Below are 72,089 nucleotides of genomic sequence, written 5' to 3'. Positions count from 1 at the left end.
ATATCTTTGATAACTCAAATACCACAATACAGCTGCTATATGTGTACAACATCCAATCATCTGTGCACCAATCTTGAATTCCTAATACCCGTCACGAATTGTCGGTGAAACACAACTGTGGTGTAAGACGTGGCTTCATAATTTGATATATCCCGAGCATCATATCGAGCAAATCCTGAATGGTCTATCTTGGAAAGTCCATTTAAGTGTCAGCGGACATCTTGTGCCAAGTACTTTTTTTTTCGGATTCTATTGGTATTAGTAAATGATTATTTGGTTCACTAAGGATAGCATTCGTTCGGTAATGATCTCGTCTTCCGTATCACTTTAGATACGAGAAGGTCGAAAAGCATTGCATATAGCACAAATAATTCGAATAAACTCGCCAATCATGGGTATCTCTGTGTTCGGCATTACCTGTCCTTGACCTCTCGATCGGTTGGTTATACCGTTGACAGATTCGATCACTCACCCAATATATGTAATCAGTCGTGACTCAGTTTGATTCATTTGCGGTATGCTATTTCTTGCTTTGTAAGAACTGTGGTATTTTTGGAATAAATCTCACTTGACTCTTCAATATTTTGCACCACGCACACATCTCTACAGCTTCGCACAACGTTACTACAGTGCTTTCTGTTCTATAATTTGTGCGTGAACCTATTTCTCTCACAAATGCACACTCCGTGCACGCAACTTTCTGCTACATGATATAAGTGCAACAACTACCTACAGCTCACAGATGACGAGAAGAACCCTAGCAGAAGTAGTATGACGTAAGTGTGGGCTCGCCCATTTTACGAACGGGGGTTTCAAATGACACCACGGAATAGCACACACATAACTTTACCCGGAGCAGCAGACGACATCTAACTATAGACCACATCTCAAAAACCGAAAATGGATTTGACCGTGTCGTTGACCTTTCCCCGCTGCCCCTCTTTTAGGGTTCTTCTCGTCATCTGTGAGCTGTACTGATACGTTTTTTTTCTTTTTTTCTTTTTTTTACTATGAGCGCAATCTTGATACACTTTGTCGGTTCTATATCTTGAGTGTTGTTACATGCTCAGTATATATATATATATATATATATAAAGTGTACCAACGTTGCGCTCATAGTTTAATAAGCACGAGACTAACGAGAAATCAGCAATTGTTCACAAAAATCCTCCAACTACTTGCGGATTGCGGAGAGGAGAAAATAAACGTAAATATAGATAGCGTCAAACAAATACTTATATCATCTTTACGTAGGTATGTTCTATATTTAACATGGGCAGTTAGAATTGTCGTAGTACTCATTTCATTTTCTAGAGATTTCCAGAGCCAAGAAAAAACCCTTATGGACCACCATCCTTTCTCGTCTCTCTCGGAAAGGAGACGAGAAGTAAATTTTAAATTCGAGTCGAGAGAAGAACATGGCAATTTTCGTCTTGATTTAGAGGCTAGAATCTAAACGAAGTGAGAAATTTTTGAGACACTTGAGCAACAGTACGTGTAAGTATAAGATGTCAGAAGTTTAGTCAGCATATCTTTACGTTTTATATAGGGTGTTTCAAAACAACACCGACAACTTTCGGAGCTGATTCCTGACACCAAGATAAGACAAAAAGTATAGAACAACCTGGGTGCACAAATGCTTCCTTTCGGAGTTATAGGCTGCCAAAAATATGAACTTTAAAGGTCCATAGCTCCAAAACTATGGGACCTACCGTAGTCGGGTCAAGACTTCACTTAGGAATTAATATGTGGGCTTTCCAAAAATACAGGTTTCAGAATCTTAAGATACTCACGAAGCAATTTTTATAGCGAGAGTTTGGCTACGGGCATATAATTTGAAGTGCTCTCCAACTACCTTCGTAAAAATTGTTGCGACGCAGGATTCTGAAACGTGAATTTTTGGATAGAGCACATACCAGCTCCTAAGTGAAGTCTTGACCCGACTATGGTAGGTTCCATAGTTTTGGGGCTATGGACCTTTAAATTTCATTTTTGCATGTTTTCGGTAGCCTATTACTCCGAAAGGAAGCATTTGTGCACCCATGTTGGTTTATACTTTTTGTCTTATCTTGGTGTCAGGAATCATTTCCCAAACGTTGTCGGTATTGTTTTGAAACACCCTGTATGTACTTCGTATATTTGCCTTGTCAAAATCAGTTACTTGTAGTTCTATGCTGTGAACGACTAAGATTAGGATCAGGATTTAGATTTCTGGGCTTTCGGCATCTATGGCCATTTTAGCTCGTCATACACGTATTAGGGATGACGTCCCTCGGCGATCACACTGCCCGGAAAATCGGAGAGGAAAAAGACATGGAGAAGGAAGGAAACCAGGCAAGCGAAACTTACAACAAAACGAAACTTCCATCTTTCCTTCTATGGCGGAATGAAGAAAAATTTTTCTTTGCAAGATGTGTCCAACCCAATTAGCCTCCTACAAAGGATGCTAGCTAAAAGCGTCCTCTTCTCTCTTATCCTTTTAAAAACATCTTCGTTTGTTATTCTCTCCTTCCATTTTATCATCTACATCTTCCAACACCACATTTCAAGACTCTCTAAATATTACTTCTCTAACTTCAGTAATGTCCAAGTCTCCAAACAGTATGGTCTAATACTCCGTATATACTACTTGACTATCTTCTTCCTTAAGTCTAATATTAAGGCTGCTAGTTAAGAGTAATCTTTTCTTGTTGAATGCTTCTTTTTGTATGGCAATTCTTGATCTGATCTCTTTCCCTGAAGTTAGAGAAATGAATATATGCATATAAACTTTTCGTCAAAAATATGGGAATACGTGTTTCAACGGTTTTTCAAAATTTTGTTTCTAAAAGGAGGAGGAAACGAAGACACTTACAAAATACTCAAACTTCTCCTTGTTTAATGAGAAAATGCCGAATGTGAAGATTCGCTTAAGTTGTATATCTGAAATTCAGTACACTCACGTTCAGCACATTTTGTTAGACAGATTACTTTCGCAAAATTGTTTCGATTATCTTAAAAATTGTTGTATGCTTTCTTTGAGATTTACTCGTAAGAAATAACTGTGTTGCTGGAGTTGAAATCTATGTCAAAGTATAAAATTGGTTAAATCCTCCCCAAATTGAAAGTTTTCATATTTACATAACACTAAGTGATTATAAACGAATTTCTAACGGTAACTTTTGATATTTAAAAATATATATATATTGATTTTGATGCAGCAAAGCGTATATTTTTATTGAGACATTCTGCGTTCCTTAGTATCGAAATTAATCAATGATAAGGATGCAAGAGGTAGTTAATTGGAGCCAAATTTAGAAGTTCTAAAGTATTCATATATACGATGGGCAGAAAGTAACTCACGATTTTGAATTGTGAATTTCTATTTATGTTATGTGTAGATAGCAATGAAACTCATCTTGTTTCGTAGTGTACCATTTTTTTCTATTTTTCCAGATCCTTCGAAGCTTTTGTCGTTCCTTTGAAGCCACAGAGATGCCAGGACAAAAAAAGTATTGAGGAAAAAGACAAATTTTCAGCAAGATTTGAGGTGTGGCAGTCTGTTATTCAGGTCCACGGGTGGTGAAGGGGTCAACATGGGACGCAAGCTGTTCTGGATACAAAAATAATTAAAAATTGTCACAGAAAATTAATGACTGCCGGAAGTGTCGTGGACATTAAGAGAACAGGTTTGCCCTCGACCTCGGTGTCAGAGAAAAAGGAGGCCACAGTGGATGAGATATTTGAGCGAAGTCCTTCAAAATCAACAAGACAGGCTGCAAGCGAGAGTGGCATTACACACTATTTTGTGTGTGCAATTCTATACAAAGAGTTACATTAGGCCTACATACCATGGAAGCCTCATTATGTTAAAAAGTTGTATCTAGATGACTGCGACAGACGTGTTGAATTTTGTGAAATTACGCTCGCATGGCAGGAAGATTATCCACACCTGTTTAAAAAACATTTATGGAGTGATGAAGATATGTTTCATATACAGGAGTTCGTTAATCGTCATAGTAACCATAAATAGGCAGAAAGTGATCCCAAAGACAGGGTCGGCCTTAAGTCGATTGGGCCGATTGCTCCCAATCGGGCCCCACGCCTAAGGGGGCCCCGCGCTAGTGATGTCTACTCTACTCTCTAGTTTAATCTACTTTCCAGCGCCGTTTTAACAGCATGTTAGGTCTCAAAGCAAACAAGTGTGTTGTGGTCCTTATGACTAAATTTTCCTCCTAATACATGTAATTAACACATGACATTCTGCTCGCGGAGCCCCAATCGAGTGGTAATGGCACCGTTAAGATGGCTCTGCAACTCTCGGTTGTCAAGTATACACAATAACATATTGTAATACAGGTACATCCATGGACTTCACAAGGGAAGGTATGGCCTCTCCCTAACAAGTAAATGAATAGTTTGTGTTAAGTCTCCTGGCATAAGCAAATATTTTCTGATTTTAGTGCTGCAGTAGTTTATTTATTTATTTATTATTATTATTATTATTATTATTATTATTATTATTATTATTATTTACATTTACAACCTCTGTTGTAAAAATAGATATTATGTCAAGGGAGTATTCTGCACACACCAACACCCTTAACACTGCCCCAAATGTCCTTACTCACGCCTTTGGGTGTATATATATACTCTCTGGCCCGAAACCAACCATAGAGGTTTGGGGGGCATGAATATGTGTAAGGACAAAGTGAAAGTGGGACCTCTCCCGAGTGTCATAAGAACGTGTATACTGTACAAGTTCAAACTGGGGTCAAACGCCGTTGCAGCGGGTCGGAAGATATGACAGGTCTTTGGTAAAGCTGTCGTGACTACGTGGACAATGCAGCGGTGGTTTAACAGATTTAACAGGAACGAAACAGTCGAAGATGCACCACGTGTCGGAAGACCAACACATGTTCACGTAGACACACAGAGGTACAGCTGTTAAGAAATCTTTGAACCGTCGAATTCATATCAATAAGCATTTCATTGTCTTATAAACATAAACTTTTGATAAGAAATTATACGCAAGCATTATGTTTTATTCAGTCATGTTAATTCATAGTGCAATTAGGGCCTATTATTTTAACTTTAGATTGCAAGATAACATTCAAATTGATGTCCGTCAAGTTGGCCCGCACAAATTTCAAATTCGAATAAAAACCTTACCAAAAAATTGTACCCAATATGTACCAATTTGTACCACCAAAATTGGAATTTGTACCCCCACTAATTAAAAAAAAAAACAAGTTTTGATAGAGGGCCAGCTTGACATTAAGCTGGCCCGCACGATTTATTTTTCTTTCCAATTCGAACCAAAAATTTGTACCCAATATGTACCAATTTGTACTACCTAAACTTGAATTTGTATCCACATCAATTTCGAGAAATTTGAACTTTAGATAGCACCGCACAATTTATTTTTCCTTCCAATTCGAAACAAAATAATATCAAAAATTTGTACCCGATATGTACAAATTTGTACCACTTAAACTAGAATTTGTGCCCCCACATATTTCGAGAAATTTCAAGTTTTGATGGAGGGCCAGCTTGACGTCAAGCTGGCCCGCACAATTTATTTTTCTTTCCAATTCGAACCAAAACAGTATCAAAAATGTGTACCCAATATGTACAAATATGTACCACCTAAACCAGAATTTGTACCTCCACTAATTCGAGAAATTTGCGTCTTTGGTGGCGGTCCAACTTGACGTCAATCTGGTTGCCACAACTTATTATATTTTTTTCCGATTCGAACAAAAACAGTACCAAAACTTTGTGCATAATATGTACCAATTTGCGCCACCACAATTAGAATTTTTACCCCCACTCATTCGAAAAATTGAATTTTCGCTGGTGGGTCAAGCTGGCCGGCACTACTTATTATTCTTTCCGATTTGAATGAAAACAGTACCAGAAACTTGTACCAATTTGTACCACCAAAATTAGAATTTGTACCCCAACCAATTTCAAAAAAATCGAATTTTTGTTGGCGGGTCAAGCTGGGCTGTACATCTGATTTTTCTTTTGAATTCGAATCGAAACGGTACCAAAAATATGTACTCAATATGTACCAACATGTACAGCCAGAATTAGAATTTGTATCGCCACCAATTTTGAGAAATTTGAAGTTTTGTTGGCATGCGAGGTTGATGTTAAGCTGGCTTTCAAAAGCTTATTTTTCTCCAATTCGAATAAAAACCGTGCCGAAATTTGTACTCTATATGTACTACTTTATACCATGAAAATTAAAATGTGTACCACCACCAATTTCGAGAAATTTGATTTATTTCGGACGGTGAAAGTGGCCTCCACAACTTACTATTCCTTCCAGTTCGAATAAAGCTTTACCAGAAATTTGTACTCAATATGTTACAATATGTACAACCAAAATTAGAAGTTATACGCCCACCAATTTTGAAAAATTTGAATTTTTCGATGGCAGGTTAAGTTGGCCCGCACAACTTATTTTTTATTCCAATTCGAATCAAAATGATAGCAAAAATTTATATCCAATATGTACCAATTTGTGCAAGCGAAATTAGAATTTGTACCCCCACCAATTTAAAGAAATGTAAATCTTGTATGCCGAATCAAGCTGGCAGCCGGGATTCTTTCACAGTGCTAAAAAAATAAAAGAAAGCCATCATAAAACAATACGTTGGGGACGCGGTAGATTAAAGAGATATCATTGTTTTTTTTTTTTACAACTTGGTTGGGAGAGAGAAGGTCAAACATCTACATATATCGTTGACCCTAAAATATTTTATGGATGGGTGATTCTTTTCTCCAGCCCTGTGTGATCATGGAGAACATTATTTTTTTATTATTATTATTATAGAACTCGTTCAAAGGATTAGTATGCTGTGAAGTCGTCATCATCTACTCATATCTCCATCTAAATTCTAATTTTGCCGATAGAAATTGATACAAATTCAATCATCCTCAATAATAAGCACGAGAGGAAAAATGTTCAATGGAACCAGCCAAAATTCGTTTGCAAAGTGCTAACGTCAAAGTTACAACAAAAAATGCGATGGTGCTGACCAGCTTGACAATCAAATAGAATCACATATTTGAGTTAACTCTTCAAATTTACTGACTTGGTGCAGGTTCAATTTCCAATTTTTTTGTTACAAATTGACCAAAAATTTCTTAGACAATTTTCATTTGAATTCTAAACGAGCCCTTGCGTTGGAAGATTTGACTTGGTGACAAATTGGCAGTTCGTTATATGACGATCTCTAATCTGTATTCATACATGATTTTGCTGATGCAGGTTATATGCAAATTTTTCGTTCCATTTTTACGAATCCAAGGGAAATTTGGTTAGACATGCTCGTTGGATTTGAGTAAAAAAAAAAAAAAAAAAAAAAAGATTGGCGTGTCCGCCTAGACCACAGTGAAAATTGAAATTTCTAGAAACTAATGGTGGTACAAATTCTAGTTATGATAATACAAATTGGTACATATTTGGCACAAGTTCTTGGTAACATTAAATTAAAATTTGCAAAAGGAATGTGTCGCGCGAGTCAAGTTTTGACACCAAGTTGACCCGAGCAATGAAAACTCAAATTTCGCTAATTTGTTGGAGGGTACAAACTGGTACATTGGCTACAAATTTTTGGTAATGTTTTGATTCGTATTGAAAAGAACAATTACTTGTGCGGGCCAATTAACGCCAAGCTGGCATGCCAATCAAAATTCAAATTTTTCAAAATTTGTGGGGGTACGAATTCTAATTTTGGTGGTACAAATTGGTACATATTGGGTACAAATTTTTGGTAAGGTTTTCATTAGAATTTGAAATTTGTGCGGGCCAACTTGACGGACGTCCAAATTGAAAAAGAAAGTATGGTATCTATAGTTATTTTACACATTTAAGAAGTCATTTTCTTATATTTTCCACGATATAAGGATTGTTGGTAGCTTTTAATAAATTTTTAAAACACGTCTTAAAGTATAATTATTGTTGTTCGTATGGCCGCCCGCAGAGTGAGGCAAGGAGGTCAGTAACATCACCTATATTTTCGAGAACTGTTCAATTTTTCGAAATACATGCCAAAACCTGTTATTTTGGCTTGCTGATACACAGTTGTATTTAAGAGATTAGCATGCAATTCTATAGTACTAGAGATATTTACTATATTTAATATATTGACAGTGACGCTGGTCAGCTGGTGGCAGTTTCCAATACACCATGCCCGAGCAGTCCACCAAACACACAGGAGGACCTTCTTCTGGTGCAGTGCTGGTTTCGGCTGTTTTGGAACCAGTTCATGGGAGGCTAACCAATGATAACGGCGCTATGGAGCTTCGTACAGGACTAACTTCTTACAACATGTCAACACCCTGTCAAAAAATTGCTCCTTCCTCAGAAGGCAGCAAAGAAACACAGGTGTCTGCTCACATTGCATTCTGACCCGGAGTCAAGACATGTGGGACCCATCGATCTAACTTGTAGTGCTTCCCAAGTTGATGGAGATGCTGCCGAATGGTTTCTCCACTCACACTGAATTGTAGTAACAGTTCCTTACGCGTCTGGCCACCATTCGCCTCAATTGCTGTCTGAAGATTTTCATTTTGAACATGTGTTGGTATTCCGGCACATGGTGCATCTTCGACTGTTTCGTTCTTAAACTTGCATTGTCCACGTAGTCACGAGATCTTGTAATTGTAAACCTGGGGCCCCGTAAAATATTACCAATCGGGCCACGCACCACCTAAGGCCGGCCCTGCCCAAAGAGAACGTTGAGAAAATGTAGGGCAAGCCGAAAATGACAGTGTGGTATGCATTAACTTCTTCCTGCATTATTGAACTCCATCTGTTGAGAGACACTGTGAACGCTGAAAGATAACTGGAAATGTTAAAATATTTTGTATGGCCTACTATTTCTGAATGGAACGAGTCACATGAACTGTTATTTATGCAAGTTGAAACTTCCCCTCATTGCGCCTTGCCTGTAAGGAATGGCTTGACGAATTGTGCAGAGGACGCTTGATAGATCACTGGGTTCCCACAGAATGACCAGTGTGAAGTCTAGATCTCACCCCATAAGATCTTGTTGTGGGGGTGGGCTAAGGAGGAAGTGTATTGGAAGTTGAGAATAAGATCCGTGTTCCTGCTGAGATCTTGAGGAAAATTGCAGCAAACATACCTGTTCCTTTGAGGTAGTGTTTAGAAAATATTGTAGCACATATTGAGTTATAGATTTTGGAAAAGTAATAGTATATTATAAGCTACATATGTCGAAAAAACTTGAGTTTATGCCCACAATGTTTTAGGAGGAGAAAATATTTAAAATAAAGAGTTCTTTCTATCCACACTGTAGATTATTTTGTTGTTTTTTTTTACGATAACTTTACTTTTTGTTACGATAACTTACGTAAAGACTCATTCAATTTTGATGTAATTATCCCAACTTTATGAAAATACTTTAGGATAAATTTCACAAGGAAAATCCATTTTTCGTAAATAATAGCATGAGTTTCTTTGGACTTTAGAAATTACTGCCATTGGCATACGTAAAGGTGGTGCTGGGTTTCAAAGCCCCTTCAACAAGATACGAAAATTACAGATTTATCACGTTGGGAATGAAATGAAAGTATTCAACTTTGAAGAGCATAAACCAGCGTAAAACTAAGTTAAAACAAAGTTACAGTATACAGAATGAGAAAAATCAGTTATCCGGATAGCGGTATATTGTATAAATACAAATATACAGAATCCGTATATTTACTACGGAAATCTGTACGGAGCATACGTTATCCATATGCTACTTAAGTACTGCTTTTTTTCTCCTTAGATGTTACAACATGCCGCTGCACGATGTCTGGCATCTAACAGTCCTTTGTATCTTACATACGTATACGTCTGTTACATACGTCATCAATAGGTTACATACGTAAATCTGTATGTGAGATTCTGATCGCCTATGTACAGTTCTTTCTTGTAAGAAAAATACGTTTATTCGAAACATTTAAACGGGAAGTACGTATAAAACATACGTTTTTAGTTATACGTTTGCTGCAGAATGTGACATATGGTCGTACGTTAAGTCCAAAAACTACAGGATTTACGCATGTAACGCACGTTTTACGTATGTCACATACGTTTTCTCTCTGTGTGTGTGTGTGTGTGTGTGTTTCTCCGGATTGTATCCTCTGAGATGAAGGATCGTATGGCTGAGTTCAATATTTCTGGTTTAACCACTGTGTATTCAGTATTTTGGAGGGCGGAAAAAAATCATAATGCATTCCACATAATTTATTGTTTCGAAACCTCATAGAAGCTTATCGAGAAAACATATGGGCTCTAAGTACTTCAGATTTGTTTACAAAGAATGCGGACGAATTACGGTTATTATCAGAACATTGCAGAAAGCAAAGAAAATTGTTCAGCATTCGGATCGTAAATTGGGTTGGAGGAACTGGGAAATCAGCCTCCAACGAACGTGTGATATTAATAACAAGAAACTTTAAGTTCACGAAACTTGTATCAGTTGATACGAAAGAAAGGAAATGAATTATTTGCCTGTTTCATTTCGTTTCCAAGGAGAGCGGTGAGAGGGAGAGTCTTTATCGGTAGCCACTGTCTACTAAGAATGAAAAAAGGCCGTTTCCACAGGGCCTTGCACGCAAGGATCAACTTATATGTTCATAGCAAGCGTACAAACATCACGTTAATAGCTCATGAATTCTTCTACCTGAAGAATTTTCTCTACTTTCTCAGTACTCAAAAGACAAAAGATGTATACCTTTCATCTTATCTGAAAATAACATTGAAACTGTAGATTGTTCTTCTGATTATCTTTCCAAACATTCTTTCATTGCAACGTAGATACATATTTATTTTCTTCCCTTCTCAATTTTTTTCCGTTTTGAGTTATAGTCTTTCTTCTCACTGTTATCCCTTTTCGATCAAAGTAAGTTGTTTTTTTTTTAATTTTTTTTTCAATCTGATTTATTTGCTTTTTGGGTTAACCAGTTCTGCACGAGAAAAGTGTTTATTTTCTGTACTTAACTGTAAATCTCTGCTCCTGTTAATTTTTCATTCTTTTCCTTACATGATTGTTTTTGTACTCATTTTCTTTTTGTTTCGGTAATTCGTTTTCAATCTGACTTTCCACCAACTTTAAAGCTAGGGTACAATGCTGTTATAATCTTGTAGCTGATATTACAAAAAAAATGTAGCCTCATCATTCTATTTACTATTTAGACAGTACAACTTTCTGAAAGTAAGAAAGATATATTCACTCATGCAGCACTGCACTCTAGTGGACAAATAGTGAACCTCCTCATTGAAAGCGTGTATTTTGGCTTGTTTCCCCTCCCCGTCCAAAAGAATCAGTTATTTCGGTAGCGGCGAAACTGTTTTATATATATATATATATATCAGTGGGAGGGCGATAGCAGGTAGCAAACAAGACGACCCAGAAAGTTGAACATGGTTTGACTACTTGTAAGATGAAAAAATTATGCATGTCCATTTGAGGACTATGTTTACATGGAGAAATATTGTAGAGTTGCAAGATTTTTTTAATGATAGCTACAAGATTCTTGAAGAATGGAAACTTAGTGTTATGCACCTGAAACTGGCTTTATGCGAGGAAAATGTTCACTTTTTGTGATTAGCTGTCAATATGCTACTGTTTATGTTTTTTTTTTTCTTTTTTAATTTCTTTTCAACGAACTTTAAAAGTTCGTTACTGAATTCTCTATGTTATTTTCATTATTTTTTCATTTCCAGCCCTGCATTCGATAGAGCATTAAAAACTATCTCAAAAAACTGATGAAATTTTTCACGTCACTCTTACCGTTCCCGACATATTGGCCAAAAGAGTTCAGATTTCGGGAGATTTAAGGAGCCATATCTCAGGAACCGTAAGTCATAGAGAGATGATAATTTGCATTTTTTTTTTGTTTGTTTTTTTTTTTTTTTTCAATTTTGAGTCCTCCATTTTGAGCATGTGTCTTCGTAAAACATCATATCGTAGAACGTTTTAACAAAATTCTTTAAGTAAGCATGTGTAAAAAAGTTAGTACTCAAGGAAATTATAAATGGATACATATATTACAAGAATTGTTTAATAAGTATAATAATAAAGTACGTAGACCAATTGGTATAAAGCCTGTAGAAGTTAAGAAAAAAATAATTCTTTCTAAGTTAGTTCTGGCAACGCTCTTGGAGCATTCTAAACTGGTTTCTTTCTACATAATTTTACTTCACATTTCTGCGTAAAATTTTGCAGAATGTGTTTTTTTATCAGCTTTTACGCACTCGAAATCGGTTCTGCACTAGAGAAGTGTTGACTTTATCTAATTAACTGTAAAGATCTACTTTTCTTTTTCGTTACTTTTGCATAATTTTATTCAACTTGCCTTCTTTGTTTGCGTTAAATATTGCTGTCTGTTTTTACAAAGTTTTACGTAATCGAAACCGGTTTTAAGTAAATTGAAACCGTTACTACACGAAGAAAATTTTGATGTAACTAAATTAAATGTAAATGTCTCATACTGTTTTCCCATTCTTATTTCATTATGATTTTCTTTTATTATTGTTGTTTAAGTCAGGGAGAAGTCTAAGTCTTGCAATATTTCCACAACTCAAACAACAGTGCGAGTATACCTAATGATCGACCGTAGGAGACAAGCTGACTATTTAACACTTAGGACGCCACGCTGTTAGTACCGTCAGTCATTTTTTTGATGGCAGTGACCATGAATGCCTAACAACTGGTTAGGAATGCACACGAGACGAGTCGAGACAAGATTTTCCTGACAAAATTCAAGTCAAGACACAGCTCTTCCAATAGAGAAATATACATTTTTCGAGTCGAGACATCATTTTTACAGCACATTTTTGAGACGAGACAGCCACAAATCTTGTCTCGTGCTCATCCCTACATCTGATACGCGAACTGTTACCTTATAAGTTCGAACTCGGGCAGAATGCTCCGACAGAAAATCAAAACATTTGTCACGCAAAAGGGGAAGGTGCAGTGAACCGCAGCATAGCAATTCTTTCGTTCCAGAAATCTCATGAAGTTTGTAAAAATGTCGAAGGCCAGCAAAGGTCCTGCCGCCACAGAGTTATATATTCTGAAGTCATACGACACGCCGTTCATAAAAATTGACCCACCAGCACACGACGATTGTCAAACGAAGTTGGCATGTCCCAGTTTACTGTGTCACCTTTACGAACTCGGAAAAACAATCAGAGGCTGCCGCATCGTACCACATGAGTTGAAACCAGATCAAACGTAGAGGAAGGTCGATGTGTGCCTACAATTGCTGCAAAATTCTAGTATATGCGTTCCCTGCAACAGATTGTCATATGTGACGAAAAGTGGATGTTTTTCTGAAATCCGAATTTGCAAAAACAGTGGTTGAGCAAGGGCAAAGTTCCAGAACCGGTCGTCAAACACGGTCGTTTCGAAAATAAAGTTGTGCTCTTGCCTTGTGTGTGGTGGAACTGCGAGAGGAATATTTCACTTTGAGTTCATTCATAACGGTCGAGCGACCAGTGTTGACTTTTTCCCGAACAATTGAAGTGAATGTATGCTGTATTACACCAAAAAAATATCCTATATTGGTGAACTGAAAGCGCATCCTGTTGAAAAAGGCTAGAACGAAACTATACTCGGATCGAGAAATGAAACAAAAATACAGGAAATTGGTAACATCGAACTGACGTTACACGCGACGTATAGTCCTGACTTTGTTCCTTTAGATTTCTACCCGTTTCGGTTCATATGGTGCACTTCCTGAGATCACGATGTTTCACCAACCAGCAGGAGACGGTACATCTTTGTCTCTAAGGGCAAGACGTGGTATCGCTGTGGAATTCTGAGACTGGCAGCAAGGTGTTTGCAACCAGTCCAACATTACGGACTATACTTGAATGTTAACCATTTTTTCACTGTACTATACGAAATACTGGTGACTTGCGTACCAGAATATTGCATGATATATAACCTAACTCTTGAAGAACTTCGGATATTATTTTTCACCATCTGTATATCTTTTTTTTTTCATACTTTGCTTGTATGGAAACAAAATATTGTGTTCCCTTATAGTAACACAATATATGATCAATTCTTACTCATACTTTGTATATTCAATACGTCAACTCTATATTTTTGAACACTAAATCCAACTTACACGCAAAACGAGTTTACGAATAATTGTTCTTAAGATCACTCAAATTTCACTTATAAGATTGCAGTGATAGTAAATACTTATGTCCGTTATTCTACACGATAACTCTTGAATGAAAGCTACATTACAAATTCTGTTTTCGCAGTATATAATTAGAACAATTACCTCGGTACAGTTCGTTAATGGGTCATTCCATTAACATTTTTACGGGTAATCTGACTTTAACGGTAGGTATGCATTACCTTTGTTCTACTATTTATATCGCTCCGTTAGACGGCACTAAAAATCTTCCAGTGGTCAGTATGTTCCTGACGTCAATTTTCTGTATACCAGAGTTTATTGAAAATATTATTACCTTCAACCCAAAGGTTACTATTGAATAGCTTTCATGGGACAGGCAAACGAGGATATATCATTTGATTCTGAAGGATAATTTTGTTGAACGTAATCGACAACGACCTCTGTTTAAGTAACTGTTATAGTGACCGCAAGGACTCGTGAAGGCTGGGCTCTAGGCTAATCCATAGAACTGCTTTGCCTCACGTGTGATGCATCGGAAGAATTCGGTACGATTCGTAGAGCCGCCTTCCGAACGCATACTTGAAAAAACGTGAAACAGCAGTAGTTCAACAACAGAGTTACCAATCATAGAAAAGATAGCGAGCGAGCGACAGAAAAACAGGACTTAATGAACTAAAACACGAACACTAACAATTATTCGAATTAAGAGATAACAACAATAATAGCAAAATAATAATAATAATAATAATAATAATAATAATAATAATAATAATAATAATAATAATAATAATAATAATAATAATAATAATAATAATAATAATATGAAAAGTTAGAGGCTATCCGACAACACTGTACCCTTAGGAGATGTTCTCCGTATAACGCGAGAAATGACACTACCAAAATTTCATGGATGGGGGTTGAAGACTAGGACTCGTTCTATTGGGTGTTGGAATTGGTAGACCTAGGTCAAGCTTCACGACTCCGTGCGATCATTATAATAGTTCACCTAGTGTGTTTTAAAAAGGAACCGGAAGCATGGATTTTTTTCAATGTGATTCAATTAGTTCTACTTTGTCGCTGTCATATTTCTCCAACTATTGAACCTCATTATAGTTTTATTAGTTACTGAAAGTTTAAACTGTGTTTCTGGACAATCATATTGTTAGCACTTAGGCTTTCTGTACACATGGTTCAGGTTTGCTCCCCTTGACAAAAGATATGCTTCATTCAAATTCCGTCTTAATATGTGCGAAGGTCTCATTTCATATAACCACATGCCGAAAGCGACATTAAACTTCAAATAAACAGATTAAAATAGTCTCTCTTTTGGCGCGAATTCACTACCGTATTAACTCAAAGTCAGCTGGATATCTTTAGAACATCGTAACTGGTAAATCAACTCAAAATATTTCCTTTGATGCATCACATTGATGTAAGATGTAACTGAGAAAGAGCCGATTTGAATTCAATGAACCATGGATCTTAACTACAAATATATATATATTGATCGAAGGTTTTGTACACTGTTCAGTCTGTCTTAGCTTCAATAATCATTTCTTCTTTAAGATCTTCACCCCTCACGAGTCTTTAAAATTGCTTTAGCGAAATAATCCTTCCATGCATTCCTCTGTCGACTGGAAAGGAGACCAAATCAATATCGTTCCATTGCACAAAGGGTCCAACTGTCTCTGACATTTACGCCGCTCTTTTTCTGATTACATATCGGATTTCGAGACTTTGCGGAGAAACTTCTAACATTGAATTTCGGTAGCTCATAGGAATTGTGCAAATTTAATTGGTTTTCAATAGTTTTCTTTTTTATGTCAGAGTCATCTTGTGGTGAACTGTCATCAAACAAAAATCGTCGATGAGAACTTCTGGTGTTGTATTTTTTTTCCTTCTATTTCAGATATTAGTACACACAAATGTTGTCTGTGGTGATGAATTAATAAGATCAATATTAATTTTAAAATTCTCCAGTTATTCAGCTTAAATAATTTCCATTACATCCTTGCAGAACTTGCTGCCAGATAGATGACCTGCGTGCAGTTAGCCCCCCCTCACGCTAAATTTAAAATTATTTTTATGTCAATCGTTTGATCATCGTTTGATCAGGTATGATCAACAATTTTTAACGTTTGATCAGCTTTACTAACATAAATATAAGCGATATTTAGTAGGGGGGGTAACTACACGCTAGCCCCCCCTTCACGTCAGATTCGAAATTTTTTGATGCCAATCGTTTGATCATCGTTTGATCAGGTTTGATCAACAATTTTCAACGTTTGATCAACTTTAGTAACAGAGATATAAGGGTTCCAAAATGGGGGCCAGCCCCCCTTCACCTCCGATTCGACTTTTTCTTATGTCAATCGTTTGATCATCGTTTGATCAGGTATGATCAACAATTTTTAACGTTTGATCAGCTTTACTAACATAAATATAAGCGATATTTAGTAGGGGGGGCTAACTACACGCTAGCCCCCCCTTCACGTCAGATTCGAAATTTTTTGATGCCAATCGTTTGATCATCGTTTGATCAGGTTTGATCAACAATTTTCAACGTTTGATCAACTTTAGTAACAGAGATATAAGGGTTCCAAAATGGGGGGCCAGCCCCCCTTCACCTCCGATTCGACTTTTTCTTATGTCAATCGTTTGATCATCGTTTGATCAGGTATGATCAACAATTTTTAACGTTTGATCAGCTTTACTAACATAAATATAAACGATATTTAGTAGGGGGCTAACTACACGCTAGCCTCCCCTTCACGTTAGATTCGAAATTTTTTGATGCCAATCGTTTGATCATCGTTTGATCAGGTTTGATCAACAATTTTCAACGTTTGATCAACTTTAGTAACAGAGATATAAGGGTTCCAAAATGGGGGGCCAGCCCCCCCTTCACCTCCGATTCGACTTTTTCTTATGTCAATCGTTTGATCATCGTTTGATCAGGTATGATCAACAATTTTTAACGTTTGATCAGCTTTACTAACATAAATATAAGCGATATTTAGTAGGGGGGCTAACTACACGCTAGCCCCCCCTTCACGTCAGATTCGAAATTTTTGCATGTGAATTTTATTTAGTAGCCATGTATCGATTTACAGATAAGTAATGTGTTGATTTACTGATACAGATGCATAGAAAATAATAATCTTAGTCGGTAGTATCTTATATCGCTATCATCTTAATCGGTAGTATAGTGGTTTTCTTTTTAGATTATTAATTTAGGTTTCAAATGTTCAGTTTGATGTAATTTATTAAAACAAATCAGATTATTAACAAAACATCTTACAAATATTGCAGACATGTTCAAAGTAAGTAATTCTAATAATTGATAATTTAGTGCACTAAAGATATCTGCTATCTTCAAGACAAGTTAAGATTTACTGTACCAAGATCTGAAGAATCTGGTAATTTAATAAGCCTATCAGGAGACCTCCATGAAAACAATTTAAATACATTCACAATGTAAGACAAAATTTAACAAATTAAAAAAGGTTAACTTACATGAAAGTATTCGTATGAAATACATTCTCATATCTCGATGAATATAGACGTCAGCCAGTAATCCTTCCCGTCTTCTTTCTTATTGACAGTAAAATTTTGGGAAGTATTTATATAAATTGTGAAGTATTTTTACTGGCTTATAATACAAAAACAACTAGGACGTCATACATCCTTGTAGACTATTTTAAAGTTGTTTTTGTATTTGAAAGTTTCTCTATATTCCAACAATAACTATATGTGTAGTTCTTGTACATGTTTAATCAAAAGTTTTTTGATACTTTAATTTTAATACACTAAAAATTTTAATATTTCACAGATTGTTAAAAGATGTTAACAATAGTTAACACACTATTGTGGGACATATTCAAGATTTTCGGTGGGTGGTCCGACTTCAGAAATATCAAATTTCATACTAACTGAAAGATAGGTTATATGGGTTAACGGCAATCGTAAGTGCATCGTTAGTTCTCTTAAACGCACTGAGCACTAATGTTATCGTTACCATATTTTGGGATTTATTCAAGATTTTTGGTGTGTGGGGGACAATTTCAGAAATATCAAATTCCACACAATCTGTTATTTTTTTTCTAGAAGTACTAATGATGCACTAACGAATGGGACAATTTTTTCATTAGTGCTTGAAGTGTGGGCAAGTTCATCATGGCCCAATGATATTTTACTTGTAGCACCTACACTAATGAACCACTAACGTTAGGGGTTGTTGCACTAAGAACCAGTAACGATGCACCAATGATTTTGTTATAGTGTTCCAGATTCAATTACAATGTTAAAGCATTCATCGACTCAAGCGGAATTATTGCATTCTACAAGTGGAAATTTGTATTTATTATTATTATTTTAATGAAGACAAAAGAAAACCGGTTCTAGATTCTTATATTTCTGACACACTGCTGATCTTTGTTTCATCCACCTGGGTCAAATTGGCTAGCATCAAAAAGGGTGTGAGGAAGCCCCTGCTTGAGCGCCATGACAGTGAGAACGGCTTGCATTTTTTTATCTCTTCCAGGGGTGTAGCCACCGGGGGCTCTCAATGGGGCCATCCCCCCAAACGACAGCTTTAATGTTTATATATAAATAATAATTTTCCGTTTCTCTTCGTCAGATTTCCTTCAAACTTGGCACTTATATACAAGACCGAAAATAAATCGACACGTATTTTTTGTTTCTTTCGGGAAATAGGTTGAATGGGGCAAAGGGCCGCTTTTCAAAAAAGGGTCCCCTTGATTAAAAGGGCCACTTTAAAGAAACTAAACTCAGCCCATGCAAAGATGACTTCAAAGTAGGGAATACCGGTTTTGTGGTTTTTGCGAGAAAAGGGTTATAGGGCCAATTCGAAATGACAAAGGACCCCGCACAATCCTTACAGAAATCGGATTTTCCTGGAACTGCTTGAAACTGTGATATGTTGTAGATATGATGTTTCTGAGAAAAAGTCTCAATGGACAACCACAAATCACTGACCGTTTGGCCACTACAGGGCCACTTTTTTTAAAACTGCCTATGATAACGACATTCTGGATTTCGGTAAAAATGACTAAAACCGTGATATGCTGTAGATATTGTGATCCTGAGAATAAGTCTTAACGGATATAACCACAAATCTCTGAATCACTGATCGTTTGACCACTGCAGGGCCACGTTTTTAAAAGCAGCCGAATATCCTGATATTGTGGATTTCGATCAAAATGACTGAAACTCTGATATGTTGTAAATGTTGTGATCCAGAGAAAATGTCTCAATAACCACAGCCAGCAATCACTGACCGTTTGGCCACTACAGGACCACTTTTTTGAAAACAACAGAAGCCCCATCAAGATTCTGCCGCCTATAGTCGGACAATTTGTCCATGCCGACCATATGCCGCGGTTGGATTGCCGGCGCCGGACACCGGCATCTTCCCGCGCGAGTTTCGACCGCGACGAATAGTTGCCTTGCCGAGCAGTCGGCAAACAGCCGTAAAGGCGCAGTAAATGCGCCGGCGCCGCCGTCGAAAAGAGGCAGGCATAAGTAGTCGGGAGAGTGTCGGAAAGAGGCCTTTCCGACTGCTTTGCCGACTCTCACGGTCGCCAACAATCGGCAAAAGGCATTTTATTTTACGATTTTCGACCGCTTGCCGTCTCGTCAAAAGGTCGGCAACTTTGAACAAGTAGATCGTCGTGCCGCCGCGGACGGGTGCCGGCTGTCTCCGGCGGCCCGCCACCATCGACGGCGGCAATCCCTCTTTCCGACCGCGACTTCCTGATGGGGAGGTAACGTTATTCTGGATTTCGGTGGAATTGCTTGAAACTTTGATATGTTGTAGATATTGTGATCCAGAGAAAAGTCTCAACGTGCGCACCAACCAAACAATGACGGTTTGGCCACTTCAGGGCCACTTAAAAAAAAGAACAGAACAGTATTCTGGATGTCGGTGGAATTGCTTGAAATCGTGATATGTTGTAGATATTGTGATCCTGAGAAAAAATCTTAATGGACACAAACACCAATCAGTGACCATTTAGCAACTACGGGGCCACATTTTTTAAAACAGAAGAAGGTAAGGATACCTGGAATTCTGGTAGAATTGTGTAAAATCATGAAAAGTCCTAAATTATCTCACAACCCGAAAAAGGGATGGAAGAGCAGCGGCCAATATTATTTAAGCATACCGGTAGATAACATTCAGATGCTCATTTTGCGAGACAAAGGAAAACTCTAGAATGTCCTAGACATTTTTTCTCAGGATCACGACTTACAACGTATCACAGTTTCATTCATTTGCACTGAAATAAAAAAATGTCATTATACTTGGCTGTTTTTAAAAAAATCTGAGCCTGTAGTGGCCAAACGGTCATAATTCGATAGTTGTGTCCATTAAGACTTTTTCTCATGATATCTTCAACATATCTTAGTCTTACTCAATCTTACTGAAATCCAGAATATCGTTGTACTCAGCTGTTTAAGAAAGTAGGCCTGTAGTGACCAAACGATTAGTAATATGTGGTTGTGTCCATTGAGACTTTTTCTCAGGATGACAATATCTACAACATATCACAGGTTCTATCATTTTGACCGAAATCCAGAATATCACTATCTTCGGCTCGGCTGCTTTCAAAAAAGTGTCCTCGTAGTGGTCAAACTGTCAGTGATTAATGGTTGTGTCCATTAAAACCTTTTCTCAGGATCACAATATCTATAACATAACACAGTTTCAGACATTTTCACCGAAATTCACAAGATCACTATTTTCGGTTGCTTTCAAAACAGTGGTCTTGTAGCAGCCAAATGGTCAGTGAGTGGTAGTTGTGCCCGTGAAGACTTTTCCTCAGGGTCATAATATCTACAACATATCATGGTTACAAGCAATTCCACCTAAATTCAGAATACCGTTACCTTCTTTTTCTAGAAAGGCGACCCTGTAGTAACCAGTCAGTTATTGATGGTTGTGCTTCTTGGCTTGTTCAGACTTTTTCTCAGGATCACAACATCTAGAACATATCACAGTTTCAGTCATTTTATTCGAAATCCACAATATCACTATCTTCGGCTGCTTTCAAAAAAGTGACCCTGAGTGGCCAAACGATCAATGATTGGTGGTTATGCCCATTAAGATTTTTCTCAGGATCACAATATCTACAACACATCACGGCTTTAGTCAGTTTACCAAAATTCAGAATGTGGTTATATTCGGCTGTTTTCAAAAAAGTGGCCAAACGGTCAGTGATTTGTGGTTGTGCCTATTGAGACGTTTTCTTAGGAACATAACACCTAGAACATATCACGGTTTCAAGCAATTCCACGTAAATCCAATTTCCTAAGGGTTGTGTCCTTTATCATTCCGAAGGGGGCCATTGCCCTCTACAACCCTATTCTCGCAAAAACGACAAAACACGTATTTCCTATTTTTAAGTCATGTTTCCATCGGCAGAGTTTCATTTCTTTAATGTGGCCCTTTTTGAAAAGGGGTCCTTTGGCCTCCTTAACTTATTTCCCGAAAGAAACAAAAAAGAGTGTCTATTTATTTTCGGTCTAGTCTAGTATGTGCCAAGTTTGAAGAAAATCCGATGGCGAGAAAACCTTGTGAAGCTATCTCCTTTACACTCTCACTTTTTAGACTTAACGGGTTTTTGCCCCGAAGTCTTCAATTTACTGCGATTCATATTTGACAGTTTGAAGTCAAATGTTTTAACAAGGTACTTCAAATACTACCATTAAACAACGGCACTAAACTAATTATTAACAATATTATATATTTTTATATGTAACTAGTGTTTTTTGAAATTTTTTTATCAGATGGAAAATTTAGTGGAAAATAACGTTTTTTTTTTTTCAGTTTTTCAGTTCGGATTTCATTCGCTCTTTTTAATGCTACTTGATGTGTAACAGGATATATAGCTGTTAATAAAATAATTATGTTTTTAGTGACGAATAATAAATAAATATTTTTGTCAGGAAATCTTAAAGAAATTAAGTGCAATTCCAAAGATCAGTCTTATGTATAAAGGTAGCCAAGAATGTTCTGTCCCTTTTTGTGGAGGTATGTGATCCATTGGCCCTCACACCGTGGTGTTGAATGAGAATGGAGATAAGGCGAAGGTCAGTTGTTGGTGTGGGTATATCCAACGTACTAATTGGTTGTGACAGTTCAGTTATTCCATGAAATTGTGTAAGGACAGAGTGAATATGGGACCTCCACAGAATCATAAGGGCGTGTATGCTGTGAGGGTATCATGACTACTCGGATAGTGCAGTGGTAGTTTAACAAGTTTAAGGACGGTGACGAAACACTCGAAGACGAATCACATGCCGGAAGCCCAACACATGTACAAAATGAAGATCTGCAAGCAGCAATTTAGGCTAACAGTGCCAGATGTGTGAGGAACTGGGACTACAATTCAATATGAGTGAAGAAATCATTCGGCATCACCTCCATCAACTGTGGAAACACTACAAGTTGAGTCGATGGATCCCACATGATTTAACTCCGGGCCAGAAGGCAACGCGAACAGACACCTGTGTTTCTTTGTCGTCTCGTCTGAGGAAGGAGCTATTTCTGGACAGGGTGTTGACATGTGATGATAAGTGGGACTTGTACGAGGCTCCACGGTGCCGCCATCATTTGTTAACATCCATGAACCAGTTCCAAAACAGTCGAAACCAGCACTGCACCAGAAGAAAGTTCTCTTGTGTGTTGGGTGGAGTGCTCGCTGCATCGTGCATCTTAAACTGCTACCAGTTGGTCAGAGCATCAATGCAACTGTGTACTGTCAGCAGTTGAGCCGTGTCCAAGGAAAACTCAAAGATGTGGAGCCAGCAGTTCTGAATCGCAAATGGGTCCTCCTGTTACAGGATAACGCTAAGCGCCACGTGGTAAGGATGACCCGGGACACCATTCTACGCCTTGAATGGGAAACACTATTGCATCGGCTATACTCCCCGGACATTGCGCCGTACGATTATCACCTGTTCCATCCCTTAGACAGTCACCTTAGAGGATGCCAGTTCAAATCCCTAGTAGAGATACAAAATTCACTTGATATCTTCTTCGCTTCCCGCTCCACGAAGTTCTACCGCGATGGAATCCATGGTCACCCAGAACGTTGGCAGAAGATCGTCGATGCTGATGGGAACTACCTTTAATCTTCCAGGTAGTCTTAACCAGAGGTAATACATCGATGTTCGAAGGTGCTGGATGAAAAAGCGATATAACTTACTTGGTAACCTTTATAGATAGGTTGTGTGTCCAAGTGCTAAAATTGAAATAGTTGTACACAAATGTATAACGTTTGGTCCGGTTCAGTAGTTCTTGATGAAACATAATAAAAACTACCTGGGACATAATTTATGGAAAAAAAGAAATAATAATAATAATAATAATAATAATAATAATAATAATAATAATAATAATAATAATAATAATAATAATAATAATAATAATAATAATAAGCTAAATAACAGTGTTTTTTACTTTTCCGGAAGAAAACAAAAATTTTCCGATTTTTCAGGTCTCAAAAAAACACTAACTGCAACACATGTTTTTTTGTTTGTTTGTTTTATACATTGTAGCTGGCCCCTCTTCAAAAACGAAGGGCTTCCCTACTTAAACCTGCTGGCTACACCCCTGATCTCTTCAAAAAAGTAACCTTACTTTTGCCTTCGAAAAATGTTAATCATATATACAGGTATTTTAAAAATAGCTTACACGGGAACCTGCGGCTGCTTTTTACGTCATGGCGGTCACTGGTGTCCTTATCAAAGAAAATGCAGTCGCACGAACACCGTTACAAATAAATAACAATTAAATATATTTTACTATATTTTAGTTCTTTCCGAGCAAGCTCAACGATGTTCTAGGTAGAGAAGAAAGTAAAATTGATAGCAGTGGCGGCTCGTAAGTGAAAGATATGATGGTTTGCACTTGCCACACTTAACATAGTGTATAAATTATAATACACTATATACCTATATATATTGGTAGAAGTACTCGGTTTAGCACGAGAAGAATAATGTTTATGTAAAATCTTTAAAAGTACAAAATGCATAAAAATATATAACTCTGATAACGCCTTCGGCATTGCTTTTGTATTACAGTAGTGCAATCTGATATAAATTACATACATCAATATGAAAGTTAAGTTTTGAAATAAAATAGCAAAGATAATAACATGTATTTTTGCATATAATTTCCAATGTTTGTAGAAACTTGCAAACATAATTATTAACAGATACTAAGAAAGGTGTAAGTTTCGTCGAGGTGAAGGCACCGAAAGGGGGGCAAGCGGCGCCGAAATATTTGTCGCCTAAGGTCTCGAAATATTGTTTTTTATACCTCCACCTTTACTTATTACTGTTTCCGACTGTACACGAAAGATCACAATACGGTACTTACCGTACATTGATGCATGAAGATGCTTCAGCTGTTATTTGATGTTGCTGATTGAGGAGTTTCTTCCTACTCCATGGTCCAAGAGAATTAAAAAAAAAAAAAAAAAAAACTCTTTTCAAGTTAGTTTTACACACCTATCTTGACTCCCTATGTCTCATTATTGTGAAACAACGCGCTATTTGAATCACTTGAAATGAAAAGAAGAGAATTTATTCTCTCCAATTTTTTAACTCGTTTCCTCCAGGGAAGAGATTTTTATTGGTCCATCCTCTTAGCATACAGAATTCCGATTTACTTTAATTTTCTGCATAGGTAGATACACTGGCGAAACTCCGGGGGGATGAGTCCCCCCAATCTTAGAACTGAGGGGGACTGTCCCCCAATAATTCGATTTGAAATGTGTTTTGGGTGAAAATATGATTATTTGTGTCCGATTACCACAAAGGAAAGTGAGAAGAAATTTATGTCCTCTCAGAATAGCCTCAAATCTGCCCCTGCAGGTCTCCCAATGTTGAAGACAACTAGAGATGCGCACGAGACGAGTCAAGACAGAAAATTTCCTGACAAAATTCCAGTAAAGACACGGCTCTTGCAATAGAAAAATATAAGTTTTTCGAGTCGAGACATCACTTTGGCAGAACATTTTCCAGACGAGACAGCCACAAACCTTGCCTCGTGCGCAACCCTAAAGACAATTCTAGTTTTCTGATACTCCACAGCATTGTTTTTCAGCTTCATAAACATTTTAAACATCTTTAAAAATTGCTAACGGTCTTATCCGTCATCCCCCCCCCCCATGTTGAATACAGATTTGCCTCGCTGGGTAGATAACCGAATGTTTCCCCTGGTAGGTGGCAATTTATCATTGTTTGTTTCTCAAGATTATCTCACTTTTATAGCTCTGTTAGTAAAGTTGATCAAACGTTCAAAATTGTTGATCATACCTGATCAAACGATGATCAAACGATTGACATAAGAAAAAGTCGAATCGGAGGTGAAGGGGGGGCTGGCCCCCATTTTGGAACCCTTATATCTCTGTTACTAAAGTTGATCAAACGTTGAAAATTGTTGATCAAACCTGATCAAACGATTGGCATCAAAAAATTTCGAATCTGACGTGAAGGGGGGGCTAGCGTGTAGTTACCCCCCCTACTAAATATCGCTTATATTTATGTTAGTAAAGCTTATCAAACGTTAAAAATTGTTGATCATACCTGATCAAACGATGATCAAACGATTGACATAAGAAAAAGTCGAATCGGAGGTGAAGGGGGGGCTGGCCCACCATTTTGGAACCCTTATATCTCTGTTACTAAAATTGATCAAACGTTGAAAATTGTTGATCAAATCTGATCAAACGATGATCAAACGATTGGCATCAAAAAATTTCGAATCTGACGTGAAGGGGGGGCTAGCGTGTAGTTAGCCCCCCCTACTAAATATCGCTTATATTTATGTTAGTAAAGCTGATCAAACGTTAAAAATTGTTGATCATACCTGATCAAACGATGATCAAACGATTGACTTAAAAATAATTTTAAATTTAGCATGAGGGGGGGCTAACTGCACGCAGGTGATAGATGTGCATGAAACGTATGCTTGTAAGCAGAGTTATCTGCCGGACTAAAATCAGTACAGATAAGAAAAAGAGATAGGGGCATTCGCAATAAACCGCCAAGCTCAGGTGTTCAAACTTACAAGGTCATCTTAAGCACAGGTGTCTTCTTGGCGATGTCAGATGATGTGGACATTTCTTATCAAGTAGTTTTCAAGAAATTGTATAAGTACTTAGTACAAGGTGACCAGACGTCCCGTTTTAGCCGGAACAGTCCCTTTTTTTCAATTATTGTCCCGTTTTCTTCTGATTCTCAAACAGGACCCCTAAATGTCCCGTTTATAAGCAAAAATGACTCAGGTGTCCCGTAATTTATTAAAAATATAAATGGTCAACGCAAACTCTACACCCTTCCGTACCAACACTCATTGGAAAGGTTCATTTAAGTGGAACTCAAAGTATCTCCTGACAACTGATGGGTAGAAGTATTTTCCCATTTCTGTTCTTATAACGTACCGTACTCAAATCTTCTAAAACTTGTGAAGTTCCTTCTCTGTTTACCCGGGACTAATGCTCCAACTGAACGTGTATTCTCGCACATGAATGCTTTGTGGACAAGTGAAAAAAACCCAACTGTTTACAGATACTTTGGAAGCTGTGCTGACCAGTAAGATTAATTTTGATCAGTCTTGTACCAATTTCTACAAATTGTTAAGTGCAAACAAACAAAGAACTTTTAAAGAAGGTCCATCATCCCAAAAATACCAATGAAAATTACGCTATAGACGATGTAGTGAAAGTAATGATATAGTAGAGAATAACAGATATTCAATAATGAGGTAAGTAGTTTATTAGTAGTTAAAAGTATTGTTGGGTAGTACTTAAGTTAGAAACGCTGTGTTATCACTCTTACTTGTGTATTTTGTAAATTGAAAACACTGCTGCTGAGTACCAAAATGTAATCCGGAAATCAGATATTTACCCCCCCCCCCCGTCGCTGATTCGTATGCGTCCCGTTTTTGCAAGTAAGAATTCTTGTCACCTTGACTTAGTAGGATATTTAGCTTTAAAAGTGGTATACGCAGAAATATTTGGTGCAAAATGCCAATGGGTTAATGAAGATTTTGGCAAATTTGAATGGATGATTATGTAATATTTATGACATGATAAAATGATATCATTATCACAGATATTTTGCCATTATTTGCAGGTCACTTGCCACAACTGAGAAGTTTCCATTCACCATGATCTTAAGCTAACCTCTTCCTAGGAACTGTGGACCAGCGTGGCGCAGTTGCCAATGATCTCGCCTTTGGTGTGAGCGGTCCTGGGCTTAATTCCGGTGTTGAAACTCGGTCAGGAAAGTGTAAAAGTTTTTTCAGGTCACCGGTCCAGAGTGAGACTTCCCTCATTCAAACTAGGTAAATGCCAGGATGGTACCTAGCATAATGGCGAACAGCATAATGCCAGGATTGTACCTAGCACTTTTTTCCTTCGCCATTCCTTTCTTCCTTTTCAATTCTCCTGGGAGTGTGTTCGCCGAGGGACATCATCCCTCAAAGGTGATAAGTTAAAATGGTCATAGCTGCTGAAAGCACTGAAATCTAATTCCTATTGAAGGAGAACTTTTCTGTTTTAATACAATCCATAACTATAGCCTTCTTTGCTCTCTCCCTCCTTTTCTGTTACCATGCATTCTTGCACGTCACGTATGATTACAGTTTCCTCTCAGTTGATGTTCTAACTCATTTTTATCCCTCTTTTCAATTACAACTAAAATTGTTCTTTTTTTTCCTTTACTATTTCTAACACTTTCTAATCTTTTCCGTTTGACCTAACTAATTCTTCCCATTTTTGTCCACATCCACATTCCTTTTTAATCGCTTTTGAGTAATGTCTATGTTTCTGTACGACAATGTATATACAATACTTCACACGAAACAATTTGAGTCTTTTTCTTAGTTAATAAAGTGTAAAGAATACGAAAATCTTCTAGAATTCCCGCCATTAAACGAGTCATATTCTTAGGAAACCTCGGTTCGATTCACAGTGAGATGCTATGTTAAATTTTAGTTCTGCATTTCACTCTCAGTAGCACCCGAAAAATAACACTCAGAGCTGCTGCTGTGAAGAATTGAAGCGTTTCGGATAGTAGAGGCAAACTCAACAAGGCCTTATTTCCTGAAAATGCTCGGAAGTATAATATGTGACTGCGCTATTCCTCACTGACTGTACCCAGGATCGGCTGTACCGTACGTGCAACACATACATTTGTACGGGGTGGCAGAAAACTGGAATAAAATACATAAAATTGAAATATGCCTAGGTATGTAAGATAAATTACTTAAAATAAATATAACTTGTTGGAATCTAACTGATAAGTATAAAGATCGATTTAGGCCTAGTAATTCATCACGTCTATTCCCATGTTGCATCTATAAGTCATGTTTTCGCTGCAATTGTTTGTTTTGACTCAGAATTGTGAGACAATTGGCGAGCTACTTAAAAGACTTTTAGCTTCTGTATTTAAAGTGGAGTACCCAACAATGTTGATCGAAGTAGTGACCACACATCACTTAAATAAAAGCCGTCAGTGGATGTAATATCCCGCATGGTTGTGTTTACAAACATCCAACATGTGAATTTATTTACAAACTCAACCATGTGCCTCTTACTACGGATTATTATAGCTGCAGAAGACGGAGACAACAGCGACACGGCTGATCATGTAACGACGAAATAACATCTCATCTGGAGCATAACCGAGGTGATTTTAACGACAGTCATCAGTCTAGACTGGTTAAATCTTCTTTGTTGCCTTGTAGTGGAGCCTTGGAGGTATCTTACCTAATCCCAAAGCCTCTAGCTTGCATTGGAGCTCTTGGCTTCCTTCTTCTCTTGGCTTGCAGTGGGTCCTTGTGGGAACATTTACATCTCTCTCTTTGCTTGCAATGGAGCATTTGGACATTCCTTATCACAATACCTGTCTGGCTTTCCGTGGAGTTTTGTCGGGACTCGGACTCCTCTCTGCTCGCAATAGAGCATTGAATGCCCTACCCCCCTCACGTTGCTTCGTGAGGAATCCTTCTCGAGATCGCCAGGACGAAGGGACACGTACTTAAGGGGATCTTCTACCATCTCCGCTTAGGTTTCTAACTCTCCATTTGATAACATGTAAAATTTAATATGGTAATTTCTAACAAAGTATTGCAGGTAATAACTTGAAATTTTTAATATAAATACACAAGACCCATATAAATTCAACCACGGTCTCCAATTTACGTTACATGCGTTAGATTAATTGCAATATATTCTTCAGTAAGTTTGGCAACAGAGAATAAAAAGTATGCTGCAGAGGGGAGAGGGCTGACCATCTGTTTGCTTGTTAGCTGCTTTTAAAAGGACGCTCTTACCAGAAAAATCACGTTGTGATTCTCACTTCTTAGTGGTTAGAATGGTCTGGACTGTAAGAGCCCAAAACCTCTTCTTTCTTCCTTTCACGGTTTGTTTGTTTCTTCCACCCCCTGCTGTCACAAGAAGACAACTTGTTTCGGAAAGCACTTTGAATTAGTAGCGAAAAGCCAAACTGAATGACACCACGGACGGATTAAAGGGAGGGGCGGTCACTCCCTCCGAGAACATTTGAATACTTTGAATAATCGGAGTAAGAAACTAGAAATTGCGTAATCTAATAAGAAAAGTTTGTTGAAGTATACAAATCAAGACGCATTTTAAGTGTCACAGCATTGTACTCGCATCCCCTCCCCTCCCAATTCCCTTCTGAAGAAGTTCTCTTTTGTTTCTCTGTTCCATATTAGCCTTTACACTTACACTTTCATTATCCAGTATTGATTTTTACCATACCATCTGCACAGAAGGCGAATAAGGTTTACAAGTCCTTCCTGCCCCCTTTTTTAAAAATTGCTAATTATAATAAAATTTATCGAAAACAATTCATCTCAACGATAAAGACTTATACACATTCATTATTGCAATTTTAAAATAAACTCGCCGCCTGTCGCGTATGCTAGCGATCTAATATATACGAATAGATGAAAAGTTAGTTTGAAGCGTATTGTTTTTCTGTAATTAAGTCCGAATTCATATTTGTTTCTATTGTTGCATCGACAAAAGTGAGTGCTAAATCGATTTAGGCTCGTTGGTCTTTGCGAGGTCCCTCAAGATGCAAGGCCGTGGGCAGTCGCCCACCACTTGAAACGCCTCTGCACTAGAGGTCTGCACGTGCTCGGGCCTACAAAGAATGTATCACTTCGGGCCCGGGAGGGGTTCGGGCAGTAGCGTCATTTCAGATTTGGCTTGGGGGCCAAGACCCCTTGATATATGTAAAATTTCGCGTTTTTCACTGATTTACTACCAGGGGCGTCATTTAGGGAGGGCAGGAGGGGGCAATTGCCCCCCTAAGAGTTTGAGGAATACATAAACATTAATAGATTGTTTACTAATATACTAGTACAAAACGTGAAAGTCCTATGTCTTTGGTGCTCTTGCCCCCTCCAAGCGAAGTCTGAAATGACGCCCCTGTTTACTACTATGCTATTGATAAAATTATATAAATCTCAAACTCGAGAGGGGGGCAAATGCCTCTCCCTGTCCTCCTAAATGACGCCCCTGGGTTCGGGCTGTGAATTTTTAAATATACAACCATATTTCTCGGACTTTTTCGGGCCTAACTTTGTAAATATAGTGTAAAACGATACAAATTGCACCGTTCTTTCTGGAGGACTTTTAAAACACAACTGCAAAATCAAACCTCGAATTGCTGCAAATAAAAATACAATTTTGCATTAATAATTAAGTTTCTGCAATTCGGGCTTATTTCGGGCTCATTTGATTATCACAGAGCTCAGTCCGGGCTAGGGCCTAAATGCTAAGACATATTTTGGACTCGGGTCGGGCCTCACATTGTAAATTCACAGGCCGGGCCCGGGCTGAAAATTCCGGCCCGTGCAGACCTCTGCTCTGCACCCGCACACATTCCTTCCTAGTCCAGAAAATCTCCTCCCCTCCGCATCGTCAATAACGGTAAATTTGTTCCTCGTATATTTGCTTATTATTGTAAGAGAAGTTCAAACCAGAACTCTAAAATTTGTTCGTTCTCTGGGGTAATGTGAGTAATGCAAATTAAGAAAGATATGCGTAATATACAAATGTCAGAAAAACTTGATATCAATTTGAATAACCTTTTACGTAATGTTTATTTTAGAAATAATAAACTTATGCAAGTATATCGAGGCATCTGAAATTTAATGTTAAATAGTGGCGAGTGAGCCAGAAGAGGCGTGCACTATTCAGTTAGTCAAAGAACTCATATATGTAGCTTGAAAACTAATACTATTTAAACCAATATTGAATTAGACAAATTTGATCACTCTGGCCACAGAAAAGGCGTCACCTTCTATGGCCCACCCATCGCATGATGGGAATGAAAGACAGAGGGAAAAAAAGACAAATTTGTAAAAAGTAGGATAACCATAATTGGAAATAGTGTGTGTATTTTTTAAGGAGGAAACCCAGAAGTACATTCTCGATATAATAATAATAATAATAATAATAATAATAATAATAATAATAATAATAATAATAATAATAATAATAATAATAATAATAATAATAATAATAATAATCTTTCTCACTTCAATCATAGGTTGATGCGCAAGAAGGAAATTTTAAAACTTTTCTCTCCCCTGGGAGAGCTGTTTTATAATTTGATAAGGTCTCTTCTTCGTAACTGCATCTATCCCTGATCGGGCCGCGGTGGGTCAGTGGTAGAGCGTTCACCTCTAATGCATGGCGTCCTTAGTTCGATCTCAGCTCGCACCAAGTGAACTTTGTGGAGGACAAACACCATGTGTGGGGGTTTTCTCGGGGTTCTCCCGTTTCCTTCCACTTTCTGCATTCCAGCATTTCCTTCTTTTCAAAACACCACTAGCTCCTTTAACCTACCAGGCATAACTGTGGGACGTAAAACTTATAGATTTTTCTATCCTTGATCTTCCACTTCCTGGTTTTTCTTCTGCCTTTTCCCCTATCAACATGGTGATCCAATCGGAATGCCGAATAAGATGTCCAAGCATGCTGTTTCTTTTTTTTTTCTATTATCTTCATGATCTGTCGTCCTTCATTAGCTTCCTTTAGTACGTCTTCATTCCTTTTCCTTGTACAGTATTATTATTATTACACAACCACACAAAATAAATAAAAGTTCTGTGCACTGGACCCCAGGGTATTGATTCGATGTATTTTGGTACCCAGAACCCAAATTTCGAAACTCCAGGACGATTTGACCGTGTCAACTTTGTTTTATGGGCGAAGAACGTAAGTGCTGTTTTACGTTTGCTTATGTTTATCGCCCATTTAAAAAAATATCACGGTCAATCGTCCTGGGGTTTCGAAATTTGGATTCTGGGTACCAAAATATTTTGAATCCATACCCTGGGGTCTGGTGCACAGAACTTTTATTCTTTTTGTGTAGCTGTGTTATTATTATTATTATTATTATTATTATTATTATTATTATTATTATTATTATTATTATTATTATTTTCCATGCGTACATTTTCTCGAAAATATCCTCCCCCTAAGAGATGATCAACAATTCATTCCTGAATAGTACTCAGCTTCTTTTCCTACTAGTGACTATTTAGGAGTTTTTCCTTAGCTGAATCTCGTTATATTGTGTCTCCATTGTACGTAGAATAGGATTCGATTGCCAGTGTAAGCTCACAACTTCCGAAGTTGAGTCAACATCGTGAAAGAAATGGAGAACTATCCGAATAAAGTGGTAGCGATCTCTGGCCAAGAAAGACGAAAGGATTGTTTGATGTCATTGCACTGATCACGATCTTCTATGTTGTGAATGTTTACCAGCTGGCATGTCCAGGCCCTTATGGGCTGTATTGCTGAGTTTAGATTTTAGACTAATAAACAGCTGTCTTTAGAAAATAACCTTGTAACACAAATATGATAGTCATGAGTTCCGAACCATAGTGTCAAGTGGTATAAATCTCACTTGGGTGGTAAAATTTGTTATTAGACATTCGTGGAAATCAACTGCTCTGTTAAAATATTTCAGTTTTCTAACATTGTTATGCCTAATTATTATTAAGCATTAATAATTACTTATTATTAAGAAGAAGCTGAAAATCGAGAAACATGGAAGAAATATTTCAAGGTCCAAACTGAAAATTAAGAAGAAACGATAAAAAACACATCAGTCCCAGGACCGGCCAAAAGGCAGAATACTTAATAATAATAATAATAATAATAATAATAATAATAATAATAATAATAATAATAATAATAATAATAATAATAAGAAGAAGAAGAAGAAGAAGAAGAAGAATTTTAAAATTTCGTTCTTGATTATAAGAATACATTATACATTATAAAAGTCGTATACAAAGAAATGTATACATCCTAGAAATAGTATATACATATCAACGAAATACCTTACTACTGTCAAACAACATTTGTACTGTGTATACATTTATATTAATTCTATAGACTGTCACGTCTTTTAATCACGTGGCTCCCCAGCTTGCCTCACAACGATGAGCAAACGCCAATGATTTGAGTATTCTAGTAGGGAATCGAACCTAGAATCACGCGAACAGGAGTCAAAAGTTCTAACCACAAGACTATGGAACCCCTTAGTATGACGTTATGCTTGAAATTCAAATGATTCTACCAAAAACAATTATCAACGAAACAGTTTATTACATCTCTAACACATTACATTTATACTGTGCATACATCTATATTAATTACATTATGAAAAGGAGTAGAATGACTATATGCCTGAAATTAAAATGATCCTACAAAAAGCATATTTTTCAACGAAAAACCTTCCTATTGTCATGTATACGGGTAATTTTATTCGTGGGTGGAAGGAGGAGTCGCCCGAAGTAAGGAAGAAGTACAATACTCTCCTATCTGATAATTGAAATCATGAATAAATTTTATTATTATTATTCTTTCTGTATATGTTCATTTTCGAGTTAATCATTTCATATCGGACTCCCGAAGAAAAAAAAAACTATCGAAACAACTTATTGACCGTGCTGATAGCGACTACTCCCCTTCACGACACCGTTTTTCAGTTTTGTTAGTGTTAGGAAAAAGAAGAGTGAGAAAGAACAGTAGCAGAGGGAGGCAGAGAAGAAAAGAAAAAGAGAAAGAATGAAGAAAGATAAAGGATTGGAGGAGAAAGGATTACTGGATAATTCAGGAAATATAGTAATGAACTTGAATGGTTATTAACGAAGGATCAATTCCGAAGTGATCCGGAAATAGACACATGTCCATAAATACGAGCCTGATCTGGGTCCAGGCGACTGCACAAGAGGGAGTTGCCCAAACCCAGCCCAAGCTAGGTGAAAATGGAATTTAATTGGTTGTAAGGTAATCCTGAATGGTAAATATTAACTATCCAGTCTCTGAACTCCATACTCTGAGATCGACCACACATATGAATTAGCTTGGCGAGACTTCTTTTTTGGAAGGAGAGAGTACCAAATTCTTTTCCTCTTTGATTCCTTCATTTTGTCACACTTCTTGTAACACAGATATTATAGCACAACGACAGTAGAATTTCCAGTAAGTGCACTTTGCAGTTCGTTTCAAGACTATTCTAAAACTCAAGGGTCACAAAATCACCCTCCCCTCTTTCCCTTTTCGAAGGGATCTTTCGGGGGGAAAGGTGAAAAGTGTGGAAACAATTGGATACAATTACTAAGAACATTTTCCTTCTTCCTTCACAAGTCTCTTGTTTATGGTCATTTCGTCTTGTGTGATAAGGCGGACTTCAGAACACAAAATTGCAACGCTCCAGATTCCCTACCCAAATTGTCACGCGGTTCGTATGTCAGTCTTCGAGTTTCTTCAAAGAATGTTACATTATCTGCTATGAGATCTGCAAACGATCTCCATTGTATAACTGCTATCTCGATAGAGGCAGTGGACAAAACTGAGGACAAAGCTGCCCAAAACAAGTTTTTGACAAAAAAAAAAAAAAGGAAGAAACATAGACAACATTTGTTTTTAGCCAGAAGCGCTCATAAATCACTACCACGTGACGCGAAGACTATTAGGGCTAGAGGTTCAGCAGAGAGCTCTCAATTCCTGGAGAAATTCTATCCTCTAGGTTGCCAAGTGTAAACGGAAGTATACATTATAATTAATCTAAATTGATCTGGGGCATTAAATCAAAAACATAAACCATGAACATATAGGTATTGCTGTTGGAAAATATCATGGAAAATTTTGAGACGGTAAGTGCAATATCTTGTTAAATATTCACATAGAAATATCTACGTGTTATCTTATAGGGATCCTGAAACACTTGCAAGTGGGTAGACATCCCCTTAACCCGAACATTAGAGAATTTGTATCTATTTTCTATTATAGTGAAATTTTGTAATAAAATCTGTCAGTGGGGGCAAACTATTCCGGACTGCTCCATCTATGCTCTACCTACACCTGTCCAAGCAGAACTTTTATTTTTTTTAACGAAGCAGTTTGGGGAATGAAGTTGATACCTTGTTTATAAAGATATTGTCAAACCGTGTACTGTTCACCCCTAATTTTGGACTTTGACAGTGTGGTTTTGGTTGCATAAATAAAAGACATGAGTAACAATAATCCTTGAATGCATTGATCTATAACCATCATATAACCACAGGGGGTCAGAAACTTCTGCTTCCCACTATACAACCAGATTGGGTTTCTCCATATATAAATCGTTTTTACCATTAAAATAACGTATATTGTGACAATAATTATAAAATGTTGCAATTTTACAGAAAAATATGTAAGTGATTTCGAATCAGAAAGAAAAATAATTCGTTTGTAAAAAAAAAATGAAATAAAATCTTTCATTTTAAGTCTCATGTTTAAGTTCGTTAGGCATTGTGTTCTTTCCTGTCGGAGTAATAGGCATAACAATTCGACCTGACTATAATTAAACCAGCTTCACTAATTTTTGGTTAATAAAAAGAATGTTCCGTAGGAAGATGACTGCCCAACCGACAATCATCATGTATAGAGACGGTACACAAGTTAATTTTTAAATATTTTTATTGGCTAATTCCATTTGTGACTTAAAGGAAAGGGGGGCAAGAGTACGCAAATTTCAATTAAACTTATATATTTTGGTAAAAAATAGTTACAACGGAAAACTTTTACATGGAACACAAAACTTGAACTCTCCTTTACGAAATGTGAACGCAACTTTTATACACCTCTGTCCTTGGAGGAACTATAATTCGTAAAATGAAACCATTCAAATTCGTACTCTTGCCCCGGTATGTGGGGCAAGAGTACGAAATCAAAGGGGCAAGAGCACGCACTCAAAAGAGCATTAACAATTATCACAGATGAAGGTGCCTACTCCTTCATATGATGTGCATTGTTCATGGCACCATTCATGGGATCTTGCGCACTTGATCCAATCTTCTATTGGTGGATCACTGTAGATGATATTGCATAATGGACTCTCGTACACTACTTCCTCACTGACCTGAGGAGCTACCTTCGGTTGTAGCTTTCTTGGTACAAGTTGAAGTTTGCCTTTGCTCTTTGGAGAGCGCCGTTTCAGAAGTAAGTTCTGCTTGAAAGGAGAGGTTGTCAGAATCTCTGATTGACCTCTGGAAGATCAAGATTTTTTTGTTTGAGGGTTTGGTGGCAGTCGAAGGAAGACTGACAACCACCAAAGGAGTGCATGATGTGAACGGTCCACATGGGCCCCTGCTTACTTCCAGTGAAGATCCAGCTTTACTGGTTGGAGGTTTGGTAACCGATGAAAGAGAACGAGCAACCGGCAGAGGGGTGTTGGATATGGACAATCTGCATGAGTTCCTGCTTGCTTCTAGTGAGAATCCAGCGTTACTGATTGAAGATTTGGTAACCGATGAAAGAGAACGAGCAACCGGCAGAAGACTGTTTGAAGTGGACAGTCCGCATGAGCTCTTGCTTGCTTCTAGTGATGATCTAGCGTTACTGGTTGAAGATCTCGTAACAGATGAATGAGAACGAGCAACCGGCAGAAGACTGTTTGAAGTGGACAGTCCGCATGAGCTCTTGCTTGTTTCTAGTGAGGACCTAGCGTTACTGGTTGAATATTTCGTAACAGATGAATGAGAACGAGCAACCGGCAGAAGACTGTTTGAAGTGGACAGTCCGCATGAGCTCTCGCTTGTTTCTAGTGAGGATCTAGCGTTACTGTTTAAATATTTCGTAACAGATGAATGAGAACGAGCAACCGGCAGAAGACTGTTTGAAGTGGACAGTCCGCATGAGCTCTTGCTTGCTTCTAGTGAGGATCTAGCGTTACTGGTTGAATATTTCGTAACAGATGAATGAGAACGAGCAACCGGCAGAAGACTGTTTGAAGTGGACAGTCCGCATGAGCTCTTGCTTGCTTCTAGTGAGGATCTAGCGTTACTGGTTGAAGATTTGGTAACAGATGAATGAGAACGAGCAACCGGCAGAAGACTGTTTGAAGTGGACAGTCCGCATGAGCTCTTGCTTGCTTCTAGTGGGGATATAGCGTTACTGCTTGAAGGTTTGGTAACAGATGGAGGAGAACGAGCAACTGGCAAAGGAGGGTTGATCTGGATGCGCCGCATGGGCCCATTTTTACTTCCAGTCAATCATCCAATGAACGATTTTGGGCTCTATTCAGGTCTGATGCTTGATTTGTTGCTTCAGGAATGCTTTCATCTTCAGAGCTGGCTTCTACATTTAAGTCTACCACATCCACAATAGAAGGAAGAAAATCTTCTTCATTGAACACATCTGGATTCAGTGGGACAACTCCAGATTCTTGAAGGCTGGATACCAAGCCTCAGTAGACAAACTCGCAACTTGGAATTAGGCGGGATGGATGATTCCTCGTCCATTTATCACACACTGTTGAATACCAGGATTTCAGTGGGTCAAAAAAGGAGCGATCTAATGGTTTCAAATTATGGCTAGTGTGGGGTGGTATACTCAACATCACTATCACATTTTGCCTGCAGAAATCAATCGCCTCGATTCAAATGTGAGAGGTTTGATTGTCAAAAAGTAACAATACCTTTTTCGTAACCGAATTTGATCGCACATGTTAGTGTAAATAATATAAACATTCTAAGAAAAGTTGTGAGTTGATGAACCGGAATCAGATATCATTCCCACAGAACCCAGCGGTGAGTCATCGAATAATTCTTGTTTCATTCGTTTTCTGGGAAATATCTGGAGAATAAAGGAACCAGATGCACTCACAAGGAAACAGCTGTTATGTTAACTCCAAAATCACTAGATACAGTTTTATTCACAACTGATTTTTAGTCGACTTTTCAAACTTTATGAGGAACCGTATTTATGCCAGTTTCGTGCATGTTGTAGATATCCCGTGGAGGAAAGCCGTTTTCTCTTACAAGATCTTTTAGACAATTTAAAAAGCGTTCAACTTGTGGCTTGCTAAAACCACGAGCTCCCCCCAGACCAATCTTTGAAGGCTGTCGCAAAGCAATAGTTAAATGTCTACGACGGAAAGACTCTGTCCAATCTCTCCCTGCCGTTCGATTCACATGGCTAAAGGATATTTGGCAACTAGTTACGTTCAGCAAAATTGTATGCCATTCTTCTTAGTTCTTTTAAAGTTAAGTCATAGAAGAATTGATCCAGTAATGTGATATATTCCACTAATTCGTTCTCCATTTCTTCGGTAAATAGGCTACTGGCTTTATTGTGCCTAAAGACGTTGCAGATTCTCATTTAAAAAAAGGAAAGAAAAATTCTTAATTCTCCTTATATCAGTAATGGGAATGCATAGGATACAAAAAAAATCAGGTAATATTTAGACCCTTTATAAAAATATATTTCCAAATTCAGCTTATTCCATCAGTTACAGAATGCTTGTCACCTACGAGGGTAACTTGAAAACTTCTCGAGCTATCCTTGATGAAGCTACATATTGTCAAATATTAGGTTACGTTAGCTTCGTATATCTTTATAAGATTCAATACCAATCATTGGACTGATACCGCCTTATGCAGAGTCGTTTTAACGTATAATTACTAAAGGACTTACTACAGGAAACATATGGTAGTCGAACTTTTTAGTATGGTGCTAATCACGCGTCAGAACGACTCTGCATAAGGCCCATTGAAATTTATTACTGAAGACTACTGACATTTAAGATAAAAGAGGACAAAGCGTAGCATTTCTGAAACCTGAATAAAATAAGCAAGAGTAATGTTATTCAATAACTGCAGATTTAACTATCTCACACGTTTATCTGTTTCGAAAACTCAAACACCACCTTAGATACTGTCATGTAAGGAGTGGTATTTAGAATAACAATTTATCCCTCGTACATAAGAAAATATCAGGATTCTTTAGGATTCTTAACGTTAGAGGCTACATATGGGAACCAGTATTAGTAAAGTTTGCCGTCACTCTCTATTACAACGGAAACTACATTCTTTTTTGATTGTTAGATCTAAATAAAATTGGATTATTTTTTCATAGAACAGAAGGGGCAAAAGACGCACGCGTACCCTTGCCCCGTCGGTATCTGCGTACCCTTGCCCCCTCACTACACAATTGACTTTCCCGTGATGTTGTACAGCCAACTGTTGGAAGAAAGTCAATTTACTCCACCCTGTCAAACCATGGATATGTTAGAAACTAACGCTTTATAGTACTTTGAAATCGTTAAAAAAACGAGTAAGTTATTCCTTAAGTAATTATGTCCCAATATTATATCAAACTATTAGAAAAACATAAATATTTACCTAGATAGCTTGTAGTTTTCCGCAGCACACTCAAACTTGTTTAGGTTCTAGACGTCGGTAACATGAAACTCCACATGACGCATTATTGCGATACGCGAATATATTCGCCTGATTTTAGGGAATCGTATTCTTACCCCCCGCGTACTCTTGCCCCCCTCTACTATACACGACAACAGACGTCAGACGGCAGTAAATATTATGTATTACAAAAATTATAAGATATTTCCATGGGCAAGTTTTAGGTTATAAATAAGGGGCAATAAGCCCTTCATTTATTTTCATTTGCAGCATTTAAATATGTAAACAAAATGGCTGAAACAAGTCTCTAAATATATACGTGACTTACACGACAGTAGGAGACATCGTGTTTTGAATAACGGTTAACAATATGAAAATTCTGTTCTTCTATTGCTACAAGGAAACTAAAACTTTTAACATATATTAAACAGATACCAAGCTACAAGACAAAAAGAAAATTATTATATTTTCTGTATTTATTTTAAAATATATGCCACAAATATAACGTGACGTACACGACAGAAAGTTGTGACTTACACGACAAGTCTAACATCATGTCTTCGTTTAATTACACTTTCAAAATCTATTGGCGGATAGAGTGGCACTAATGATTTAGAGAGATAAAAGGAAGTTAACAGACAAAACAAGAAGTTAACAGTTCTTTTATTGGAGCAAAATTTGTCAAATTCTAATTTATGTCTGTGATCGACGTCTGTTAATGCAACATAGACCTAATCTTTCTGTTGCGGCCAATAAAATTCTTTATCTTGATGGTAATGGCGAAGAAATGTTACATACAGTTGTTCTGATTCTTTTCTCCACACCTAACACATATTTAATAGTTCTTTTTTCGGCGAAGGGTAATAATACCGTGTCTCCAGTAGAGTATTTCCATCACTTCTTCGCTGAGTTTATCCCCTTCACATGCGCCAATGAACAGTTCTGGAATGAAATCGAACTTCCTTCGTGGTGAAGAAATATCTTAGATGAGACAACATTCAATAATATACGCTGAAACACAATGAAAGTAGTGCTAGTTTCGTGTTTTTTGGAATATTACATATTTCTTTCTTATGATGTTTCCATTGGCGCATAAACTCAAATTTTTGAAGTAATACTCTTTACTACAGTATATTACATTATTGTTCGGACATAACTTGCGTGCTCTCTCAATAAATTTTAAAGCAGATTGAGGATCAATTTGTCTTTGAGAGCCTTTTTGTAGCCGAAAAATGTCAAGACATTTCAACATTCTGCAATGTTATTGAACAAAGTGAATAATGTGCACCATCATCCGACTGATGACACCCTTCAAAATCTTCCATAAGTGTAGACTTGAAACAAGCAAATGGAAACATATCTTGATGCATAAAATCAGATATAATTACGCACGAATCATGTTCTGTGATTTCCTTTTCTTCAGGAAAATATGCTATTGCAGTTTACATAGTACAACAGTGTGATATCCAGTGACCGGTTTGTATCTTTTCTTGGTACATAAAACAATAACTTCCACTAAAAATCAATTTGATGTAATATCATTCTTTTCAACTTCTCTATCTATTTCCGCTTTCATTCAGCTTCTGAACTAGGCATATCTGAAAATGCAATAGAAAAGACAAGTGTTACATATCTATAAATTAGGTAGACATGTCCTAATTTCATAATCTTAAAGTAAATTTTGTTGTGACTTACATATTTTCGTTTGAGTAAGCATGTTTTCTACCAAGGAAGCGCGACAGAGTAGTAGCGTGCTAGATTTGGCTCGGTAGGTTGCGGGTTTAAAACATATAGCTGGCAATCCTGACTGATGTGTTCCTCATTCACACCAGGCAAATGCCGAGATGATATCTTTTCAATAGATCTGAAAGAATCCTTTCCTACATGCCCACTTTCGTCCTATACCGGCCTGAGCTTTAGATGCATAAAGGCAATAAATACCAATTTACAAGCATGTTTCCAAAACAACGAAAGAGTACGAGAAAACCAATAATAGTATTAAAAGTAGCTGAAACTAGAAACTTCGGAACCACCTATGTCGGCATTGTTCCAGAGACAGTAGATACTTCCTGTCACGTTTTTTAAAACTTCTTTCTAGATCACATTGATTCATATTGTTTTTAATTCATTTGTTACATTTATAGTCCAGTCAAGTACATTTTACACCCATACTTCATAATATTGCTTTTATCCTCCTTATCTTTCATTCTCTTACACTAAACATGGCACTTAGTACATTAATCGAGTTATCAATTCACTATTTATACGTTTTACTGCAGTTAGCAACAATTGGCAATGTAGTAACATTGCAACAAAATGTGACTTACACGACACGCATAATATGACTTACACGACAGGGAAAGAAATGTGACTTACACGACATATTATATTTTGTATTTAAAAGAGTTACACGTATTATTTCGGGACTTTCTGCACGGCATTTGATTACCGTCTGTCCAAATGAAGAAAATTTAGAATAACAGCTTTTTGTTTAATTATGTATGTAAATACATAAACTTATTTATGTTTTCTTGTGACTTACACGACAGCCTACTTGAATAAATCAATTATTATAATTTTCTTGCTATTATTAAATTATATGCAAAACAATGTCACTGATGTAAATACAAACATTATCTTAATAAATACCATACGCGATCTTCACTTACCTACAAGAATTAGCAGGAAAAAACTTTGTGTTAAAATCCATATGTAGGTACGATATTCTGCGACATGGAAGTGGCCATATTTTACCTCCTGCAGAGCCATCTACAAATCAACGTTGGTATCATCTTGTTTATGTATGAAAAATTCAGCATTCTTAAAAATGAATTTTAATACATATGTGGGCCAAAGTGAAACTTAAAATTTTTCCTTCGTAGGGTCACTTACCGCGGAATTGACCTATTACAAAAGTTTTAAACAATTTATATGTACACAATGCTACAAACGAGTAGTTTCTTTTAAGTAATAGTCTTTCCTCTATGAGATTGGATCTTTTGCCCGTAGCAGTGCCGAGGTGAGATGGTATTTCCTGCCCAGTGCAGCTCGGAAACGAAAAGAACCTTCTGCTCGTAGCAGCGCGGAGGTGGAATAGTGTCTCCTACCACTGTATCCCGGAGACGAAAAAGGTAAATAACCGTAGCAACACGGAGGTAGATAATATTATCTCACCAATGTACCGCGGAGATAAGATAGGAATCTCTTGCCTAGAGCAGCGCAGAAGTAAGGTTAGGGAGTTTCTCCTGCCCAGAGCAGCGCGAAGAGAAAGGTAGGAATGATCAATTGGAACTGGTCCTTTGTCCTTGACGTGCTTTTTATAGCCGATTTTTGGAGGGGTTGTAGGGGTCTTTCGTGGCTCTTCGTGTCCTGCTTCGTACTTTTTCGTAGGTGGCTTTTATTGGCTGCTTGATGAATTTTGTAGAGAAGCAAATGTTGTTGTTTAAAAATATGTCGGAATATTGCAATATAAATGATTTTGAATTTTAAAAAATCGATTGTAAGAATGAAAAGAATTTTCTTTTCAGTTTAATATCTCATGATTATGTCCTTTAGGCTAAGGTAGACGGATAATTAATGCAAGTGAATGACGATAGAATAATTGATGGAATGATATTATGGGAGGAAACGGGAGTAATTCGAGAAAACTCAAGAGCACGATGTTGTCCACCACAAACTTACTTGGGCGGGAATCAAATCAGAGACTCTATGCACCAGAGGTAATCGCTCTGCCACTGAATTACCGTAACCCCTAGTTCGGTTGTAAAATCCCAAAAAAATAGAGTCGTCACCACCCCTTCTATGGATACGTAATCACTAATGTAGTAATAGTATTTGGTCTGAAAATAACACCTTGTTTCAGATATCACAAGATTTTCAAAAAATTAGTTTGGTTTTATTTTAATTAGTTCTAAGTTATTTCTGTGCTTTTTTTATTCCTAATTATTTGTTTTTGTATTTTATTTATTTATTTCAGCCAGAAACCCTTTCAATAAAATGAATAGTGCAAGCAAGAAAATTATCGGATTAAATTCCAAAGTTGGTCGTCCGTTTCAAGCAAAATTTTGAAAATCTATTGGGAAGAAATAGATAATTAGCTTGTTTGTTGGTTGATAATATGTAAGGAGAGCGAAAGTTATGTTTATTTTCTATTATAAGCGATTATTAACACAGAACTATTTGGCAGGCGCAGGGAACTATTTGGAGCAAAGTTACCACATGGTAAATAAATTAATGAAAATAGTAACTGTTGTGCATGTATTCGCCCATAAGGTAGCTAGTAAACCCAGTATACAAACTGAAGTGAAGTATCTGAAGTAAATATGGTACCTGATGACGCGCAATTATAGAATATCCGAGAATTAAGGAATCCATATTATTACGAAATTTATGTTAGTTTGGAACACAAATTTGCAAGCAATTGAAAACATGCCGGGATAATAAATATATCGTCTTTAGTAGCGTACAAATAAATAATTCTACACATAAGGTAAGTAATGTACTGTATGCCATATAAGATGTTTTGCTCTATCCTAGTTTATGTATACCCACCTTCGCTGACGCACCTTCTCCCTACGGACGCACCCCTCGCTAACACTTGGGCCCCCTTGCTCGGTTCCCGCTTTGACTGGGTTAGGTAGCATTCGTGCTTTTTGGTGAGCACCTAGTACAAGTTGATCAGTGTCTTTTGCACAGTACTTGTTATTGTGTGCGTGTACTGAAGCTCCCTAAAGTGTATTTATACTAGCGATGGACAAAACCGGTTTTTATAAAAAACGGAAACCGGTTTCTAGAAAACCGAAAAACTGACATTTCGGTTTTCTCCAAAACTGGTTCGGTTTTCACCAAAAGCGGTTTCGGTTTTTTTTTCAAAAAACGATTCGGTTTTTCACTGAAACCGGTTTCGGTTTTCTCCGAAACTGGTTCGGTTTTTTCACCGAAACTGTTTTCGATGAAAACTTTTTGAAAACACATAGAACTATTTCTGTGGAAACGAAATCGGTTTCTGGAGAGCAACAAAACACTATTCTGGTCAGAAATAGAACCAATTTTGGAAGAGAGACCCGGGTTGGATTCCCGGCGGGAGCTCATGTGGTTCGGATTCCACGTTAATCAGTAGGTCCACGTCTCATATAGCCTCACTGCTGAACGGGACGTTAAACCCAAAATCAACTCAACTGAACCAATTTTGGAAGAAACCGAAACCGGTTTTGGAAAAATCGAAACCGGTTTTGAAGAAAACCGAAAACTGGTTTCGGTGAAAACCCGTTGTTTGAAAATTCTGAAAAACCCGTTTCGGTTTTCCTAAAAACCGAAAAACGGTTTTTGTGTCCACCACTAATTTATACATAACCTAACATAATATTAACCCTTTTCCGGGCCGTTCTTTTGTAGATATGATGCTGTGTTATGCCTATTAAAATAAGATCACCAGGCGAATATGAATAATTATGTTGGTGGATTCCATTTATTCTATGTATTTCCCATAGATTATGGGGTGGGAAGTATTCTTCCCATGAGCCTAATTTAAAGCGGGGTTTTTCCCACAGTAAAAGAATGGATATTTTTTTATATTGCATGCTGGCTGCATTACAATGCTGGCTGCATTGCATGAAAACTGCATGCTGGCCATCCACGAATTGCCAGAAACAAACATGTTCGCCACTAGGTTCTCAGAGTTGCGATGGCCCTGGGGGAAGACAAGCTTGGAATGGGGGTAAATCGAACAAAACATATAAAAATGGGCAATATTAATACAATATGTGCAATAATAATTAAAATAATAAAACTTTGTGGGGAGACAAGGGAGGAGAAGGAAAGATCTGGGGCCACTTGCCCCCTGAATCTCTTGGCGTCTTCCCTGGATACATCACCAAAATTACTATTTTCGGTATTTTAGGTAAATTTAGTTTCAGAAATCAAGAACGCACATGGAAAGCTGGGCGCCGGCAGGATTTTTTCCAGGGGAGGGCAACATTTTCCAGGGGCAAAACTCCTGAAAATAGGCAATTTTGTCTCGAGAGTGCATCAAATTGCATAACATTAGGGGTATGGACCTGGGCGCCGGCAGGATTTTTTCCAGGGGAGGGCAACATTTTCCAGGGGCAAAACTCCTGAAAATAGGCAATTTTGTCTCGAGAGTGCATCAAATTGCATAACATTAGGGGTATTTTAATTTCCAAGGGAGGGCAAATGCCCCCTCTTGCCCTCCCCTCCCGATGCTAATGGGTATGGATCGAATTGTATGGAAACAGAAATCAATAAAAAGTGCTTACTATTTACACGCCAGATGGTGCGCACTAACGTGCGTGCTAATCACGCCAGCAGAAGCAGGCATTTGTTCTCAGAAATAGTCATTTTCGACCTGCCTTACTGCTCGATAACCAAGTGGGAAATGCTATTCCCACCAACCTAAATAATGCATTTTTGACACTATGATTTTGGGAAGATATCTTCCCACGGTTCGGAAAAGGGTTAACAGAAATTAGAGAAATTGCAAGATTTAAAAAGAATGGCTTTTGGTCTAAACCTAGGAGGACGATCAACTTTATAATGCCAAAATCTTCAGATTGGGAAATATAATATGACATAATGTGGAACATCAGGATTTTAGTGACCATGGTCTAAAATAGTTTGGGAACCACTGATGTAGATGATACTTCGTACAGCTTAACAATATCGAAACACTTTTATTTACAGAAACTAAAGTTAACGTGCGGATAGTGTACCTCACAAACACAACCTGAAATCCACCACTGATTCAATGGGTCTAAGAAATGGATCTGTATTGTAGAAGATTCTGTGCTGAAGCTGTAGCTGTGAAATCATTTGAAACAATTTACATGAACTAAGTGTACGCAAATGAGGCGTTAAGCTTAGATTGGAATCGATGAGAATAGCAGATGTAAGTAAAATGTGGCCAAAGCGTGCCAAGAATATATTCTTCTTAGAAGGGAAGAAAAAGGCGAGATAATAGTTTCATAAGTAAAATGAGACTGTTCTATAGAAGCCTTTTTTCTCGTAACTCACGATAGAAAATTGTCTCGACAAATCCGGTTTTCTAAAAAGAATCCCGTGTTTACCATTTTCCGTTGCCATTTTTGTCAGGAGCCACATCTCAATATTTCACACTTCCACGACCTCTTCCGCCCTTAGTTGCGAGAAGATGAGTCCCTGGTATGTAATGTTGCTACACGAAAACGTAGTGGAAAACACAGGGTTGCCAGACGAAAATGAGAAATAATTTCCTCAGTTGATCTTCTAAAGCTATTTAACTCCTCTGTAAAAAGGAGGGAAGCGAGAATTACCTTAGTATCTTCTGAATAGCAAATGAATCATTTAGGTAATTAACAAACTTTTAATCGTACAAGTTTATAATTACAACCTAGATTCAGACTAATTTGCCTGTCGTAATGTGCGGAATATAAAAGTTATGGTGAATCTCGGATTGATAACCACAGGACAACTGAATTTCATAAAATAATTTACGTAAGGAAACTATAAAATAACTCTTATTCAAATATAATTTTGAGAATCTTAACTGTAAAAGAAAACCTGGAGGAACGGTGGCTCAGTTGTAGCGCGTGGTGTCCCTGGTTCGATCCCAGGCTAAGTAAATTTATAGCTGACAACTCCGTGTCTGTGGGTTTTCTCGGGGTACTTCCGTTTCCTCCCACATTTTCATTCTACCACATCATGATCATCACCTTAATCATCGTCTCCTTTAGCCTAAAGGACATAGTGATTGGACGTTAAACTGAAAGATTGTATTTCATTTAAATGGAAACCTATCAGTTTGTGCTTCGTGCTATCCTGAGATGTTACGCAACCTTGCTTAAGACATTTGTAGTGTTGGTTGTAGAAAGACTAGGGGCAGTATGAGAATTCCTTATAATAAGCAGAAACATCTCATTGCGTCACACCACTCCTTAATAGTAAACGTTCGCAGTAATAGATGTCGCTTCGTGCGCTATCGCTTGCTTGCCTGATGGCAATAGATGTCGCTACCAGAGGGATGAAACTATTGTATAAAGCGGACTCCTTGAAAATGAAACATAACTTGAATTTGGTCGTTTAGAGGAGGTGACTGTTACACTGACCACTACATAGCAGCAGCGATTATAAAGGAAAGATTTTCATTGAAAAAAGGAAATATTCAGGATTTGAAAACGGAGAGATTTAGTTTAAAGAAATCGAGGGGGTCAAGCAACAGAGGAATACTAAAATTTCGAATATGTTCTGTGCTGGGGAAACTTGTATTGAAACTAGAAATAACATTGAGATTTAGCAAAACAAAAATTGGAACATGCTGAAAGGAACAAGCCATGGTTCGATCCACAACATTCAAATGATGTAACTGCACAAAATTTCATCGACATCAGGTAGGAAACCTCCAAAATGTTTATAACAAAAAAAAATCTTGGCATTTTGAAAGCTAAAATTATTTAACTTGAAGATAATAGTAACATCATAGACATTCCGGACATGTATAACTGCATCAAGAAATTCAAGAAAGACTACTAACATTGAGCTTATATGTTAAAGAAAGCTGACGGAAGAATTATCACAGACATGGATAGTATTTTGAATAGATGTACGAGTTTTTTGACAATTTGCTTCACACAAGCACACAGACAAAAAATAATATTTCTAAAGAAAGTGAAATGAATACAGCAGAATCCTATATTACAGATCCTAACCGAACTGATATAGAAAAATTGCTATATAGAAATTAAAGAAAGACCAATCTCTCAGTGTAGACGAAATTACTGCTGTTAATTGTGGTAGAAGGGAAAGAATTGTGTAACAAGATACATAAAATCAGTCTCCTCATCTGGAAAGAGGAGGAATTGACACAAGAGTAGAAACTTACACTAAAAATACAAATGCTGAGCAAAGCAACGTTTATTTGAAAATAATTAATGTGTGACAGTTTCACCAACTAACTAAACACATTGGCTTCATCAGACAGTGTAAAAACAAGAGAGCAACGAGCAACGAATTTATAACTTTACTCTACCATGCAGGCAGAGAAGGGTGTCTAGCAGCATTTGCTATTTTACCCTATGCACTAAATTATAGTTTTGGCAAAGTATGAAGAAACAAGTCATTAGCACGTCTGGTCCTGATTCTTGTAATCTTGATGTGATCCCGAAGTGGTGTGTTGCCGATGATGGTGGCTCTTGTAAGGGAGATGGTCCTGTACCTGTGGCCCTGTACGTAGCTGGGTTGTGAGGTCTTCTTTGGTGGTGTCTTGCTCCGTGAAGAATAGCAATTAATGTAGAAGTTCGGGTACTCAGTCCAAAAACTCTTGGTGGGCGATGAGTTCTTCACTTATTTTGGTTTCTCAGGCTGGAGATTCTTTTTGCGTGTTGTAGTCTTCAATGAAGGTTTCTGATGGTGGATGTAGATGTCACCTGCTGTTGTGGTTATGGCACTAAGGTGAGACTGAAAAATGGTACTTGAAGCTTTTTCTATTGCGGCTGATAGGATTTTCTGTTGTTTAGGTTCCAGAGTAATGGTCAGAATGGAGGCAACCCAGGTCATGATCTTCCGTGTAGCTGCTTCAATTGCTGTGGCTATTTTTTCTTCTACGGTGTTATTGCTGGTGGACTCCTGTTTCTCTGTTTGTTCTTCTTCGTTTTGAGTGAGATTATCTCGGTTGGGCGGAGTGTCGGACTGGCTCTTGAAAGGGCCGGTAGGTTCGGAGTTAACCAGTTTTCTTCCTAAGATGATATTGGGTATCTTCCTGGACTGTTCTTTTGGACGTCTGGGACAGAAACTGCTGCCAGTACGATGTCCTCTCAACTTGCATGTCGCACAGAATGTACGGTCGATGGGCTGGTTGCAATTCTCGGTGTGACTGTCACCACATCGATAGCACACTCGTGGGGCATTGCACTGATGTTTCGCATGTCCGTATGAGTAGCAATTCCAGCATGGTTGCGGTCGTGGGCTGCTGCGGGAAGCTTCTACAGAGTATCTTCTTCCTCCCAAATGAACACCACTTTGGATGAGTTTGCTGATTGTGTTGGGATCTTTGGAGAAGAGCCGGATGAGGGGGAGCGGACCTTGGTCTGACTGGATGCGGATGATGTTGGTAAAGGAGACTTTTTGTGATTGCAGGTCAGCTCGGATTTCGTTGAGTCTTGATTGGGTATTGACACCTTTAATGACACAGGTGTACGTCGGCTGGTTGCGAATATTGGTGGTGCCAGTCCTAGCCGATGGTGGTCTTGGCATCTTCTTCTCAACTTCCTTATCTTCTTTCTTGTCTAGTTGTGTTGGCTTTTCTGGTGGTGATTGTGCCGTTCCATTGGTAGGGCTGGGTTCCATCTGGGTGTGGTTTTCATTCTTCAATTCGGTGTTAACTGGGTCTTCTGAGTAGAAGGCGTCTGGACCGAATTCAGTACAATCCCATGCAGAGAAAATTTCATGACTTTCTTGGAATGAGCGAAATGTTATCTTCACACTGTTTGGGTACTGCATCTTGGTGAGCATAAAAGGCACAATGTGCTTCATCTTTGTGTTGAGAAGATCAGCGAATTTCTGAAGAACAACTGGCTCTTCCATGTTATGTATGTATATAACATTGTGCCCATTTTCATCTGAAGGGAAATCTTCTGGGTGTGTCGAAGACATAACTGATTCTTCGGAAGGGGTGGGAGAGACAGCCCTTTCCTGTTGTGTACGTTTCTTGTTTGCGGTTTTTCTCTTGGGCATGTTGACGCGTCTTGCTGCGAGCAACTCCTCCAATGAATTGTTGAATTGTTGAATGAAAAAAAAAACAAGAGAGAGTTGCATCTAAATATAACAGAATCCCAGAAAATGGTTCTGAACGCTGATTGGCTGGTCAAAACAGATTCAGCCAATCATAACAAAAGTTGACAAAAATGAAACTAAACACCGCAAATCCATTTCCCTCCCTGATCCAATGGAAAACTAAGCTACAAATTAAGTCTTTACAATAACTTGTCCCACTGTTCGTCAACTTTAAGTCCTGGTTTCCAATTCATAACACAGCTTTTCTCTTCTTAAATGAATCTGGCCTCCTTCCACTTTCTTATGAACGTCCTTTGTTCTCGTGTTAACACTTCAATCTCACAGCAATTAATATTATGCTCCGTGTCCCTCACGTGTTTAAAAATTGCATTTCTTTCTCTGTCTAATCTCACATCATCTTTGTGTTTTTTTTAACAGTTCTCTTAGTTTCTTCATCGTTTCACCAATATAACAACTGTTACATTCACTACACTTTATTTTGTAAACTACTATTCTTTTCTTCCATCTGGTTCTGAAGGCTTTCCTCCTTCTCTTCTTTCATTATTTTCCTCATGCGTAACATGTCCAATTGTCTCCTACTCCCTTTCCTGTACGTTCAGACACTCACAATTTTCTTTAGAGCTTTCTTGACTATCTCAGTATCTTCCCCCATACTTTCTGTTCCCCAACATCGCTTCTTTTCCTTCGCTCAATCTTCTTCTTTCTTATATTCCTTCTTCTTCTTACTATTCTGGTCCATTCTTCTTATCCTTTCCGACCTTAGTTTTCCTTGATCATATCCGTTGGTCTCCAATTGTTTGTGAAATTCCTTTGCGTCTTCCTCTGCCTTCCTTCTGTCACTTCTAATCCATATGATACTCTCCTCCATATTTTCTGAGAAGTTTCTCTTTGTCGAGCGCTCAACATCGCTCTTTTTATGACAGAAGCTCTCTTATGCATACTTCTTCTGGAACCATTCTGTGACCAACTCGTCTCCTTGCCTGCTTATGTTCATATCTAGAAACACAATGGCCCCTCACTCGTCGACTTCCAATTCGAGTTACATGACCTTGTCTTGATCTATTTCCTTTACAAATTTGTTAAGAGTACCCTTCCATATCCAGAAGCAATCATCGTCATACTTGCTGAAAACATAAGCTTGTCCCCTTAGAGGGAAGGGGAAAACTCACCACCAAGAAGTGTATTACCTCTTGTGGATTTTTTCTAGCAAAAAGGAATTATGCCATATTTATATGGTTATTAGTGGAACATTGATTTATGAAATACGAAAGAAATCGTTAGAGCCGTTTTAACGTTCACTCTATCCTTAGTTTTAGAGGCATCAAGAAAATTCAGAAAGATAATCTTATAAAAAAATTTAGTTTTAAATTTGGACATACATAAAAGATCCGTTTTCCATCATGTAGAGGTCATGAAATGTGTAAATTCGCTTTAATCTTAAATTCGATTATTTTTTTTCGCGATCACCATATTTTCTCTCCTATCGTCGATCGAAAGTAAAAATGTTAAAAAATACAGAAAAAATGAAAGAAACAATAAGACCACTCTCAGACAGTTATTCAGTAGTATATTAGGCTAACAAAATAGCAACTGGGTGCATCTGGTTAGGTAAATGAGAGTAAGCAAGTTCATGATTAACTCTTCAAGTCTGTTCGACGTATACATGTACGGACCCTCATAGTGCTTCTAATGGCGGTTTGACATATACGTATACGTCCCTTCTAGTATTGACGAAATGATGGATACTCTGCCATCTGTTGTTTTCCCACGTGAACGAAAATTCATGTCACTCAAGGGTAGACTGCAATGCGCTGCCTTCTGTTGCTTTTCTAAACTGTACCACACAAAGTTGGACTTGTAAACTAACAAGAACACAATATAGAAGGAGTATTGTGTAAACGCAACATATAAGTTTTTATTTTTGTATTAGTATTTCTGGTATTATAATATATATGTTATGATTTATGCATTTTTGTGTAGAGTGAAGTTTCGTTTACAAGTCCTAAAAATTTCATTGTAGTTGAGCAAATATATTTTTAAAATATGTTCAATTTTGTAACATTATGCGAAAATTGTTGTATTGATGATTTAAAATTACCGCCACTCGCAGCGCCTAATGGGTATTTAACTCGCGACTCGAAAAGTTAATCAGCATAGACAGAGCATTGACTCGGCTTAAGCCCTCCCCCTTTAGTACAGTGATACCAAAATGAGTTCTGAATTTGTGTAGTATGTTCCATATGCGACTTTAAAGACATGTTATGACTATATTACATAGATAATTTGTCACGAAAACCAAGCTTTACACAGACATGTTTAAAGAAAAACTTACTTTCCATAAGATCTACTATTAACCGTAACCAAGATTTCAGCACCTTAGTTGAATTATATGCTGTTTTCTTAACCTTTTCAAGTTTCTCGTTACTATAGCATTAAATTTTACAGTCTGGGGTTGCTAAAGGAGAACATTAGAAAAGAAAGTACATCTTTAAGTTGTCGAATTATTATTATTATTATTATTATTATTATTATTATTATTATTATTATTATTATTATTATTATTATTATTATTATTATTATTATTATTATTTAGCTTGCCTCGGTGTGTATGGTCCCTGATTCTATTCCCGCTGCGAGCACTAAAATTTTCTGGTATTGACCCAGCATCATGATACAAGGAAGGTACTTGGATTAAGAGGCAGTGAACTCCAATCCAGAAAGCCAGAAATAATAGCACCTGAGAACCAGGCTCGGACCGTCTAGGGCAGAAGGGCAGGGATCCCTGCCGGGACCCTCTCTAAAAATATATATAATGAATATTGAATAACATGGAAAATAAAATAAAACATGTCTGATGTGTTTGGAGCATAGTTACTCGTAGTTTGTTCCGTTCCCAAAGTTCGGAGGCACCCAGCATTGAATGTAGTCTTAAGATCAAATTATTGGAATGAAACGAAGAGTATTATAAAGTCCTGTTTAGGGACCTTTGTTTGTATCCTTGTAAGAATATATTTCAACAATATGAAGAATGGGGCCCCAGCATCATATTGTCTAAATGTGTATTGGGGCCCTATGAATGCTGAAATGAGACTGACTTTATATAGTCCTGCTGGGGCCCCTTTGTTAGTCGTGTGACGACTTACTACAACGCCACAAAGAAACAGAAGAAGTTCCCACCCTCTTCCGTTCCCTCCATTATCGCCATAGGTGGCGGTTGACTGAAACTCTACACATTTGCCAACTCCATGAATTAAAATTACCACATACTCCTCATTCCTCTATAACAGATGAAACTCCAGAAAAGTCAGCCTTATAACCTTAGTTTCTGACCCTCCCTCGTAGTACCGAGCATTGTTGCTGCCGCTGTAGATGTTAACTGGTATACTCTGCCTCAAAATTGATTTAAAACGATTGAAGGCACAGTTGCTCTGTGGTAGAGAGCTCACCTCTAGTGCAAGGAGTTCATGGTTTGATTCCCAGTTCATGGTTTGATTCATGATAAGTTTGTGGTGGACAACATCGTGTCCATGGATTTTCTTGGGGTACTCCCGTTGCCTCCCACAATATCATTCCACTAATTCATCCATCGTCATTCACTTGTCTTAATCATCCATCTCCCTTCGCCTAAATGGCATAAACGTAGGACGTTAAACTGAAAGATTTCATTGCCAGTTATACACATACTAGCATAGTAAGAAATACTGGGCGAATTCGTTATCAAATTATATTCTACAACAAAATATTTATAGACATGCGACAACAATTTTGGACATGAGTGTACAAACACAAAAAATTATGGCTCTAGTGTTAATCATAAAAAAAAAGTTACGGCGCATTGTACAAAACTTTTTGTACCTCCAATGAAATGAAATGAAATGAAATCTTTTGAGTTTTAAATCCCACGCTTATACCGGTTAGGCTAAAGGAGACGGTGATTATGAGAAATGAATGAAATGGTGGAATGAGGAGTATGTGGTAATTTTAGTACATGGAGTTGGCAACTGTGCAGAGATTCAGCCATCCGCCACCTACGGCGCTAGTTGTAAGCAAACCAAAATGGCGACTCGTTTGGAAAACTGGTCTTGTGAAGAAGTCCGCTTAGTTATTCGATTTCTGTGAGCGAAACATGTAACCGCGGCTGAAATTCATCAGCAGCTGGTAGAAGTTTACTGAGAGACTGTAATGTTTCGTCAGCATGTCGCAGAATGGTGTTGAAAGTTTGCAGCTGGTAGAGAAAACGTCACCGACGAGGAGCGCAGTAGCAGACACAGCACGGTGTCAAGAGATTTGAACACAGCTCGCGTGACAAAGTTGATTCATGACAACAACAAAATCACGTTACGGCATCTGCTGGCGAAGGAGGCCGTCGTTTAGCTTCAGACGAGGAGATGGAACACTTCGTGACAACGTAGTTGAACACACAAGGACAAGAGTTTTACCAGGAGGGAATTTTCAAACTCATCCCATGATGCGACATGTACCGGAACCGATATGGAGACTAAGTCGAAAAGTAACCTATGTATGTGCTCTCTGTTGGTTGTAGTGGTTGTATCGAATAATATATATACACGCTTCACTACAGGTTTTGTAAACTTACTTTCTGATCAGCCTTCGTGCATAGTCACTACTTTGTAGAAACCTATGTAGTCTTACACAATTATAAGTTATATTACTATTAATAAAACATCAAACAAGTGTGTGACGTTGTAGTCGACGTTTAGCAAATTATGTCATCAGTGAAAAACTGATTGGAAACCACTGGCCTAGGAGACAAGGATTGAGATTCTCGCATTTGTAAAAGTGTTATTAAAATCATATCTCGTCTGGAAACATCATTAGATCTGTTTCTACTAGAAGAGCTATCCCAGATAGCACGAATACTTGCGGCAAATTTTTGCTTCGTTTAGTGGAGCAAACAATCTGAAAGTTTGCGAAGGCAAAATTTTTTAATATTTATTAAAAGCTTTCAATATGATCTGCAAATTTTCGCTGATTTGTAAAAATAAATTCACCACTGCAATTAATTTGCATCTTTTATGAAAATATAGCGTTGAAAGTTTGACGTCGCAAGCAGTTTGCAACTCTGTAAAAAACTTGTTTCGAAAAACTTGCTGAAAGCAAATATGTGATGATTTTACCGAGTGCGCGCGCATGGTACCCAGAATTCACTGCGCTACATCAACTGTGACAAAACAAGTGGGAAGTGAGAATCGAGAAAAACCAATACATCAGAGGACTCCAGAATAAACTCACTGGTCTCTTATCAGATGTTTTTATCAAAGGTGTCCAAACTCGCGAGCCCGGCGCTCGTGAGCTCGGCACTCGCACTCAACCGGGCTTGCGCTCAATAATTGAGCGCGAGCCCAGTTGAAAAAAGTGAGTGCGAGCCCGAGTGAGCGCGAGCCCACTTGAGATTAGTGAGCGTGAGCCCGAGTGAGCGCGAGCCCAGTTGAAAGAAGTGAGCGCGAGCCCGAGTGAGCGCGAGCCCGAGTGAGCGCGAGCCCACTTGAGATTAGTGAGCGCGAGCCCGAGTGAGCGCGAGCCCAGTTGAAAAAAGTGAGCGCGAGCCCGAGTGAGCGCGAGCCCACTTGAGATTAGTGAGCGTGAGCCCGAGTGAGCGCGAGCCCAGTTGAAAAAAGTGAGCGCGAGCCCAAGTGAGCGCGAGCTCTGTTGGGAAAACTGAGCGCGAGAGCGAGTGAGCGCGAGTCCAGTACAGAAGTGAGCGCGAGCCCAGTTACGATTAGTGAGCGCGAGTGCGACCGAGCGCGAGTGCAGTTAAGATTACTGAGCGCGAGCCCAAGTAAGCGCGATCACAGTTGAGAGAAGTGAGTGTGATCGCGAGCCCAAGTGAGCGCGATCAGAGTTGAGAGAAGTGAGTGTGATCGCGAGCCCAAGTGAGCGCGATCACAGTTGAGAGAAGTGAGTGTGATCGCGAGCCCGCACTCGCTTCGCGCTTACGTGGACTCATTTGCTTCAGAGACAAGAACATAATGCCTCTTTCACATTATCCGGCGATTTGCCGGATCCGGTTCCGGCTGTTTGCCGGATCCGGTTTCGGCCCCTTTCATATTATCCGGCGTTTTGCCGTGGATGAAAAATATGCGAGCAGGGTTGCTGTGCAACTGAAGAAACAAAACTCTGTGACTCTTGTCGTGTGTGGTGGTTGTAATGGACAGACGCAAAATGTGTTTTCTACTCGCCTTGTTAAGACACAGGCAGAAAAAAAAACCGTCAGAGACACATATGGGTTCACCCTTTTTTAGAGAAGCGGTATCTTGAAGGAGATTTTTCCATACTGCTTCCACAGTTAAGGGAAGACGAAGGAAAATTCTTTAATTACTTTCGTATGTCTATCGCATCTTTTGATGAGTTGTTGGATCGCATACGGACCCAGCTGCAGAGGCAGAATTCAAAATTTAGGAACTGTATTCAACCTCCAGAAATGTTGGCTGTAACATTAAGGTCATTTTCTACTACTTTTACATGTCCCGGCAAACGCCCCCTGAGACCCCTCCCTGGTTCGAATTGTGAAAAAATCGCCTCTGGTCTTCAGCCGATACCGCAAAAACTATGAATGTGACACTAACATCTGTCATTTTCTACTACTTTTACATAGAAAGTAAACGCCTCTGTGATCCTCTGGTTCCAATTTTGAAAAAACAACGCCTCTGGCTCCCAAGTCGACGGGGGCTGTATTTGGAAGTCAACGCCTTGGGAATATCACCATTCATCTCAGCGACAGCGAAAACTATTGATTTGACACTAATATTGGTCATTTTCGATTATTTTTACATGTCTCGCAATTCTCCAGCCCGGTGACTCCCGGCTCGCATATAATGGTGGCTGAATTTGAAAATCATCCTAATGAAAGTACCACCATTTATCTCAGACCGCGAAAACTGTGAATTTCACACTAATATCGGTCATTGTGGATTATGTTTTTACATGTCTCGGTGATCTCCTGGCCCAAGTTCCTTAGCTGATGGGAACTAAATGTGAAAGTAAACGCTATCTTGAGTTTCACCAATGAGTCCAGTGACCCCGAAAGCTATTGATTTGACACTAATATCGGTCATTTTCGATTATTTTTATATGTCTCGAAACCCCCCCCCCCTCTGGTGATCCCCGGCCCGCATACAAATGGTGGCTGAAGTCCTCGCTAATGATAGTGTTACCATTGATCTCAACGACCGCGAAAACTATGGATTTGAGGCTAATATCGGTCATTTTCTACTACTTTTACATGTCCTGGTAAACGCCCACCTGAGACCTCCTGGTTCGAATTTTGAAAAACACGCATCGGTTTGGTCTGGAGCCTGGACCAAGGTACCCGTGACCAAATTTTGGTAACTTTCGGTCCCTAGACCGCACAAAGACAGACAGACACATAAACTCTTTATTTTATTTATATTAGATTATTATTATTATTATTATTATTATTATTATTATTATTATTATTATTATTATTATTATTATTATACTATTTCGGGTTTATTCTTTTGTTTTTAAGCGTTCCGACTATTGACTCAAGTCTCTTTAAAGCACTGCTCTAGTCTCTGAATTCAGAGGACTATTCAAGAAATTACAGCCAGATAATTATAAAATATATAAAGTACGGTATATTTATCAAATATCACATCATGAATTCTCTCTTGCTTTGCGTAGCAAAATAGTACATAAATATATAGCAAAAGACTGTATTGCTGAAACATTTGATAGTGTATATTTCAATTTTGGGTCACCACAAATTTATAGAAGGTCATTTGTCCAGTGCTACACGGACATCTCCCAATCTTCTATTACATAGAAAAATAATAATTTATATTGATTTCGACACTTCGGTAGTATTGGTCATTTTCAATTAATTTTACATGTCATCTTTCCCCATATATTGTATATACAGGTTTGGTTAATTACTCCAGATGTACTGGGATAGAACATAACCACATATACAAACACACTCCACATAACACACAAAACCACATGCTCCCATATTATAGCAGCCACTTTCTGCTCTTTCCTGGCAACATTTGCTTCCTCCCCCAACTTCATCCGGTAGTTTGCCGCGTATATGTGAAAAGCGTCATTGCTTGTAATGTTCCGCTTGGCTATACACGGCGATTTGCCGCGCCGGATTCTAGCAGGGAGATCCGGCTGTTTTTACTCGCCGGATGAATGTCCGGTGACCGCCGCACATATGTGAAAAGCTTCCATTCCTTGCAATGTCTTTCTACCTCGTCCGGCGATTCGCCGGAACCGGATCCGGCAAATCGCCGGATAATGTGAAAGGGACATAAGAAACGCATTCTATGTGCAGCATTGAAAAGGAAGATTTTGGTAGGTGAGTGTGAGTGAGAGTTAGCAAAAATACCCATCTCTGCTTCGTAAGCTCTGAATGAGACGTAGCGTTTTCAAAATTCTCCCATCATTCCGAAAGATGCAGAGATCATATGATGCTTGTATTTTATGGTTGAAGGTACAGAGCATAGAGGGAAGTGAGGCAATTCTTGGAAATTGCTATCTATTGTTACAGAGCAGCAGGATTTTTGCACATGGGTTTGTTGTCCATATCGAAGGATAGTATGAAACTAGATTTCAGTGGAAGTTTTTTATTTTTATTATTATTTATTTATTTCTAAAGAATTTGAAACAATGCTATAAGCAATGAATAAAACTACAACAGCTTACAACTTTTCTTTTCTTCTTCTTGGCCAAAAACTATATGAATACTTCGTATAACACATTTAAATTACGGCAAAATATTTACAATCATGCACTTGCGCCTTCCTTACACCGTGTCCTGGGTTGGAGTCCTGATGAGGAGAGCCTTGAAATTTGATCGTATTGCGGTGCTTATGGTTCTACCTTAAATTGAAGGTCACCGTGTCATATAGCCTTTGTACTCGAAAGAGTGCAATAAGCAATTTTCTCTGCTAGTGTAGTGACTAGCGCGTATTTCCTTTGTTGTACGTGGTTCCAGGTTTGATTCAGAGTAGGAGAGCACAAAGTTTAATTTTTCATCATCATTCACTTTCATTAATCATTCACCTCCTTCAACCGAAAGACCTTAATGGTTTGACGTTAAATTATAATTTTTTTTTTCGTTTTTTTTTTCTTTCTTTAATCGGTAATCGAATATGGTTTAGTCTTTGAACTGTATACACGGAAGAATAAAAGTTTATTCAAAATATTTGAAATGTATATTTGACGTGCAATTTATTTGTTTTCAAAATTTCTAGTAGGTTCAATAGTTCTATTCATTTCTAACAGTTAGCATAAGGTTCTACGGAGATCTATTGTTCTATTAGACTAAACTTGAGCTTAAATGTCATCTGGACTCTCAACAAAGTATAGCGACTCTTTAAAAATGTGTATTCGACATGAATGTAGGTCGTTCTCGATTATTTATACGTCACCCTTCTATCCACCGCTAGGGAGACCGGAGATATCTTGCCCTACAATATTATTGTGATTGTATGTCATATGTGTATCAAACTTCGTTGAAATTGCTCCAAGCGTTCTAGAATTAAACTTGAACATACGTAACATATTCTAATGGTGATGCCGAGACCGAGATTACTCTAAGTATCATGTTTCTCCTCTTTAAATTTCGAGACGAGACAGACTTTAGTAAATCGAAACTAGACCGAGATACAACATATCGATCGAGCCTTACTTGAGAGTCCTAAACAAAACCGTGAACGAGAGACAGTTAAGAATGGGCACGAGCGAGTTCGAGCGAGTTTTCATTGAAACTCAACTCGGCCCGAAACAGACATATTTGAGCTCGACTCGAAAACTCGGATCGAAAAATTTCCTCCAACTCGGCTCTAAACTCGACTCGAATTTGAGTCGAGTCGAGCCAAATCGAGCCCAATGTTGTGTGTAGTTTCAAATACTTTCTTCAGATATCCTACATAGACAATATAATTATTATCAATGATACTTACTGCTACTACAAATTATTATTATTATTATTATTATTATTATTATTATTATTATTATTATTATTATTATTATTATTATTATTATTATTATTATTATTACAACACCGTGTATATACATGAAAGATAGGCGATTTGTATCTAAATACTAAAAGCGAGTTGACTGTTGACTTCGGTAGTCGTGAAGTCTAGGAGGGAAGGCATTATTCACGTGGTTCTGGGTCTGATTTCTGGAGGAGCAAGTATTTGGGCTCGAACCAAAAATCGTTACAAGTTAGAGAGCGCCGGCCAAACAAGTTCAAAACTGCTCGGCTCGGGTTTAGGGTTCTGAACGGCTCGAGCGGGTCGGCTTACAGCTCATTCACTATCGAGTCGAGCCGACAGCTCACTCAACAGAGCAGCGATTGGTAGAGATTAGAATTTCAGTATAAGGGAAGATCATGGGAAAAGGAAAACTATCAGATTAAACCAGAGTATTTGTTAAAATATCAAAATATAAATTGCATAGTTGGTTGGCTTGGAATCTAGGGTCCCTTTCAACATCAAAGCTGTACGAGATGTCGACCTACGGTTTAAGATGGAATGTAAGCTACCGTTATGAGTTGAAACTTTTTAATGATCTCCCACCAAGATTCAAACCTGGAACCCCATGTTTCAAAGACATGTGCTCTGGCTATTCAAGTATAATGTAATGCAAAGTGTTGGACTTTATTTATTGGGGTTTAATGTTGGTTTTCGGTACCGAGGATATCTCAAACAAATTTCCTGTTGCTCAGGCTCTTGCGACTATATCAGCAGGGCCACATCAGATGCGAACTATAGCTTAACGTGGGATCCGAAGCACATAACCTGCAAGGAAACGAACCCGGGTCTACCACGCCAAAGGTACGTACGCTAACCGCTTTGTCAGGAAGGAGCTGCAAATATTGATCGAAACAAGACCGAGACTGATACGTTGTTTTTCGTATACAGATACATATATTAATATGCATGTAGGAATAAATTCAAAATGACAATATAACACCAACTAAATTATTTTCCAAGTTTGATTAAGATAAATAAGCTGTTTTGGTCGTTTACTTTGTTTATACCTAGTTCAACAAAGGGGAAAAAATTTCGTGACAAAGTTTCCTATATGCTAATGCTGTGGTGATAAATTTACCGATGACAAAATTACTGTGTAAAATTTTCCGGTGACGAAATTACCTATATGCTAATATTTTGGTGAAAAAATTACCACTGACGAAATTACTGTGACAAAATTTTCGGTGACAAAATTACCTGTTCGGCAAATTGCCAAGAATGGAAGTGAAAAATGGCCAGCTTTAAGTAAATTTGGTGCAAGTTGTTCGATGTCAAGTTGACATACAGCCCTTAAATGGGCCTTTTATCTAGTTAATTTTGAAACCAGATACACGATCATTATGATAGCGCTAAATTTGGATAACATAATTCAAACCATCTTCGAGAGAAATATCTGTAAATAAACGTTTACATGTGGACGCAATGTTACATTCGTTCAGCTTAATAAAGCTTAGTTGACTGATTAAGTTTAACGAGGTTTATGAAAGGGAAACCTCTATATTAATTTGGAATCTAAATTAGATGACTTGCCAGTTCCCACTGGTGATTACACCACTTCTCCTGAACCCTAAGTCTTGTCTCGTCTCGTATAAATTCTCGAAAACTTCTTTCTTGTCTGGATTCTCGAGGATTCACTTCTCGTCTCGTTTTGTAAATTTAAGTACAAAATGTATTCCCTTATCTAATAGTTCTCAGAATCCTTCTGCTTCAGGAGAGAAGTCTAAGAAGGATGTAATTTAACATTATTTAAACCATATTTCTTATTGGAGTATATTGTGTAATGATTTGAATATCTTAGGCGTTCCTATATGCTATTCATTGTGATCGTATAATTACTTTTATAATTTATAGGTTTTATATACGGATCATTTAGCACTGAAATGATGTTTGAAATCTAAGACTTGGATGAACTAGTGTTGCTCACCAGACTCGAAAAAATTCTCGTCTCGTAGAGAAAATTGTAAGAGTGATAACGGTGACGAGGTTCAAAAAGTGTTATTTTCAACAGTAACTTTCAACATATTGTTTCTTATAATTATTAACAATAAAGAGAGATATAAAATTTATATAAAGGATTGAGTTAGTAATTTGCACGAAATTAGTTTAGTAAATTTCGTTTAAAATTCCAGCAATAATACTCTTTGTAATAGGCCTATATGGTATATATTTCTTATGTGGAAAATTCTTTGATCCACTTTTTAAAATTTGAATACAATACGCACCACAGAAGACACCTGCACTAAATTCAAAGAAATCTCTGCAGCACGGGACGAAGGGTCATTCGCCGCTCCCCACTGGCAGACCATCGCAGAAATCTTTCACTGCCCCTCCCTCCCAGGAGCCCGTCCTAGATCAGGGCCTAGATTTCAATAATAGATTACCTGTAGGCGTTATAGCTGCAGATAAAAGGTTTTCTTTGGGTACCGTAAAGTGAATGCACAGAAACATTATGTTCGTTCTGATTGCTTTTCCAAGAAATGTATACAGCTTCGTGAGTAGGTGATATTGTTTAAGACAAAGATCATCCAGTAGCAGATGTAATGAATGTTAAAGAAAATCGCATGTAACTTATAAACGTAATGATTTAGAACATTATATTTTAAACATATAATAGCTAGATATATAAGGAAAACATTCGTGCAAGTGCATTTGTAAACATTCACGATGACCGTGATTACTATAATATAAACTTTGGTGCAAAGTAACATCATAGGTCAGGATACTTTGCACCACATACAAAAAATATGTTGAACATAGGAATATAATGTTTCTGTGCAATGTTTTCCCTTCAGTATTTATACATTTCACTTCCTACACAAAACTGTATGAAATCTACAAATATTGATATTAGAATCATGGTACTGGTATCAGTACTTAGTATGATTTATCGATATTTGTAAAGAAAATTGTGTATTTTCTGGACCGGCACAGGAACCACATTCTGATTTTTTAGCATATATCCAACAAAAATGTCAACTCAGGAACGAAAAAAAAAAAATCCCCGTGAACTGATTTCCCTTGGTAGCTCTTTGTGCCCAAGAATATCATCCAACTGTAATCATTGGAAGGTTTACGGGGTTTGGGGATTTCAGGCTGAAGCCTAGCCAAATTTCAGGATTTTTTTTTTAAAATAATGTTAGTAAGTCCTATGTGTGTAAGCTTCAAGCCCCCCAAAACGTCCAGAGATTAAAAAAAAAAAAAAACAAAGAAAGAAAAAAGAAAAGAAAGAAAGAAAAAGCTAAGCCTTACTGAGTGAAGCGAATGAAGCGGATCCGCCATTGTTCGCAATTTATTTTCCGACAAGAAATTAATTCCAGCATCTACCTTTATAGGATATTTACCTAAAATTAGAAAGTAGGAGGTGCCAGTAGTAATAATTTCCTCTCTAAGCTATATTTTGGACCGGTGGAAAGTAACCCCTGATTAAAGGCTGAAGCCGCCTACTCCCAGTTTTATTTTTTCTATGTAAACTTTGAGTATTTCTTGCGAAGATTATTCGCCAAAATACATCTCCAGGAGGAAAGTACAGAATAGAAGACTTTCGCAAGTATAAAAATTACATATGTTAATTAGTCTTGTTACATTGTATGTTCTAAATAAAAGAAAATTAAATCTTTGAATTTTACGTTCCACGCTTATAGGCTACTGTGTAGGGTACAGAAGAGGGCGACGATGACATGAACGAAGAGGTGTAGTGATGAGCAAATTCAAGACTAAGACCAAGACCCAGGTGGTCTTGGTCTTGCACACCGAGTCTTGGTCTTGGTCTTGCACTGGCACACTTGATCTTGGTCTTGGTCTTGGTCTTGCATCGGGATTCCTGGTTTTGGTCTTGGTGAAGACTCTTGTAAAAACTGCAAGACAAAGACTCTTGCGCTCATCACTAAAGAGGAGGAATGTAAAAATAATAGGAGGAAACGGGACAATCCGAGAAAACTCACGCACGCGGTGTTTGTCAACCACAAAACCCATTTTGCACAAGCTGGGATCGAACCAGAGACAACACTCGCAAGAGATGATCCCTCTACTACTGACTCACCGCGATCTAAATAAAGTTTTGATATAATCAGTGAGAGATGGATTATTCTTTCTTGTCTTGTTAAATATTAGCCACTTCTTTGTCCAAATATGTCTATTTCTTTATTCTTTTTCTCAACAACACAACATTGATAGTACCTGCATTTAAAACCATTGCTTCAAAAGTAATGTTTGAAGGACACTTCATGTTGTGCTAACTTTAGAATATTTTCTGCAAGCCTATGTAATTGGTTGTTTTTTAAGTCAATAATTTATTGAAGTAAAGTAATATTTAGGACGTTCAGAGAACAATGAATCCAAGTTCATTTTCAATAAAGTTCAATTTTGCTCAGCAAATTAATTTTATTTAAAAACCTAATGTCTTCGCAGTCAAGAGTCCGAAGTAAATGTAACTAAAACCATATGAAAGGGCGTGGAATAGCTTCATATTGCAGCCGCTAGACAGAGGTGCCAGTGGGGCAGGAGGGCAGTCGCCCCACCCCCACTCTGAATTTTAGATTTTGGGACCAGTAAACCAGTTTTAGAAATATTTTGATAAGCGAAGTCCAACAGAAAACGGTTGGAGATAAATAAACATAATAAAAAGTGAAACAGGAAAATGACACGGGGCCACCCAAAACATCGCGTGGACAAAACCTCGCCGCCAAAACCTCTTGGGTCCTGAGATCAAGCCAACGTTCAAGAATTATCCAAACTTCAACACTCCCTTACGAGGAGCATTTTGCAACATACCTTCTTATGGTACAAGGAGAAGATTTGTACCAAAACGTAAAGGTTCTATGCTTAGTAGTTTTTTTAGATCTGGAGAACGGCAAAATTCATTCAAGGCATTCCATTCCATTCCTCCTTAGGGCATGCATTTCGCAAAATATTGTCTTATCTGGAGCTAGTGCCCTTGTGGAGCAAGAAGATTTATACAAAATGTCAAGTTTCAAAATCTAATAAGTTTTGTAAATCTGGCGATAGAACATTCTACATTGAAGAAATCGTCGTGAAGAGGTTTTATCCTGACAACATTTCTTCCCAGGCGACACTACGTCTCGCTTAATTTAGACCAGGCGAGATTCTGTGTCGCGCGATCATTACAACCAGGTTTCGGTTAGGCGAGATTTTGGGTATGGCGATATTTTGGGACGCGAGGTTATGGCAAGGCGAGGTTTTGGCCCGGCGAGATTTTGGCCCGCGAGGTTTTGAGTGGCGAGGTTTTGGCCAGGCGAGGTTTTGGGCGGCGAGGTTTAGTCCAGGCGGGGTTTGGCCCGGCGAAATTTTGTCCCGCGAGGTTTTGGGCCGCGAGGTTCTGGCCGCGAGGTTTTGTACCCAAGCCGTTCCCTCTGTCTTTACGGTGTATCTGAATTGCCACAACCAGGTAGTATGGTTGGATATACACACCAACAATTGACCTTCGCCTTATCTCCACTCGCATTCAACACACGGTGTGAGGTCCAATTGAACACAGACATCCACGAAAAGGGACAGAACTTTCTTGGTTACCTTTATAGTTATGCACAAAAGTATAGCGTTTGGTCCCGGACAGTAGTTCTTGATTAAGCATAATAAAAACTATCTTGAATATAATTTATGGATAATAATAATAATAATAATAATAATAATAATAATAATAATAATAATAATAATAATAATAATAATAAGAAGAAGAAGAAGAAGAAGCTAAAATAGTGTTTTTAGTTTTCCAGAAGGAAACCAAAATTTTCCTTTCTTTCAGGCCTCAAAAACACTAGCAGCAACACATTTTTTGGCTTTGTACATTGTAGCTTCCCCCCCCCCTCAAAAACGACGGACCCCCCTACACAAACCTGCTGGCTACACCCCTGCCCATTTGATACGAGCTGCGATCGAACCAGATACCTCACGCACCAGAGATGAACCTTCTACTACTGAGCCATCACAATCTAAATAAAAATTGGATATAATCTGTGAAAGTTGGATTATCCTTCCTTGTCTAATATTAAAATCCTATTCCTTGTCCAAACATACCTATTTCTTTAGCGTCTTTTCTTTATTCTTTTTCTCAACAATATAACATTGGTAGTACCCACCCTTAAAACTTTGCTTTCGATCGATCCATTCTGCAACTGCTTTCCTCAGCTTATATGCGTAAATTCATGCACAATGCATGGACTGCATGACGCGCATAAACTCACATCGTTAGTTTACGCGCGTAAACATACGGTAGTGTATAGCTGAGCTTATGTTGCAGACCGACATTAAACAGGTGTTTGCTTCAGGAATAAAATATAAGAAATGTATTCCAAGTCCCGATTATAACGACCTGTAAGATTTTAACCGCTATGCAAACGAAAATGAAGGAAAAGTGCATTCTGTACTATCTGAAGTGTATTATATTTATCCACTCGACGAATGTTTGACATCTGACCTGTGATCTCATTGTCGAAATATCTTTGGGAATGGAAATCCCATTTTTTCATACTTATTATCAATGGTGTTTGAGGCTGGCATTTGTTTTTGTTTTGCAAATTCCATGGCCATTTTCTTTTTCTAATAGATCATAGAGTAAGGAAACTTCTTGACCCTACAAGGTAAGAAATTTATATATAGCAACTAATGTGAAGCTTACGTTCATAGAAAAGTCGAGCGAAATATGTATTATTTTAATTGTAGGTTCTTTAAATCTCAACAAACAAGAGTAGCTCTTAATAGTGTTAAATACATGTAACATAATTTTTTCTTAGCTTATTAATTTATATTACAAAACATTTTATTTATTCTTTTAAAAAAAAAAACGACAGTTTTAGCAAGTTAATTTTACTGAATTCTTCTTGAGATCTTTAAATGTATTTTACGCGAAATTTAATTACTGCACTATGTAATTTTAATATTTATTTTTTAAAAAACTGAAGCAATATTATATTTATATTTTAGAAAATTTGAAAGCAAGGGACACTTAAATAGACCAGAAGGAGAAATATACAGGGTGTCCAATATACAATGCAACCCGGAGTTTGGGATAGAACTTTTGAACCTGAAGTAATACACGAATAATGGTTATACCAAAGTGAAGCTTTGTTCATGCATATTTTTTTAAACTAGGAAGCAACGATTGAAGTACACTAGAAACCACACAGTGTTGCCAGATGTAACCAAATGTGTATTTTTTTTTTTTTTTTTTGCAAAACATGTAAATTGACACATAACTCATATGTTTGGATGTTCTTCGTTAATTTTCAGTTTGTTTAGTTGGAGTAGGTTGGAAAGTATGGAGCAGAAAAAAGAATTTTTCATTTCCACCGATAACTAATCGGATGAGGCCTCTGTAAGGGGTAACTAGGGAAATCGTAGTTTTCATAAATTAACACTCTGAATTGGCAACTTTACTGATGTTTCAGTGCATCAAAAGGTGTGTTAAGGATCTAATTACATTATGCAATTCCTGAAAACAATGAAAAACAAACTTTGAAATTATAATGAAATTTGTTTTTACTTATATGCATCCGGCAACACTGCTATTCATTTCTATGGGGCTATTTAAAGCAAGAGGCATACAAGAACAAATCTCGAACTATTCAAGACCTGGAAACGAACATTCGCGGTGCCATTGAGAACATTAACACTTCTAATCTTCGTAAAGTTGTTGCCAACCTGGTGAAACGTGTGAACCAGTGTTTGAATCAAAACAGAGGACACTCCCAGCATCCGCTGTAGAGCTGGTAACTCATTTCTGATAGTAGCAGTGTTACCGGGTGCATGTAAGTAAACGTTTTATCATGATAATTTCAAAGATTGTTTTTCATTGTTTTCAGGAATTGAATAACGTAGACAGATCCTTAACACACCTTTTGATGCATTGAAACATCAGCAGTTGCCAATTCAGTGTGTTAATTTATGAAAAATACGATTTCCCTAGTAACCCCTTACAGGGGCCTCATCCGATTAGTTATCGGTGGAAATGAAAAATTCTTTTTTCTGCTCCATACTTTCCAAGCTACTCCAACTAAACAAACTGAAAAATAATGACAGAACATCCATACGTATAAGTTATGATTCAATTAACATATTTTGCAAAAAAATTGATTTACACCTTCGGTTACATGTAGCAACACTGTGTGGTTCCTAGTGTACTTCAATCTATGCTTCCTAGTTTAAAAGTATATACATGAACAAGGCTTCATTTTGGTATAACCATTATTCGTGTATCACTTCAGGTTCAAAAGTTCTACTATCCCAAACTCCGCGTTGCATTGTATATTGGATACCCTGTATATACATACATACATACATACATACATACATACATACACACTTCCTTCCTTTAAAGTCTTTTTATTTTATTTTTTATTTATTTATTTATTTATTTTTCGAAATCTACTCTGAAACGATAGCATTCAGTTTGCCACTACTCGATTTTGGTGTTGTTTGTCACAATATTTTCATACGGATTTATCAGATCATATTACAGTGAAGTTTAGCACATACCTAACGAAACAGCTAAGGGTTACCAGGCATTTATATTCATATTGATTTAATGTGATTAAGTGGTATGTATTCTCGTCTTCCGGACAAATGAGGTATCATATACTAATTGCTAAAAAAAAAAAAAAAAAAAAAAAAAACGCAAAACATTTTAAATTTTACGATAGCTTCGTCAATTGACATAATTGTTTAAATAGTAAGGTAGTTAGGGATCTCTTGCCTGTCAGATGTCAATTAACAGATTAATAATTTTTTTCTACAACAAGCAAGACTTTATTTTACATGAATTAAAGACCAAATACAAATTCAATTTATGCTCTTTCGCAGGAGACCAATTCGACAAGCTTGGAGCCTTATATAAATGACAGCGTTTTGGTACTAATGAAAAATACAACTTACGGTATAAATGTTAATTTTCGACCCATGTTGTGTAGATGCTGGTCGATTACTCGACGAGATGCTGGTTGGTTGCTCAGATGATCCTTGGTCCTCTCCCTTACCTTTTTATATTGTATAAATTTCCTCAGTCAGACCCTGAGGTTCTCCATAACAGCCTTGTTTGTTCACTTAATTACTTTTTACGCTACGTGACTGTCGGAGAACCTCATTAGTCCACGATAAGTGTGACTGTTTATTCAAAAATTCTTTTGTAACCTAATTTCAGTACACATACATTTTTTACATATAATTACTAGAAAACAATGCTAGTTATTTCACTAAACTTTTTTGATATATTCCTTTTTGCAATATGTTGAGCTAACTTTATTTTTCAACTCATGTCATAGTTTCAATACAGTCCCCCACTGATGAGGAACTGTTCCTGAACATCACCGTAGTGTGTGTCACTTCTGTTTTTTTTTTTTTTTTCAACTCACAGTTGTGTAATGAAACTATGACATGAGTTGAGGAAAAAAAAGGAGTGACACACACTATGGTGATGTTCAGGAACAGTTCCTCATCAGTGGGGGACTGTAATGGAACTATGACATGAGTCGAGAAAAAAAAAAGCTCAACATATTGCAAAAAGGAATATATCAAAAAAGTTTAGTGAAATAACTAGCATTGTTTTCTAGTAATTATATGTAAAAAATGTATGTGTACTTAAATTAGGTTACAAAAGAATTTTTGAATAAACAGTCACACTTATCGTGGACTAATGAGGTTCTCCGACAGTCACGTAGCGTAAAAAGTAATTAAGTGAACAAACAAAGCTGTTATGGAGAACCTCAGGGTCTGACTGAGGAAATTTATACAATATAAAAAGGTAAGGGAGAGGACCAAGGATCATCTGAGCAACCAACCAGCATCTCGTCGAGTAATCGACCAGCATCTACACAACATGGGTCGAAAATTAACATTTATACCGTAAGTTGTATTTTTCATTAGTACCAAAACGCTGTCATTTATATAAGGCTCCAAGCTTGTCGGATTGGTCTCCTGCGAAAGAGCATAATCTGAATTTATATTTTGGTCTTTAATTCATGTAAAATAAAGTCTTGCTTGTTATAGAAGGAAATTATTAATCTGTTAATTGACATCTGACAGGCAAGAGATTCCAAACTACCTCAATATTTTAACATAATTGTATTTCCTGTTTTAACGCAGTTCGTAAAATTACCTCATTTTATATAATGTAGCTACTATTTTTTCCGTTATGTTATGCGATTTAAAAACTGGCATTTATATACTTAAAGAAATGTAAAGATGAATCGAAAACTAGAACCACATTATGCTTATCATTATCATTATCATTATGCTTATCATATATAACTTCTTGACTCAAAGTGATATTATGATGTAAGTTTCATATTCACAAACATCTTGCTTGACCTTTCATTAACTTGTAATTTTCTTTGATAGGTGTTTTGTTTTAACAAATTACAGGCTATAATCAACGCACAATTTCAAAAATTCAGTTTTAATACTCTTAAATTTGACTTAAATTAAGAAATGTTCATATTTACTGTATTGTAACAGGACAATATGCCTTCAAACAGCAAACACATAATTAAAAGTAGAGGCTGCTCCGGAGGGAAGTCACCGTTAAAAAATTAGTTTTCTTTCTTCAAGTGAGAGAGAAAAGATAACCTAATGGAATTACAAGACGTGGGACTCGATTAGAAACACTATTTTACGGGCCCCAGGTTTCCAACTAACTTGCATATATATATATATATGAAGGGCTTGGAGTAATATAACTTTAAGCCACATTTATACGTATTGTGCAACGAAATTTATCGCTGCACTACAATACAAATTAATGAAGGCAAGAACACCATTTACGATATTTACTGCCATCTAATCTCAATTTTTGCAAATTTGTTAACAGCAACGGGTAGATTTTGTTTTTACAAATGCGGCTTAGCACTATATTGCCCCAAGCCAATTATCTATCTATCTATCTATCTATCTATCTATCTATCTATCTATCTATCTATCTATCTATCTATCTATCTATATCTATATCTATATCTATATCTATATCTATCTATATCTATATATATATATATATATATATATATATATATATATATATATATATATATATATATGTAGGGTGCAAATTACCGGGAGAGATGAGGGGAATTTCCCCCTCAATCACATTTTCTTCCCCCCCCAAAGAAGTCAGCTGAAGTATATCCACCGGGGATGCTCGCTTCTCCCCCAAACTATGCTCAGTATAACTCCAAATTTCTTCGGAATGATCGATGCAAAACTATTCAGTTTTGGTCATTTCTACTTAAACCTGATTGTCCACTATTTTCAACGTTGTTTAGTTGAACTATATTATTATGACTATGGTTGTTACTTGCAACTGTACCTTCGTACCCTTCAGTTCGTCATCGTTCGTGAAT

The sequence above is a fragment of the Thermobia domestica genome, chromosome 17 (genome assembly GCF_964235325.1).
Source record: "Thermobia domestica chromosome 17, izTheDome1.hap1.1, whole genome shotgun sequence".
In the NCBI taxonomy this organism is placed as follows: Eukaryota; Metazoa; Arthropoda; class Insecta; order Zygentoma; family Lepismatidae; genus Thermobia; species Thermobia domestica.
This window is presented reverse-complemented; position numbering follows the sequence as displayed.